The sequence below is a fragment of the Diceros bicornis genome, chromosome 17 (assembly GCF_020826845.1).
Source record: "Diceros bicornis minor isolate mBicDic1 chromosome 17, mDicBic1.mat.cur, whole genome shotgun sequence".
Taxonomy (NCBI): domain Eukaryota; kingdom Metazoa; phylum Chordata; class Mammalia; order Perissodactyla; family Rhinocerotidae; genus Diceros; species Diceros bicornis.
The window spans coordinates 15,326,911-15,398,999 of NC_080756.1; the positions used below are offsets into that span (position 1 = coordinate 15,326,911).

At 34.9% G+C, this 72,089-nt stretch overlaps 4 protein-coding genes and 1 pseudogene across 4 annotated transcripts; 2 read left to right on the forward strand and 3 right to left on the reverse strand.

Moving 5' to 3' along the window:
• Nucleotides 1–5,284: 5,284 nt before the first annotated feature.
• LOC131416560 (olfactory receptor 9K2-like) lies at nt 5,285–6,298 on the forward strand. Its single transcript, XM_058559228.1, has one exon. It carries the CDS (start codon nt 5,336–5,338, stop codon nt 6,296–6,298), a length of 963 nt encoding a protein of 320 aa, XP_058415211.1. The 5' UTR covers nt 5,285–5,335.
• A 9,619-nt stretch (nt 6,299–15,917) lies between these two features.
• Nucleotides 15,918–17,414, reverse strand: LOC131415700 (olfactory receptor 9K2-like; annotated as a pseudogene).
• Nucleotides 17,415–41,085: 23,671 nt separating this feature from the next.
• On the reverse strand, nt 41,086–42,033 carry LOC131415701 (olfactory receptor 9S13-like). Its single transcript, XM_058557515.1, has one exon. The coding sequence runs from the start codon at nt 42,031–42,033 to the stop codon at nt 41,086–41,088; it is 948 nt and encodes a 315-aa protein (XP_058413498.1).
• Nucleotides 42,034–48,070: 6,037 nt separating this feature from the next.
• Nucleotides 48,071–50,038, forward strand: LOC131416561 (olfactory receptor 9K2-like). The gene is made up of 2 exons (XM_058559230.1): nt 48,071–48,097; nt 49,064–50,038. Exons 1-2 carry the CDS (start codon nt 48,071–48,073, stop codon nt 50,036–50,038), a joined length of 1,002 nt encoding a protein of 333 aa, XP_058415213.1.
• A 9,374-nt stretch (nt 50,039–59,412) lies between these two features.
• On the reverse strand, nt 59,413–60,387 carry LOC131416562 (olfactory receptor 9K2-like). The gene has a single exon (XM_058559231.1). It carries the CDS (start codon nt 60,352–60,354, stop codon nt 59,413–59,415), a length of 942 nt encoding a protein of 313 aa, XP_058415214.1. The 5' UTR covers nt 60,355–60,387.
• Nucleotides 60,388–72,089: the final 11,702 nt, after the last annotated feature.

Here is a 72,089-nt window from a genome sequence, read left to right on the forward strand (position 1 = left end):
TGCTTGTATTAGTCAGAAGAAAATTAATGCAGAGATTAAGCTAAACAGTTAATGGAAGCTTTGAAGCAATATAGAGATTAGCAAGAGCAGGCAGTATACCTCTTTCTATGATTTCAAGGCACAAGAAGAGGTGGTGTTAAAAAAATCCTAGAGGGGCTGGCCCCCTGGCTTAGCGGTTAAGTGTGCGCTCCACTACTGGCGGCTGGTTGGGATCCCGGCGCACCCACGCATCGCTTCTCAGGCCATGCTGAAGCCTCCTGCCACGTACAGCAACTAGAAGGATGTGCAACTATGACATACAATTATCTACTGGGGCTTTGGGGGGAAAAAAAGGAGGAGGATTGTCACTAGATGTTAGCTAAGAGCCGGCCTTCCTCAGCAAAAAGAGGAGGATTAGCATGGATGTTAGCTCAGGGCTGATCTTCCTGACAAAAAAAAATCCTAGAAATCTAGGAGTTTCTTCAAGAGTGAGAGCCATGGTGAGAACCATAGTGCCCACTAGGTGCTGGAACCAAATACAGAAACATCTCAAGAAGCATATTGAAAGAGAAAAAAAATCCCTCTCTTCATACATCCTCGGTTCTGCCATTGTTGAATGAGAGCACCAGAGACAACAGGTCAATGAATGAGGATGACTGGATTTGGGCCACAGCTATAGTTGAATGACCACTACCCTAGAGTAAACAAGGATTCATCAACTAATATTTTGAGAAGGAAAAAATCTTAGATGAAATTTTTCAAGATTTTTCACAATCACGTTCTGTGCATTTCAAAACGTTCCTAGAGATCCTAATATTTCCCTTTAGCTAAAACAACTTTCTTTGTCATTTCTTATTGTGTTTATTTGGCATAATGTATTCTCTTAGTTTTCCTTGATCTGAAAAGTTCCTGATTTTGCCTTCAATTCTGAAGTGTATTTTCTTCCATATGCCATTTTTGTTTGGTCTCCCCCCATCTGTAAGCACGTTAAAGATGTTCCGTTGTCTTCTTGTTTGAATTGTTTCCGATAAAAAAAATCTAAGCTCTAACTTGTATTTGCTTGTATGCAAAGTCTCCTTTTCCCTCAGTGATTTCACCAATGTTCTCTTTTTGACTCATTTTCAGAAATTTTATTCTAATGTGCCTTCATTTGGTTTCTTTCTGCTTATCATCCTTGGGTTTTGTGAACTTTCTTGCATCTGTGAGTTTATACTTGTCATCAAATTTGAAAAAATTTTGCCCATTATAGGTTCTAACATTTTTCTGGTGCCTCTTCTTCCAATTACATTTCTAATATTTTCTCACTTCTCACTGAATGTCTGTTCATTTTTTCCTTTTTAACTCTATGCTTATGTTTGATTTGTTTCCATTGCTATGTGTTCGAGGTTAAAATCTTTTCTTCTTGATTTGTTTCCTTTTTCTCGGTAATTGCACTCACTCACTGCTTTTTGTCCTATATCTGAAAATAGTTGGTCATATATTTTCTGCAGTTTAGTTTTTTGTTATGGAAGGCAAATCCTGTGGTAGTCATTCTTTCACGAGAAGATGTGGAAACATCTTAAATTCATTATTTTTTAAATATTTAATGACCTTTACATTTGTATTACAAACACACACTTCACTGAGATTTTATTATTCCTTATATATTGAAGTATTTTGTTTGTTAATATTCTGCTTAGAACGTTTGAAGTTAAATTTATAAGATTTTCTGTACTTTTTTATTTTAATATCTATATGAGACTGATGACAGACTCATGAATATAGTCAGGAAGTATTTCCTCTGTGACTATTCCTGAAAAAGTTTATGTAACAATGGTCTTATTTCTTTCTTAAACATTTGGAAGTAAACACTGGTGAAGCCATCTAGGCAAGGAACATTCTTCACGGGAGATTATTAATAAAAATTTAATGTCTTTAATAGATATTTTAAAAATTATATTTCTCTTTATACATCATTTTGTTCTATTTAGAATAATTTTATTCTAAAAATTATCAATATTTGGTAAAAATACAGTTGACTACATTCTGTTTTTTAATATCAGTAGGATTTATTGTGATATCCCATTTTTCATTTCTGATGTTTGTGATTTAATGTTGCTGTTTTACCTTTGTTAAGTTGGCTAGTGCTTTACTAATCTTTCTTACTAGAGTCTTACTAATCTTTTGAAGAATCAATTTTAAGCTATGTGATTATTCAGTATTGTTTACATTTTTTCTATTTAACTATTTCTATTATTCACTTTGTTTCAACTTATTGTTTTGTATTTCACATAATTAAGATAGATTAATTTATTGATGTTCCTGCTTTTCTCCTTTATACTGTTTACCTATATGGCTTTGTACACCCATCTTTTTTCTTCTTCTGCATCCCAGAAGTGTAGATTTATCATAATTTATTATAATTTAATTTGATTTCTTTATTATCCATGGATTTTTAGGAAGTGTTTATTTTCAATGTTCATGCTCATAGAGTTTTCCAGTTATCTAATTGCTATTGATTTCCATATTAAGTTGACATGATCAAAGAACATTCACTGAATGATTTCAACCTTTGAATTTGTGGAGAGTTTTTTATGTCCCATCTATTGTGAATGTCAGTGCTATTTCTTATATATTTATAAGCAGTAATGTGTTGTTATTACTAATGTTATTGTGGGAAATTTAAGGATGAGAAAAAGCATTTTAGATTCTGCTACATTTTATAGGTTAGATATCCAAGCTCCACCCATGTGCTTTCTAGTCGCAAATGTTGGAAAGTTAAATGTCTCCTGCTACTGGGGTCCTTGACTCAGATTTTGTTCTACCAATTATACCCATACAAACTCAGAATTTGAAAGAGGATCAACGTTTTGTTCCTTTTGACCTTTTCTACCAGTTAGGAAGGTTGTGGAAACAGGTGGGCTTTTTTCTGCAGCATTGTTGAGTCTCCAGCTTCCTAGGGAAGTTATTTGGATGAATGAGGAAGTAGTGACATTTTTTGCTTTCTCTGTATGTGATCCCTGAGTCTGAGTTATGGTGTGTTTTGAAATCATCCCTCCGATGGTAGCCCTTTTTGTGAATTAATCCTATGTTGCTCTAAGCGTGATTACAAGAGTGTCAGCCAGAAGTCCCTCCAGCCTTTCCAAATTTGATAGGCCTCAGTGCATCTTAACGAATAATTCCCTGTTAAAAGTCCTTAACTATTTTCTCTACGTACACTGACCAAACTTTTACTAATACTGTATTATAATAAGGAGAAGCTCTGGCCCCATATCCTCTTGCTATCTATATACCAAAAAAATTCTAGAGAAATTTGAGTAATAATTTTTAATTAAAAGAGAGACTTTCTAAAAATAGGATTAAAATTAACTAATGGAAACATTGAGGCAAAAACGACATCCCTGTAATATTATGCTCATTAAATATGCTATTATGTCTCTGATTGAAATGTAGTCTTTTAGTCACACAGTAGTTTTTAAGGAATTTTTTAATATAAGTTTTGATCTCTTATAAATATCTTTGCTAAGAATTTTTTAAAAGTTTTATTGAATGCTATTATTTCTTCCATTATATTTTCTATTTGTTTAGCATTAAAATAAAGGAAACTATAGAATTAGCAAGGCATTACCTGGCTTTGAGTTTGTGATTTCAAGGGTATGTGTCATATGGTGAAATATGTCTGCATCAAGAAACACAGGTCAACCATAATTTGGAGAGAATTTTTGTCTTTTTTAATTCATCACAAGTGTCATTTACTACACAATTTAAAGTATTCACTTATCTAAAATTTTCCTCATTGTGTACAAACTTTTCAATCTATTTTTCTATGCCTATCAATATGTGTGCTGTGGTAATTATCAGAAAGCTCTTTTCTTTGTCAATGAAGAAAATAAAGGCCAGAGAAATTCCCAAAAGAGACACATAAGCAGAGAAGAAGAGGATTTTTTCTATTTGGACTATTATTAGACTATCTGTTTGTATCTGAGTTACTGCTGTCCTCATGGACAGCAGCCCTGGAGTCTGCACTCATGTCTCCATAATTGACTCTATGATTACTCCTCTCCCAGTTGAATCCATCCCAGAGGATGAGCAAAACCTCAATGCTGAAATAGCCTGAAAAAGATTTCACAGGAATAACAATGACTGAGGCCATCACAAACAACCACTGTTGATACTGTCCCAGATGACACAAGGTTCTATGCTCCTTAAATATCCATGGTTATCCTGTTATCCTTATTTTAAGATGTATACAGTATACAAAAATTTGGGAAAGGAATTTCCCTTTATATATATTCCTTGTCCTGACTAAAGAGTGAGTTCCCTTGAATTGATGCAACTTTGGTAGAAAGTTATTTATTGCAGTGTAAGGACTGGAATGTTCACCAGCTTTTCTCTCTGCTTCAAAAAAAGGAGATAAATGGTTATGGCATTTTTAAATTAAACAGCTACTAATGTAATGAAGTATTTGTAGTGAGGCAATAGAAATGCCTTTATTTGGGGGCCCGCCTGGTGGCCTAGCGGTTATGTTTGGTGTGCTCCGCTTCAGCAGCCTGGTGTTGGGCATGGACCAACACCACTCGTCGGCAGCCATGCTGTGGCAGCGACCTACAAACAAAATAGAGGAAGGTTGGCACAGATGTTAGCTCAGGGAGAATCTTCCTCAGCAAAAAAAAAAAAAAAAAAAAAACGAAGTGCATTTATTTGGGAGAATGATTTTGATCTGAGAACATGAACATGTATTTGGAAATACCTTTAGAGAATTTTATTTTATCCATGCTTAGTGATTTGGAAGTTATTAATTTTAACATACCAATAACTTGTCTATTTTTATTCTATTTTCAAGTATGGCTACAGTAGTAATGGAACCTAAATAGATTGAAGTAAAATAAGGTAAAAGTATTTTTAAATATTTATATTACTGTCACATAATGATTCAAACACTGACTTGGATAACATAATTCCTACAAACACTTTCACAGAAATTATATGTAATACTTTTATTCTAGATTACTCATAATACATATTTTACATAAACATGATTCTTTAACTAAAAATATATTGAAACTAAAAATTTAGAATGGGAGTAAAATTAGATAATAAAATATGTACATTTTTGCTGAACTCCCTACAAATGTATGATTTAAATACAATAACCAAATAACTTCTTTTACTACTTAATAGAACAGTCTCAGAATTCTAGGGTTATCTAAATGAAATTCTTGAGTCTTCCTGACATTAAAATTGTTTTATATGCAATATTTAACTAAACTGTAAATAATTTAATTCTACATGGAACAGAGCATTTATGTCACAAGAATTAAAGCCAAGAGTGCATTTATTTGCCTTGTGCTTCTCAGCAGGTTTCTGGGTTTCTGCCATGGGTGACAGGAGAACAAACAATCACTCAGAAGTGACTGACTTCATTCTCGTCGGCTTCAGGGTCCGCCCAGAGCTGCATATTCTCCTCTTCCTGCTATTTCTGCTCGTGTATGCCATGGTACTTCTAGGGAATGTCGGGATGATGGCCATTATAATGACTGATCCCCGGCTGAACACACCAATGTATTTCTTCCTAGGCAACCTCTCCTTCGTTGATCTCTTCTATTCGTCTGTTATTGCACCCAAGGCTCTGATCAACTTCTGGTCTGAGAGCAAGTCCATCTCCTTTGCAGGCTGTGTGACCCAGCTCTTCCTCTTTGTCCTCTTCATCGTGACTGAGGGATTTCTCCTGGCAGCCATGGCTTATGACCGCTTCATTGCCATCTGCAACCCCCTCTTCTACTCTGTCCAGATGTCAACACGTCTCTGCTCTCAGTTGGTGGCTGGTTCCTATTTTTGTGGCTTCATCAGCTCCGTTCTTCAGACCAGTGTAACATTTACCTTATCCTTTTGTGCTTCTCGGACTATCGACCACTTTTACTGTGATGACCGTCCACTTCAGAGGATTTCTTGCTCTGATCTCTACATTCATAAGGTGGTTTATTATTTCTTATGCAGCATTATTATTTTGCCTACCATAATTGTCATTATTGTGTCCTATATGTATATTGTGTCCACAGTTCTAAAGATACGCTCCACTGAGGGTCGTAAGAAAGCCTTCTCCACATGCAGCTCTCACCTAGGAGTCGTGAGTGTCCTGTATGGTGCCATCATTTTTATGTATTTCATCCCTGACAAATTTCCTGAGCTGAGTAAAGTTGCCTCCTTATGTTACACCTTAGTCACTCCCATGTTGAATCCTTTGATTTACTCTCTGAGAAACAAAGATGTCAAAGAAGCCTTGAGAAAGATCTTGGGGAAAAAATTGTTTTTATTTAATTCTATTTTAACGTTGCTATAACTGAAAGCCCTGGGAGTTATGACAATTTGGGGAAAGACTGATGCAAAAAACGCACCCATGGATCTTAGAAATAATTAATCTCAGTAAGTTTATTTATTTGAATTCCATGTATTTGCAGTTGAAGAATATATTTGGATTATATATTTCCTGGCTGTTGATTTTGAAGTGGAATGGCTTTCTCCATACTTCGTCTTCATTTTGGATAAAGATAATGATTGACATATCATTTGTCTTTATGGAAAATATATTCCTAGTTTTCTACTGCCTCTCTGAAGATGTTATTTGGGATGTATTGTTTATCTTGAATCAGTAACATATGTAATGTGGATATGTATATAATTGGTAGAGGTAACAAAATCTGACATAATAAGCAGACAGCCAAAAATATAAGATTTACTGAAGAAAACCTTTTGAGTGCTTAGTGAGAGAATCAGATACTCTGCACTGCACAGAGGCCTAAGGATGATGTGTGAGTCACTCTTAATTGTCCAGAGCCAGAATGAGTGACACACTTATTTCATGACTTCTCAGCTTGAATAGGTTATTCTTGAAAATTCTCCCTTTTCACAAGAAATCTGTAGTGAAAATAAATCAAAAGTATACACAATTCATTTTTGTCATATATGTTTTTGTGAGAATTAATTCATCAAATTGATATTGAATTTTGGTGTACTCTTTGCCATATGAACATCTCCAGGAATAAATAATTTCTCTACCTAACCTCACAATCAAATGAGGAGAAAATTGTTCAATAGAGAACTAAACTGCCACGTGGTAAACCCAGTGAAAAGACATCTATAGAAAATGCAAGGGGACTGGGGTCTCTAGAGGTGAGTGGTCTTAACAGTCAGAGAAAACTTCCTAAGCACATTTTTAAAAATAAATAGAATTGAGCAAGATGAAAGAGACAAGTTTCTGTGCAAAGGGAAATTAACTATATAGTGAACTGTATGCAGTTTAATGAGTGATTTTTAACGCACAAGACAGGAAGTGAGAGATGAGACTTCACAGGGAAATCGTACAGACCTATATGGCAAACCAAGCTTCAAAGATGACCTTTGTTCTGTAGACTGGGGGTAAGCATTGGGGATTTTTAAGAAAGGTGGCATTGTGTTCAAATTGGCATCTTACAAAAATCACATTGGTAGTTTTTTGAAAGATAAATAATCATAGGGCGAATATGGTAGTCAGAGAGTGTGTGGTCGTCCAAGTAAGAGCTTATGGTGGCTTTAACAAAGGCAGTCTTATTAGAGATAGCGAAGAGAGGGACTCTCTTTAAAATGGCAGGTAAACTAAGCTGAATATTGATCGATGGTTAAGAAAATGAGAATGAGGGAGCAGTGAATAATGACTTCTAATGTTTCAGCATCTGTGACAGGGGAAACACTACCTCATAAAATGAGGAGAAAATATGAGTAATACGAGTTAATCGTTAACTTCAGAGTTAAGGAAATAAGCTCAGGAGTCAGACTGATCTTTCAGATTCTGTTTGTGCGTCTGTAGCTTTGGGCGAGTTACAGAATATCTCTGCACTTTAGTTTCCTCATGTAAAATGAGGTGCATAGTAGTATCTACATCTTAGAGTTACCTGAAGGATTAAATAATATAAATTTCATATAAATTGGTTGAATCTATATATTTAACAGCTGCCAGATTTATTCTTCCCTCATGCCCTCAATACCATGTCGTTTTAAGTCTGGGAGAAGAAGACAATAATTTTCTCTGCCCCTTTCCCTGATTCTTTGCCACGGAGCATCCCCAATTCTCCAAGATGACCTGTTTTAATTTCCATAGACAGATCTTGAGAAACTGCTTATTTATTTCAGTCTTTACTTTTCTTTCTGCTGATAACTAACAGAAAAGATTTAAAAATGACAAATAAAAATGAACAGAGCCCCCAATTTGATGCAAAATAGTATCTTATCATCAAATACTATATCTATTTATCTTTCCTCCCATGTCTTTCTTTAAGAGTCCTCTCTTACACCTTAACAAATGTTTCCTTTTTCACTCACATTTTTTAAAATATGTATTATTGGGGAAAATAGAGGACTCACTAGGTAGAAAAACCTTATGAAGATTTTCAGGTAAGTGGTCATTGTGTCTTGTCTCCCTCCTGAGATGAAGTAGAAATATGTTTAGGTTGAAAGAGGCACGTTTTCCTAACACTCCTCTGGGAGTACAATGCAGGATCCTTCAGGTAGCACTCTGAGTCCTGTAATGGAACACGCCTGCAATGAAACGGATCCTGATTCTTTATGATTCCAGCCCACCCAAGACCCAAGCACAGGGTCCTTGTCCAGTGGATGTTAGTAATCTTATATTTAACTGGAAAGAAATCCTAACAATAGAGTTGACTGTCAAAGGAGAAGAATGTTTTTCTTAACTCACCATGTGCTGCACCCCCCCAACCACCATCAGATCCCTCACATACAGATAAATACAAACATAATCATAGTCTCTCTCTCTCTCTCTCTCTCCTCTCTCTCTTCACACACACAAACACACACACGCATAAACACACATACACACACCATGATACCTTTGAGAAAAATACCAAGAATGGTCACTGACTGAATCACCTCCTAGAGCAACATACATCCAGTGTCATCCAGCTGACTCAGAAAAGAGTCCTTGGGCTGAGGTAGAGGCTGACAGACCTCACCATAAGAGGATATGCATAGTCATTTTTCAATGCTTATATTTTACCTTCCTTTACTGATGTTGCGTAATTGCTGTCATTGCTACAGGAATTATATTCAGGCATATTCTGTTCTCACTCCTGTTTGGAGTGAGACTCAGGGAAGTTGGATGAGCTGTACAGAGTAAGTTCTGAAAGCAAGGATGAGATTGAAAAAAAATGTTAACTAGCATGTTAATATAAATTAAAATATATACATAAATGCATAAATACATATATGTATATATATGATTCTCTAAATATGATATATGCATTATAAGACTGCTTATAAAATCATCAAAGTTATGGTGCAAGTCATGAACAAAATCATTTTAATAATATCTAGCGAATTTGTTGATTTGGGAATTACAGGCTATTTTTCAAGACATCATTGTTAGTACCTAAATCACATTCTTATTTAAAACATTATGCACATAAGGAACTTCTTCAAACTCATCTAGTGACTTCCTACTACATTTATAATTGTAGCTGATGGTAGCGTCAATAACTAGTAAAGTTTTCTTAATTTAAATGATCATGTTTATGGTGGTGAATCCTTACTCTCCTGCTGCTACACTAACGAGCTTTTAAGGTTTTAGCCTATTTAACATTGAGATTTTTATATAATAAATATATTCTATTGCCTTGAGTAATTTCCTGTTTTTTAAGCCAAACTAAATCTTCAGTCCACAAAAAGACATTTCTAAGTCATTGTTCTAAAATGCTAGTCCTTGGATCTAAAAAAGCACCTCCACTCAATATTTTTTCCTAAAACTTATTGAGGAATAACTGGTATGAAGTAAACTGTATTTATTCAGAGTGTATAACTCTGTGAGTTTTTACAGTTTTATACATCAATGAAATCATTACCACATCAAGATACAGAAGATTTCCATCACCTCCAAAAGATTTATCATGCCCTTTTTTAGTTCATACCTCCTTCCAAATCCATTCCCAGATAACCAGTAATCCAATTTTTTTTTTTTTGCATGCAGACACACCCACACACACACACACAGTATGTAATCTTTGCTGTCAGGCTTCTTACACTAGTGAAATGATTTTGAGATTTATTCATTTTGTCATGTGTATAAGTAATTCATACTTTTTATCATTGAGTAGTATTCCATTTTCCATTGTACACATACACCAAATTTTGTTTTTCACTCTTAAATTGATGGGCAGTTGAGGTGTTTTCAGTTCTTAGATATTGTGAGTAAAGCTGATATGAACATTCACATACATGTTTTTAAGCCAGGGCCAACTCCATCCCTCCCCTCTCTCAGTCCACCATGATAGAAAGTCCACTTGCTCAGACCAAAGCTGACAAGAATATAGGGATTCTTCTTCCACTAGATCTCAGTCAAAGTCTACCATATCACCTTGAGATTAGCAGGCTGCACATATTTCTTACCCCTTCTAGCTCCATGTTGCAGAAACTCTATTCAAGTCTAAAAATGTCTGGAGATCTCCTCTACCCAGCCCCCATTCATAGGTAGAGGTTTTACCCCAGGCATGATAGGCCAAGAATAATGGGGCCTCAATTTTAGTTGCCCCAGTTCAAGGATAGAGGTTCTATGCCAAGAGAGACAAGCTTAGAAGACCATTGGCTCCTGACCTCACCCAGAAACCTACTCGTAAAGCGGGGATGTCACTCTGAGAGAAGTGTGCTACTGTTCCAGCTCCAGTTCCAGAGAAGTTGAACACAGGTTTTACCTAGAATAAAAGGCAGGCCATAAAACAGAAGGCTCCAAAGCTCTCCCCAAGTGAATTGGCTTTATTTGGAACAAGTGTGGGAAAGTTCAAGCATAAGTGATATCACAAACATAACACTATTTCATGATAAGCAATTAAGAGGAGACCAGTAGCTACACAAGAGCAAAAACTAACTGCAGACCAACTACAAGTTTACCAGAGAGAACCAGGGAAGGAAACAGCTAGTAACGGTCTCCTGCAGCTGGAACAAACCTAAAAGACTGGCCTTAAAATCTATCCCTACAAAGGGGACCAAATTTAGTTGGATCAGACTGTAGAGCAATATATGTCCCTGATGTTTTCAAAACAACAGAACAAGAGGAATTAGTGGAGGCTATCTGCTCGGTAGGAAACCTATAGAGGCAAAACACTCCACAAAATAATAGAGAAAAACACAGCCAAAGGTAGCCTTGATAAAACCACTGTCATGCAAGAGTAACTGTGCAAAAGCCTAAGGTTGTGCCTCTGAGAAGGGACACCACAGGCTTCTCAGAGCAAACAGAATTCAATAATAAAATAGTCCAGCAGAGTCACTAAAAACTGAACAAGCAAACAACAACAAAAATATAGAAATTATTTATAAAAATTATTCTGTTGTTTAAAGGTACATTAACTGAAAGAATGTCATATAGTTGGAATCATACAGTATGTAGCCTTTTCAGATTGATTTCTCTCACTTAGAACCTGCATTTACAGTCCTTCCATGTATTTTCATGACTTGATAACTCATTCTTTTTAGTTTAGTTTAGTTTAGTTTAGTTTAGTCCATTGTCTGGATGTACTACAGTTTATTTATCAATACCTACTAAAGGATATCTTGGTTACTTCCAAGTTTTGGCTATTATGAATAAAGCTGCTATAAATATCCATGTACAGGTTTTTGTGCGCACATAAGTTTTCAACTCCTTTGGGTAAATACCAAGGAGCACAATAGCTGGATCACATAGTAAGAGTATGTTTAGTTTTGTAAGAAACTAGCAAACTGTCCTCCAAAGTGGCTGTACCATTTTGTATTTACACTAGAAATGAATGAGGATATCTGTTTCTCCACATCCTTGCCAGCATTTGGTGTAGACAGTGTTTTAGATTTTGGCCATTCTAATAGGTGTGTAGTAGTATCTCATTCTTCTTTTTGTTTTTTTTAATTAATACTTTAAATTTTTAGAGAAGTTTAAGGTTCACAACAAAATTGAGAGGAAGGTACAAAGATGTCCTATATATTCCCTGCCCCCACTCATGCATAGCTTGCCAATTATGAACATCCCCCACAAGACTGGTGCATTGATTACAATCAATAAACCTATATTGATACATCATTATCATCCAAAAATCCATAGTTTACTTTAGGGTTCACTCTGGGTGTTGTATATTCTGTGGGTTTGGAAATATATAATGACATGTATCCATAATCATAGGATCATGTAGAGTATTTTCACTGCCCTAAAAATCTGTGCACTCCCTATCCATCCCTTCCTCCTCCCCACAACCCCTGGCAACCGCCAGTCTTTTTCCTGTTTCCGTAGTTTTGCCTTTTCTAGAATGTCATATAGTTGGAATTATACAATAGGTAGCATTTTCAGATCGGCTTGTTTCACTTAGTAATATGCATTTAAGCTTCTTTTATGTCTTTTCACAGCCCAGTAGCTCATTTTTTTTAGTGTTGAATAATATTCCATTAACTGGATGCGCCATGGTTTATTTATCCATTCACTTACTGAAGGAAATCTTGGTTGTTTCTAAATTTTAGCAAGTAAGATTAAAACTGTTATAAAGATCTGTGTGCAGGTTTTTCGTATGGACATAAGTTTTCAACTCTTTGGGTAAATACCAAGCAGCATAACTGCTGGATCATATAGTAAGAGTATGCTTAGTTTTGTAAGAAACTGCCAAATTGTCTTCCAAAGTGACTGCACTATTTTGCAATTCCCACCAACGATGTATAAGAGTTCCTGTTGCTCTACACACACACCAATGTTTGATGTTGTCAGTATTCTGGATTTTGGCCATTCTTATAGGTGTGTAATGGTGTCTCATTGTTGTTTTAATTTGCACTCCCCGATGATATACGATGTGGAACATCTTTTCATTTGCTTTTTTGCCTTCTGTATATCTTCTTTGGTGAGGTGTCTGTTAAGGTCTTTGGTCCAATTCTTAATCAAGTTGTGTGTTTTCTTATACTTGAGTATTCAGAGTTCTTTGGATATCATTTATCTGATATGTCCTCTGCAAAAATTTTTTCCCAGGCTGTGTCTATTAATTTCATTCTTTGACAGTGTCTTTCACAGAGCAGAAGTTTGTAATTTTAGTGAAGCCCAATTTACCAATTATGTCTTTCATGGATCATGCCTTTGGTGTTGTACCTAAAAAGGCATTGCCATACCCATGGTCATCTAGGTTTCTTCTATGGTATCTTCTAGGAGTTTCATAGTTTTGTGTTTTGCACTTAGGTCTATGATCCATTTGAGTTAATTTTTGTGAATGGTATTAGGTTTATATCTAGGCTCACATTTTTGCATGTGGATGTCCAGTTGTTTCAACACCGTTTGTTGAAAAGACTATCTTTTCTCCATTGAATTACCTCTGCTCCTTTGTCAAAGATCAGTCGACTATATTTATGTGGCTCTATTTCTAGTCTCTCCATTCTGGAACATTGATCTGTTTTCTATTCTTTCATCAATACCACACTTTCTTGATTACTGTAGCTGTAGTCAGTCTTGAAGTTGTGCAGTGTCAGGGCTCTGATTCTGTTCTTCTCCTTCACTATTGTGTTGGTTATGCTGGGTATTTTGCCTCTCTGCATAAACTTTAGATTCAATATCAAAGTTTGCCAATATCTACAAAATAACTTGAGGAATTTTGGCTGGGATTGCATTAGATGTATAGAACAAAGTGGGAAGAACTGACATCTTGACAATATTGAGTCTTTTTCTCCATGAATATAGAATATCTCTCCATTTAATTAGGTTCTTTAATTTCTTCTGTTAGAGTTTTATAGTTTTCCTCTCATAGACTTTGCACTTATTTTGTGAGAATTATACATAAGTATTTCATTTTGGGGGCAGGTGTGCTGATATAAATGGTATTGTGTTCGAAATTTTAAATTCCACTTGCTCATTGCTGGTATATAGAAAGCAATTGACTTTTGTATATCAACCATGTATCCTGAAAACTTCCTATAACCTCTTATTAGTTTCAGGAGTTTTTTTGTCATTTCTTTCAGATTTTTTATGTCATGTGTGAATAAAGACAATTTATTTTCTTCCTTCCCGTTCTGTATACCTTGTTGTATTAGTTTGCTAGAGCTGCCATAACAACATACCACAGACTGGGAGGCTTAAACAACAAATTTATTTTCTCACAGTTCTGGAGACTGGAAGTCCGAGATCAAGCTGTCAGTGGATACGGTTGCCTCAGAGGTTTCTTTCCTTGTCTTGCTCCCTCTTCACGTGGTCGTCCCTCAGTGCACATGCACCCCTGGTGTCTCTCTGTGTGTCATAATCTCCTCTCCTTATAAAGGCACCAGTCAAGTTTTACAAGAGCCCATCATACCAGCTTTATTTTAATTACCTCTTTGAAGGTCCTGTCTCCAAATATAACAGCAGTTACATACTGCAGTACTAGGGGGTTAGGGCTTCAACATATAAGTTTGGGAAGACATAATTCAGCCTATAACTATTTTATTTCCTTTTCTTGTCTATTGCATTAGCTAAGACTTCCAGTAGGAGGTTGAATAGGTGTGGTGAGGGGGGACATCCTTGCCTTGTTCCTAACCTTAGCAGGAGAGCTTCCAGTTTCTCACCATTAAATATGATCTTAGCTTTAGAATTTTTGTGGATGTTCTTTTTCAAGTGGAGGATGTTCCCCTCTATCCCAGTTTGCTGAGAACTCCTTTACTTTTTATCCATTTGTACCATCACGACGCACTTCATTCAAGTTCAAAATGGTGAGAGACACCTTCCTTGGTATATACCAATCAGTTAATATTTTCTGTGTATTTTCCCTGCAATTTTTGAGAACAGCCTTTTTTCATTTACACTGGCATACTTCAAGCCCACATCAATAACATGAACTGATACAGCAGTTTCCCTAACTCCAATCTTATCCCCTTTCAATATATCTTCCACATAGCCCTGAAGATTTCCCCTGATTACCGACCACCTGTTCTCAGGCACTTCACTTTGCAATATCTGTGTTTATCTTTGGCATACACAACTTTTGATTTTAATTGTCTGTCCAAAGATGTAATTCGTACACTAAATTGTAAGATCCTTAAAGAATGAGGTTATTTACACCTGAGCATACCACAGACCAGGACATGTGACAAAGGTAGTTAATAAAACTAAACTAATAAATAAATATTCAGAGGCATACATGAGTAAATTTTGGATCACAATCTATTTTGATGAGAGCTTTGTTCATATCCCTTTATTAAATATTCTTCACAATAATTAACAAAGGAAAATATCAGGAAGATCCAAATTGAGGGAATGATGCTTAAAAATGTTTGCACATCTCTATCTCCCACTTTGGTTCTCTATGCTATGTTCCAGCAACAGCAGTGCCTCAGAGCTCTCCACAATGTCTGACACACACGATATATAATTTTCCATGTTCATGCATATAGTGAAAATTAATTATTGTTTTTTCCTTCATATTATGACTTATCAATATAACATATATAAAATCCTTGATTCAAAGTAAAAATTTAATAACCAATTTACGTACTAAAGAAATTAGTTATAAAATTGGGATATGTTTCATTTAAAAAAATAATTTGGGCATTATCATAACTTATCAATGATTGTGTGTAACAGGAGGAGCAATTCCAAAGACAAATATCAGTCAAAATATTGTTTAAACACTATAATAAAACAAAAATACCATTCAGTGGAATGCCATAAATAGAAATCAATTCTGTGAAATAAAATGTTATTTGAAATCAATGGGAGGGTTTGTCTTGAAAAACACTTCTCTAATGTCCAGTACGTCTGCCATATCCAGGACGTTCAGGATTAACAATTTCTCAATGGAAAAAAAAAAAAAGTAATATATGAGAAGGGCACATCACCTCAAAAAAGCTTCAGATAATGTTTTGATGATATTTAGGAGAAAAACGTTCCTTAATGGCCACCAAGGAGTATGAAATAAACATCTACAACTCCTTTGGTGGAAAAGAAATAATAATCAAAGAATAGTATTTTTCTTCTCTAGAAGGTTCTTTAGCGCCTCTTTGACATCTTTGTTTCTCAGAGAGTAAATCAAAGGATTCAACGTGGGAGTGACTAAGGTGTAACATAAGGAGGCCACGTTACTCAGCTCAGGAAATCTGTCAAGAGTGAGATACATAAAAAAGCCAGCACCATACAGCACACTCAGGACTCCTAGGTGAGAGCTGCACGTGGAGAAGGTTTTCTTACGTCCCTCACTGGAGCGTGTCTTTAGAACTGTGGACACAATATACATATAGGACACAATAATGACAATTACGGTAGGCAAAATAGTAATGCCACATAAGAAAAAAGAAATCACCTTACGAATGTAGAGATCAGAACAAGAAATCCTCTGAAGCAGACGGTCATCACAATAAAAGTGATTGATGGCACAAGAAGCATAAAAGGACGCAATAAATGTTGTTCTGTTGGGAAAAATTGCCGTGATGCAGCCACAGAAATAGAAACCAGCCACCAACTGAAAATAGAGACGTGTTGACATCTGAACAGAGTAGAGGAGTGGGTTGCAGATGGCAAGGAAGTGGTCCTAAGCCATGTCTGCCAGGAGAAATGGTTCAGTCACAATGAAGAGGACAAAAAGGAAGAGCTGGATCACACAGTCTGTGAAGGAGATGGACTTGCTCTCATACCAGAAGTTGTTCATTGCAGCGTTATTCACAATAGCCAAGACTTGGAAGCAACCTAAGTGCCCATCAAGGGACGAATGGATAAAGAAGATGTGGTATATATACACAATGGAATACTACTCAGCCATAAGAAACAATGAAATCCAGCCATTTGTGACAACATGGATGGACATTGAGGGTGTTATGCAAAGTGAAATAAGTCAGAAGGAGAAGGTCAAATACCGTATGATCTCACTCATTAAGTAGTAGATAATAACAACAATAAACAAACACATAGAGACAGAGATTGGATTGGTGGTTACCAGAGGGGAAGGGGGAAGGGGGGAGGGCAAAAGGGATAATTCGGCACATGTGAGTGGTGATGGATTGTAATTAGTATTTGGGTGGTGAACATGAGAACACGATGTAATCCATGCAGAAATAGAAGTATAATGATGTACACCTGAAATTTATACAATGTTATAAACCAATGTTACCACAATAAGCAAAAAATTAAAAGTTAAAAAAAAGAAATTGTTCATAGCGTTGGGTGAAATAACAGACAAATAGAAGAGATCAATGAAGGAGAGTTTGCCTAGGAAGAAAAACATTGGTGTGTTCAGCCGGGGATCAGTCATTATAACACCCATCATCCCAACATTCCCTCAAAGGACCATGGCATATACGAGAAGAAATAGCAGGAAGAGGAGGATATGGAGCTCTGGGCGGACCCTGAAGCTGACAAGAATGAAGTCAGTCACTTCTGAGTAATTACTTGTTCTCCTGTCACCCATGGCAGAAACCTGCTGAGAGGCACAATGCAAAAGAAACAAATGAACTTTTGGCTTGGATTCTAGCTACAAATAATCTCTTACAGTATTAGGATTTACAAGACTATTCTATAATCATTATTCCTTTTAACCTTACAAAATTAGTGTGACTTAAATTTAAGCCAATTCCAACTGATGATGAATCAAAAGGTTAGTTTTATGCCCCAATTCCTACAAGTGGTGGAATTAGATCATTTTCCTTTGAGTGTAACACAATGCCTTTCTACCCAAATGCCTTTTACCTTTGTATGTATTCCTTCTGTATGCATTTCCAAATCACAATTTATGCACTAAATTCAATGTCAAGAAAAATTGATTGGAACAGTGCACAAATAATGTAATAAAAGGCATTTGGGAAGCAATTTTGGTGTCTGGGGTTGGAGATAGAGGGAGCTTCAGCAGTCTAGTTTAGGAAAGCTTAACTTAGAGGCTGAATTTAGAGTACCAGCAGATATAAAGAAAGTGACTACATTTGAAAACTACTTAAAAGGTGCAATTACTTTTTGTGGGTAATGGAAACTTTGGATTCTGATATAATATACTCACTACGATAAAAGGTGTGCACAACAAACACAAAAATTATTAGCACTCACATGCTACGATTTCTCTCCCAGATGGGCCTCCTAAGTCTCTTCATAAAGACAATCTCCCTGCATTTCCTCAGTTCATAGCTCATAGTTTCTTAAGAAGCAGCCTACAGATCATCTACATAGAAGAATGACTTTAGAAATGGATACTTAACACAAGATACATATGAAGGAATTGTTGTTTGCATTCTTATTTACCCTGGATATGACTTTCACAGTCATCATTAATTCATTCACTAGACAGCTCAACTAAGATTTTGAACTCCTTGTATGAACAATATGGTCACTCTTTCTCTCCCCTCAGGGCTTTATGTGCACCATTTTGCCTGGAGAATATTAATAATAATAGCAAACATTTATGTGGCACTTTTTTATGCCAGACACTTTTCCCAATGCTTTAGTAGCTCATTTAATCCCTACAACAATCATATGAGGCGAGTACTATAATATTCCCCAGTTTACAGATGAAGAAACTGAGATACAGAGAAATGAAATCTGTTAAAAGCCACCTATTAGGTTCAGAATCAGAATTTGAAGCCACAAAATGTGGTTCCAGAATCCCTGCTCCTGATCACTGCCTGACACCACCTGTGATAAGGACTCCTTCCTGTTCTTTTGCCCGAGTTACTTCTACTTGAACTTCAGAGTTCAGTAAAGTTTCTTATCTTCAAAATAAATTCCCCAACTCTTCAACCTGGGTTAAAACATCTCTGCATACATCACTCTTCCTAGGATAGTAGTTATTATCACCATCTTTTCTATCAAATATTAATAATTCCTCACTTGACAATAACTTCCTTAAAATCAAAACTTTATCCTCCATACATTTTTAGCAAATGTTCTGTGTCTGGCAAATGGCAATTATTCAGTACATATTTATTAGATAGACAAAAGCTGAATGATAATTGAGCTGTAGAATCAGAGAAAAACTTGAAGACTCTGTAATACTGCAGTGGCGAGCAAGGGTTTAGGTTTCAGCAGAGGTGAGTTCCAGTGCTGCTTCTCTCATTTTCTAACTGGCACCTTGGACCAGTTACTTATGTAACTTACTTACATCACTTGTATCACTTACTTATGTTACTTACTTAAGTTACTGATGTGACTTTTGCCAAGTTACTATACTACTGCATCCTCATATAAAGGAGGGAAAAAATTATATAACGCTCAAAGTTTTCTTGGGGGTAGACAATGAGATAATGCATGTCAATCACTTAGCAGCATTTATGGCAAAGTACTTGATAAATATTGGTCAGTATTATTTTTATTTTATCTTTCTGTGCTCAGCGCTACAATGCACACCAAAATCATGAGTACTAATTAGGCTTAAAGTTGATAATATTTATATGGACTTTTTTGGATAAACCACTCTAAGTTGAGGGAAGGAATCACAGAAACTGCAAAAGTTTAGAAAGAATATAGAAACGAGGGAAATTTAACAATTCCCTGAGAAAAAGGTGATTAATAGGAAAATGGCATGGTACATTATTTTCAGATTTTTATTAGTCACCAGCTCCATCAAAAATTAAATTTGCAAATAATTGTATTATAAAGGAGGAAGATTTCAGATACATTATACTTAGGTTCTGGGAAGATGTAAGGTATTTAAGCAGTGAAAAGAGAGCCTGAAGTAGTCATGAAATATTTTTTGAAAAATAATATATCTTACTTATATTCCTTTAGTCTCACCTAGGAGCAATGACACAGGTTATTTTAATTTTCAAGATTTATTCCTATTAAAATCATTCTTATATTAATGTTTATGAGTAACGACATTTATACCTAGAAAAGGAAAGTTTTTCCCAGAGTAGCCAGCAAACAAGTAGTCAGTTTGTGACTTATTATTAGTCAAAAACTCACGTTTTAAAATTTACTTTTACCTTGTATTATTTGGTAATTTGTCAGGTTCTGTAAATGAAGCAGCGGAATTTGATATTTTCCTCTTGCTGTGGTTTTAATTCTAGAAAGGGTAAACATAAAGGTAATTAGTGGCTATGTTACAAATACTAGTACTGAAAAATCATCACATTGGGATAAAATGAAACCATCCCCACCCCTGAAATTTCCAAATGCATCTTCATTACCCCAGTTGTGGATTCTTCCCATAGAGAAATTGGACATATTCTCCTTACTGCTCTGTTTGAATAACTGTCCTTTTTTTTAGTAGTTAATTTCTTTAAAAATGCTGTAGGCCTTTACAGAAGAGAGACAAGGTGAATTTTCTAAATGATGCTCTGCTACAACTGAAATAATTCCAGGAATTATATCCTATGGTTATGCAAAGTGAACCGGAGGAATCAGTTTGCAGAATATTCTCTCTGTGACCTTTTATGAATGCTTGAATCTTTTTAAAGGAGGAAAGTAGATTGTCTTGACTATATAACTACAGGCCTTGAGACATATGGAATCCCTTATAATCAGCTGAAACGTCAGTGGCAGTTCTCCATAATGGCTTTGGTTTTGGCATAACAGTGTAACTTTTTCAAATAATTGCAGCATTAAGATTCCCCCCACCTTCTGGGAGATAGTCCTCAGGGGAGAGAAGGAAGCGTGTCACTTAAGATATCTAGGCTCCAGGGCCAAAGTCCATGAAGACCACAGAGATTCTAGATTAAAGAAGAAGAAGAAAATAAATGAAAAAAAAGAGCTAAGAGGAGTCAAAATGTATATTCGTGTTTTTCCTTTCCTGGCTGTGTGAATCCTTTGGAAAGGAACAAAAGGATTTTTCAATCTTGATTTCTTCACTGAACAAAAGCATTTCAATTCATCATGACAAAGTTTTTGGTAAGCAAATAAAAATAGTTATGAAAGGAAATTCTATCCTTCACAATATAAGTTAAAGGGAAATTTTTGTTTCCTGTCATAAACTTCATTTCATTTTCACCCAAAACTCTCCATATTTATTATTTAGCTATATTTTGTCAATGAAAATGGATAATAAGAAGTAGAATAGCATGAACACAGTATGGGTCAAAACCCATCAAATGCCCTCTAATGCATTAAATAAAGGTTAAATGGTGATTGACTGGATCTAAAGTTAGGTTCACTTTGCAACTTGAATTGCTTTAAGGTTTTTTATCCACATGCCATATATTAAGTTAATAATTTCTCACCACTCACTGTATACCTTCAAAATAATTTTTAAACTGTTCTATATCAGCCAAAAAATCTTAATTTGTATTTGATAAAAATTAAATCATTGGGGCCGGCCCGGTGGCGCAAGTGGTTAAGTGCGCGCGCTCCGCTGCGGTGGCCCGGGGTTCGTTGGTTCGGATCCCGGGCGCGCACCGACGCACTGCTTGGTAAGCCATGCTGTGGCGGCGTCCCATATAAAGTGGAGGAAGATAGGCACAGATGTTAGCCCAGGGCCGTCTTCCTCAGCAAAAAAAAAAGAGGAGGATTGGCGGATGTTAGCTCAGGGCTGATCTCCTCACAAAAAAAAAAAAAAAAAAAATTAAATCATTGAGTTAACTGCCTTAAATACACCTTGTGTAACATAGTAAGGGAAGGAGAATGAGTCAAAGGAAGAAAATAATGGTAGCTCATAAAGTCCTCATGTATGCAACTGCTTAAAGGTAATAGTTGGTATTTTTCTTTCCATATTCCCCTTGGTGTCAACAACATCCTCAGTACGAGGAAGTTGTTTACCTAGTAGGTGATGCAAATATTCACTGATGAAGGATCTGAGCCCTTATGGTCTGGCCATGTGGAATTGCTGTAGTTGTTCATTAATATTTAACCTCGCACATGGCAGTATTAGGAATTCTGGAAAATTCCCTGGGTTATGCTATACTCCTCCTTGTCTCCTCTCTATTAATATATCTTGCTAATCAGTATCAGTTACCCAAAGAAATACAAAGCGTTTAGTTTACCTGTTGGTTCAGTGAAATGCATGGCCAAGAGGGAGGAGCAACTGTTGTGTTGCCTAGTAAAATTATCCCTCTGTTGGGAAGTGAGTATAATAATTCAGCAAAGCTCAATGTCATAGAGGTAGCAAGGAAAAAAAGTTGAGAGTGGGTAGGTAGGTTTTATAGTGGTAGCTCCCACCTGTACCCATTGTACTTGGGCCAATAGTCTGAATAGGAGAGAAATAGCCTTATATATTGGTTGATAACGCAGAGCACAGACCATATCCTGGATGGCAGTTACTCAACTTTGTAAAGTTCTGACAGCCAGTTCGTCCAACAAGTGAGTCTTCAATAAGTGATTCCACCATTCCATAAGTAACTTGATTCTGTTTGACCAGGTGCATGATAATTCTATTGACTCCCATGGGTATGAGCGCATCGCCTTACTTCTCTTCTTGTAAAATGAGTGCCTTGCACCAAAGCACTAGCGCAATATAGTATAACGAATAAGGCACATGCTGAGTCCTGATAGAGTGGTATTAACAGAAGCATGACCATGTACATGACCATGTGTCTACTGATCATGAGTATTATACAACCAATGAAACATATTTATATTCATAACATTTTACCAGTATATAATTATTGTAGGAAGATTGAAATTTTCTTTTTGATTAGACAATTAACCATATTGTGGACTTGCAAAACAAGGCCACTTGAGTAACTATGTTAAGCTAATTAAACACAGGGAACACAAGAATTGTAACTATTTATATCATCACTTCTCACTCATTACTGCCATGTCATCATGGATGACAAGACAAGGGAGCAGCCATATTAAAAACTCAAGAAATATTTGGAACCCTAAATCATCATTTTAAAGTTTGTTTTCCTTCTAAATTTTGAATCTTAATTAGGGTAAAGAAATACCAAAAATATCATCAAAGGTGGTTGGTCATTACATGAACATTTTAGCATAGGTCATAGATGTTTTGAGATAAATATTTAGTGATATGTCTGACAAATGTGTAAGACTGGTACACTAAAAACTAGAAACATTGTTCAAAGAAATTACAGAAGACCTAAATAAAGGGAGGGTATACCATAATCATTAATTGGAAAACTCAATATTGTTAAGAGAGTAATTATAATCAAATTGATTTATAGAGTCAATTTAGTTTGAATCAAAATCTCAATAGGTGTTTTTGGTAAAATCAACAAGTTTATCCTAAATTTTACTAGAAATGCAAAGGAGCAGGGATAGCCAAAATAACTTTGAAAAAGAACAACAAAGTTGGAAGTCTCACTAATTTTAATATTCTAAGTCCTACTTCTAAGACTTTTTAAAAAGCTATAGTAATCAAAACAATGTGGAATTGACATCAAGACATCAAAATAGACCAAAGGAAGAGAAAGTCCAGAAATAGATCAACACTTAGATGGCAAATTACTTTCAGCAAAGACACAAAACCAATTCAGTGAAAAAAAAGAAATATTCAACAAAAATGCTGGATAAATTGGATATTTATATGTAAAGATGAGATTTATTCTTACCCCTCACCACATACAAAAATTAACTCAAAATGCATCATAGGAATAAATGTAAAACCTAAAATTATAAAATTCCTGGAAATCTAGGAGAAAATGTTTGTGACTTTGAGTTAGGCAAGAATTTCTTAGACAAAACATCATGGAAAAATCAATAAACAAAAATGATTAATTTTTGAAAGACACTATTAAGATAATCAATGGCAGACAACATATTTGATAAAATATTTGCAAATTACATATCTTTCTTAAGAACATCATCCGGAATGTTAAAATCTCAACAAATAGAAACTGATTAATACAATGAAATTTGACCAAAAAAAATGAATGTACACTTCATCAAAGTAAATATACAAATTTCCAATAAACACATATGTTCAACATCAATAGTCATCAGGAAATGCAAATTAAATCAGTATTTTATGTCTTCATTTGTAAATGTGAATGTACTAAACTAACTAAAGAAAATCTACTAAGAGAAAATTTATAAGGTGAAAAAAGAATCTGGAAAGAAACTGACCAATATAGGCAAATATAAAAAGCAAACTAGATGGGAGGATGATAATTAGAGAATTGAATAAACACTGAAAGTAAGAAGGTTGCAAAGGAGAAATAGAAAACAAAATGCAAACAAAAAGGCAGATGCAAAGATATTAATAATATATTAGGTAGGATTCTGGGGAAAGTCATTAAACACACACAGAATGATACTATTGTAATTTTAATACATTTGGATTTCAAGTGTACTGAAAGAAATCAACAATAATCCTTGTTTCATGCTACACTATCAACTTCGGGTCACATATGCATGTGATTACCTGCTCTCATAGCTGTGTACTTCCATTCAAGGTAACATTCTGATGCCCTTGTTTATCTGTCAGTTGCTAACATTTAATATAGTTCGAGTACATACATATGCCTTCCTAATTATTTTAATTTTTTTTTACTTATTTTAGTTGTTTTCCAAATGAAGAAGAAGATAAAACCCCAGAAAAAATCCTTGACAAAATAGAGATAACTAATTTACCTGATAAAAAGTTCAAAGTAATGGTCATAAAGATGGTCACTTAACTCAAGAGAAGAATGGATGAACACAGTGAGAACTTCAACAAAGAGACTGAAAATATAAGAGAGTACCAAACAGAAGTTGCGGTGCTGAAGAATACAATAAGTGAACTGAAAAATACACTAGAGGGATTCAACAGCAGATTAGATGAAGCAAAAGAATGGACCAGTGATCTTGAAGACAGGGAAGTGGAATTCACTCAAACAGAGTAGCAAAAAGTGAATTTTAAAAAGAGAAGATAGCTTAAGGTACCTATGAGACAACATTAAGAAGAACAGCATTTGCATTATACGGGTCCTAGAGAGAAAGGGGCAGAAAACTTATCTGAAGAAATAATGGCTGAAAACTTCCCTAACCTGGAGAAGGAAACAGACATCCAGATCCAGGAATCCCAGACAGCTCCAAATAAGAGGAACCCAAAGACATCCACCCAAGACTCATTATAATTAAAATGTCAAAATTTAAAGATAAAGAGAGAATCTTAAAAGCAACAAGAGAAAAACAACTTGTTACATACAAGAGAACCCCCATAAGACCACAAGCAGATTTTTAAGCAGAAACTTTGCAGGATAGAAGGAACTGGCACAATATATTCAAAGTGTTGAAAGGAAAAGACTTCCAACCAAGAATAATCTACCCAGCAGGATTATCATTCAGAAATGTAGGAGAGGTAAACAGTCTTCCAAACAAGCAAAAGCTAACAGAGTTCATTGCCACTACTGACCCTACGAGAAATGTTAAAGGATCTTCTTTAACCTGAAAAGAAACGGCACTAATTAGAAACAAGAACCTATGAAAGCAAAAATCTCACTGGTAAAGGTAAATATATAGTGAAATTAGTTAAAGGTTAAAAGACAGAAGTAATAAAAACAACTATAATAATTAGTTACAGGATACACAAAATAGAAGATGTAAATGTTATATCATAAGCTTGTTATCAACTTAAAATAGACTGTTATATATATATATGTTATATGTGTGTGTGTGTGTGTATATATATATATATATATATATATACATGTATATATGTACTCATATGTGAGCCACATGGTAACCACTAAGCAAAAACCTACAGTAGATACACAAAAGATAATGAGAAAGGAATCTAACAATAACACTAGAGAAAGACATCAAACCATAAGGGAAGCAAGCAAGAGAAGAAGAAAGAAATAGAGAGGAACTACAAAATAGCCAGGAAACAATTAACAAAATGGCAATAAATACATACTGTAATAGTTACTTTAAAACAGAGTGGCTAAATGGATTAAAAAAGCAATTACATCAGTGCATAGACTGTGAAGACAGGTAGTCAACAAGAAAACATCTGCCCTAAATGATACATTAGACCAGATGGACTTAATAGATACATAGAGAACACTCCATCCAAAAGCAGCAGAATATACACTCTTCTCAAGTGCACATGGAACATTCTCCAGGATAGATCATATGTTAGGCCACAAAATAAGTCTCAACAAATTTAAGATTGAAATCATTCCAAGCATCTTTTCCAACCACAATGGTATAAAACTAGAAATCAATTACAAGAAGGAAACTGGAAAATCACAATTACGTGGAAATTAAACAACACACTACTTAACAACGAGTGAGTCAATGAAGAAATCCAAAAATACCTCGAGACAAATGAAAACACAACATACCAAAATGTATGGGATGAAGCAAAAGCAGTTCTAAGAGGCAAGTTCATATTGGTAACTGCCTACCTCAGGAAATGTCCCAAAAAAAAATGCACCCCATGTTCTTTGCAGCATTATTTACAATAGTCAAGACATGGAAACAACCTAAGCATTCATTGATGAATGAATAAAGAAAATGTGGAATATATATACAATGGAATACTACCCAACCATAAAAGAAGAATGAAATCTTGGCATTTGTGACAACATGGATGGACCATAGGGTATTATACTAAGTGAAATAAGTCAGACAGAGAAAGACAAATACCATAGATTTCACTTATATGTGGAATCTAAAAAACAAACAAAACAAAACTAATAGATACAGAGAACTGATTGGTGGGCTTGAGGTTGGGGGGTGGGAAAAATGAAAATGGGTGAAGGGGGTCAAGAGATACAAACTTCCAGTTATAAAATAAAGTATTCATGGGAATGTAATGTACTGCATGGCAAATATAGTCAATAATATTGTATTGCATATTTGCAAGTTGCTAAGAGAACAAATCTTAAAAGTACTCAGAACAGGAAAAAACATTTTTGTAACTTTTTGTGGTGACAGATGTTAACTAGACCTATTGCTCTGACCATTTCACAGTATACACAAACATCAAAATACTGTGCTGTACACATGAAACTAATATAATGTTATATGTCAAATATCCCACAGTAAAATAGAAAGAAATACATAGGTTTGTGAAGTCTAGAGGCTATTTTAATGACAACTAACATGCTGATATTTCCCACCACCATGATCCCGCAGATAAGCAAGAAGAGTAAGAATAAGAGACTCTGTACTTCTGGAGACATTCTGAACCCCAGCAGAAAAAACTCAGTCACCTCTGAGTAATACTTACCAGTTCATTCTTCATAACTGAGACCCATTTGAGAAAGCGAATGATGATCATGAAGCCTATGGAAAGTCTTGCCAACTTTTGGTTCTTGAAGTTCCCAGTAAGAGAAAAAATGCTAAAAGAAAGTGAAGTTTTCTTGGCAACATATCTGACAGAATAGCTTTACATTTAGAAGTCCCAGTTACCAAATATATTGCATATAATATTTTCTAGTATATTTGTGTGACTATGATATAAGAAATGTAAATGGGCAAAGGATGTCTGGGACAGTGAGAACACCAGTCATTTTATGCTTTTGTTTAGAGCTTTCAAATCAGATGGACTGTGTCCAAATTTTACCACTTTCAGTCTGTGAGAATCTAAGATTACCAACACTTTCAATGCCTTGAAGTCCCCTTATGTCAAATGGAAGAAACTAATAATACCTACTTTATACAATTGTTATGAGAATAAGTTGAAACTGAGTATGAAAAGCAATATTTACAGTTAATAGAACATCTTAAAAGCACAATAAATGTTAACCAAATTCAACAAGCAAACAAGCGCCTAAAAAAATTATTTTTGCTTTAGGAATGAGAAATTGGGTGAAAATATAGTACAATTGCTTTTCCCACCACAACATGCAGTTAATTTGGCTGTCTTAAAACATTCTGTTATTTAAAATATATTAGGAAATTTGGGATTACTGTTTCATGAGGTAGAATGAAGCCTCAGTCTTAAAGAAAGTCATCTGAAATGATAAATCAAACTCTTACCACCTACACTAGCCATACACTGTTCAACCTCCACCTCCTACTTCAGAATAGCAAATCTCTGATTGCTAGTAGCTCTCTGCTCCCTTGTTGGCAGCCAAACACCAGCACATCTTCTTCCTTTTACTGTCAAGCATTAACATCCTAGATACTTGAATTATTCTGTTTATATGGAAGCATTATGGTTGAAGTACAACACTAACTTCCCCTACAAGAAGTGGTTTTTCCTTGTACATGTTGTTAATTAAACTGAAAACATTAATGCAAATAAAAAGGGCAAAAAAAATTTCTATTACATAGGTTTTTCTCTTTGCTTTTTTTACATAACTATCAGTCTTAATGTCAAACACTAGACAGGTATACAGACAAAACATTACTAATTTTTAATATATCTGAACAATTAAATCCAAGTGGAAAAAAAGAAATATTTTAATTCTGTGTTTCCATTACTATATTTAATTTCTGAACAACAACAAAAATTCCTTCTCTTCAAGGAACTTAATGTCATATTTGAAGTCACATTTTTATTTAGAAATTTTCATACAATTAAAAGTACAATAGCGTCAGAAGAAGCGAAACTTATTTAGCTTCTATTACTATTTTATTGTGAAGTCAAAATATCTTATTAGTTAAAATTTTGGCATTTTAATTCCCATAAACCGGAGTCTTAATCCATATCTTGCCACTCACTGGCTAGCTAATCTTGGGCAAACTGTTCAAATTCCATGAGCCTCAGTTTTCTCAACATCAAAATATGTTTTAAAACATCTACCAAACAGAGTTACTGTTGTAAGGACTAAAGTGAGTGATGTATATAAATTAAATGAAATATGTAGCACCTGGGAAAGAGAAAGTGCTCAATAAATAATGGATATATGAGACGTCGAACAGAAAAAAAAGAAATTTTTGCTAAATTAAGAAAATTACCTTCAGAAAAATGTATACTTTTTAAAAACCAGGTACAGTAGTCCCCCCTTATCTGCAGGGATATGTTACAAGACCCCCAGTGGATGCTTGAAACTGTGATAGCATGGAACCCTATATATACTGTTTTTTCCTATGCATACATATTTGAGGTGCAACAGCTAAACTAGCACTAATTTTTTTCCTTCTTCACAATTTCACAGACAGAAGATTCATTCTTACCATAGATCTTAGCAACCTCGGCATATAATTTTTTTCTTTCACCTTTTCACTTAATAGAAGAACATTCACCTTTTCACTTAAAGGAAGCACTTTACGGCTTCTCTCTGGCATATCTGAATTGCCAACATCACTACTCTTGTGCTTTGGGGCCATTATTAAATAAAATAAGGGTCACTTGACCACAAGCACAGTGATACCATAACAGTCTTTTTGATAATTGAGATGGCTAATAAGTGACTAATAGGCAGGTAGCATATACAGAGTAGATATGCTGGCCAAAGTGATGACTCACAGCCTCGGCTAGACGGAGTAGGATAACAGGAGATTTCATCACACTACTCTCAACAGTGTGCAATTTAAAACTTACGGATTGGGGGTCGGCCCAGTGGCTTAGCAGTTAAGTGCCCGCACTCCGGGGCTGGCAGCCTGGGGTTCGGATCCCAGGCGCACACTGACGTACCGCTTCTCTGGCCATGCTGAGGCCACGTCCCACATACAGCAACTAGAAGGATGTGCAACTATGACATACAACTATCTACTGGGGCTTTGGGGGAAAATAAGGAGGAGGATTGGCAATAAATGTTAGCTCAGAGCCGCTCTTCCTCAGCAAAACAAAAGAGGAGGATTAGCATGGATGTTAGCTCAGGGCTGATCTTCCTCACAAAAAAATAAATAAATAAAACTCATCGATTGTTTATTTCTAGAATATTTCATTTAATATTTTCAGATTGTAGCGAAAACAGGTAACTGAAACCATGGAAACTAAGGGGGGACTACTGTACCTTACTCAAGATCCAGAAGATTCCAAAGATTCTTCATTGAAGAATTTTAACAGCTGATTGTTCTTTAAAGAAAGCATTCAGGAAAGTGTAGATAATTACAAACATGCTTCACAGTATATATTAGATGCATTCAACTATCTGAGAACATTTAGTAGGTGAATCTATTTATTTCTAAGTCTCATGTACCTCATTTTTACTCCTTAGAAGCAAAAGAGAATCTTAGACTGGGTCTTCAGTTTGAACCTCAAGAAATATCTTACTCTTTACCTTATGCAAAGACAGAATTGAAAATTCCTCCTATGTATTATCTGCCTTAAGTTCTACGTCCTTTGATCTAGCCATATATATATACAGTATATAGCATATATATAGTTATTCTTAAAACCAAGAAAGTAAATTAGAAAAATATATATAAATGTGGTCTGTTTGAGCAGTAATAAGGGCCCTTGAGGTCAATTAGGTTATTTTTTACCAAACTCCCTCATTCCTCAGAATCATCTGGGAGGTTTTGTTTTGCTTTTCTCTTAAATTGATTCCTGGATCACATCACATTCTTAGTTAATCTAAATACTGAAATTTTTCTATTAATGACATGAGTATGGGGAAGCATTCACTTATTTTTTCAGATTCCCAACTGACTTTAATGAAGTCAGTTCCTATGTAGAAGTTTGAGGACCAGTGAACTTGATCATATTACTTCCTGGTAGAATAGCAGTTTTCTCACTCAAAGTCATCAAAGTCATTGTTAATTATAACAGATGCTTCTTTTTTGTGTGTGTGAGGAAGATCAGCCCTGAGCTAACATGCATGCCAATCGTCCTCTTTTTGCTGAGGAAGACTGGCCCTGAGCTAACATCCGTGCCCATCTTCCTCCACTTTATATGGGACACCGCCACAGCGTGGCCTGACAAGCGGTGCGTCCGTGCACACCCGGATCCGAACCCAGGCCGCCAGCGGCGCAGCGCTCACTTAACCGCTATACCACGGGGCTGCCCCTAACAGATTCTTCTTAAAAATATTCTTAACCCTTCATTTCCCTGTTTTAACAAATATCACTTCCAGGAATTTCTGTCTTTATTCAACAGAAATATGTAATAAATATAACCCATTTCTTGATTTTCTGATGCCAGTGGATACAAAACTAGTTAGACTTATTTAATGGTGGTCGTGAAATGTTGCTTATATGAACCAGGCTCACCCCACTGCTGAGGCATTCCTTTAGTTTCTTTATGTTTCCACTTTATACATCTGATTCTATCTTGGGTTCTAAAATACTTTTAAAGAATGACATAAAAGTAGAGAGTATGTTTTATATATAGTATGCGGTCTTGGTCATAAAATTTGAAGAATCTTCTGAGATTTTATGAAACTCCAATAATTATAAATGAAATTTTGTGCATTTATATGACAAATACATTTCATGATTTATATCAAACTCTAAAAACAATTCCTAACCTAAAATAATTAGAAATAAAAATGACGAATGATACACCAAGTCAAAAGTAATTGGACAATAAAAACAAAGAGCACATGTGATTTCTTTACCCTTCAAATTTGCAAAGTATCTTCTGATATGCATCACTCAGTCAACTAATACCACACCTGGTACATAATTAATATTATTTTTATTATTTCTTCTATAAATTTGTTATGCATAGTAAAAAAAGTATATTTTATAAAATACCTTAAAATAACGTCAACTACCTTAAAATTCTGTAACTCTCCTACTATACTGATTTACAGTTACAAGAGTATTCTTGTATAACATATCTTCATTGTCTCGAACTGTTCTCATTTTGAGTTTTTACTTAAATCTATTAATCTTTGAATGTTTATATATTCAACTCTACCGGCACTTATAATCTCTCCCCAACACATCAGACATACTTAAATTTCTTATTTTCTCATACATTTTTCACAATCCCTACTATTTTATTTCTTTTTCCAATCACATATGTTCCTCATCTGTAAACTGGAGATAACAATAGTACCTTCTCACAAGGTCGCTGTGTGGATTAAATAAGTTAACACAGGTTTCTTCCCCTATCTGAAAGTTCACTTTATGCCGCTTCGCTTTTGTGCAAGACCTACATTAGTACCAGTTTTTGCTAACCAAAAGGAATCCAAAGAGGATTTTCGCTATTACGAAAAAAGGCAAATAGCAAAAATAGAATTCAGTGTTTGCAGTGAGCCATTATAGAGGCTAAGCAGTCAAGCATACTGTCGTATTTCAAGCCTTCCACGTCAGCCACAGCAGACAACGAATCTCAACCTTCGACATCGAGGCAGGCAGACATAGAATAAAGTGTAGACGTTAGTAACCTGCCTGTCTTGATGGATTCAGATGACAATGACATGTTAATAGAAGATCTTTGTCTTCTCTCTCCTACACCCCAGTCTCCCGTACCTCCCAGCACCCCAACCTCTAATGACTTTCAGTCTAATACACCATCATCACTCCCACTACATCTCAGCCTTCCAGTGTGCTCACTGTCTTCTTGATTCTGGTAAGTGAAACTACTCTGTACGTACACTATTTCTACTTTATACAGGCTGTGTATTTATCATATCATTCCTGCTTTTACTGTATGTTATTATTATTTTAGGTTTTATCTGTTATTTTGTATAGTTTGGCAGATTATTTTGGGGGTCTTGGAATGTCCCCCAATTTTTTCTATATTAATTAATGATAATTGCTTCTTCATTTTAGATCATTTTGCCTTAAGAAAGGATTCATAGGAACACTCTACTTTCCGATAGTGAGAAAAACCTGTATATATAAAACACAGCGCTATATATGTAAGCTAACATTATTACTATGTCTCACACATACTATGAAAAATTAAGCTATGATTCAAATAGCAACAGTAGCACAGATATAAGCACTAAGAACACTCAATAATAGGAAAAAAAAGATAAAAGAGGCTACCCAAGAAAGAAGAAATTTGTAATCCTTCACAACAAAAATAATTTTAAAAGAAACTCAGTTGGTATGAAGAAAGTAAATTGTTACTGAGGCATGCAGGTGGCTGTCTTCCCAAAAGTGTAAAAGTAGCAGAGCAGAGCCTACTAGAGATTATTAGTGTGGCTTCACTGTGCAGAAAGGAGGGACAACAACACCTATTGGGCAAAAAGACCTGAGACTCCTGGGACTCAGACACAGAGATGATCAGACATCAGATTTTCAAGTATAAGAAAAGACACATGACTGACTCCTGCAATACTATTATTAATGGCTGGGGATTCCTGGAAAGGAAACAAGGACTTGTTCCTGGTCTGTTAATGATAAATACCCAATAACTTATGACATAGAATCAAAGAGGATTCTTGAAGGTGGAACAGAAAATGCTGAGAACTAAGAGAAGTGACCCTAAGAATCAAAGTGTCACTCTAAAAGAATTTGGCTTTCAGAAAGTGAAAATATTCTTCAAAATCAGAAATGGAAATATATGACTTTCTTCCTTGAACATACAGACTTTACAGGCAAATTCATCAACAGTAGAACAATTTTATCCGTAGGAAATTTAGGTTTAATTGCCATCAGTAACTGCAATGTTCAATGAGAAGCAATGGGCATATGATATTGGCCATAACCTATGGAAGTCTCTAGTTAAATTGATAATTAAAGAAAAAAAATAACTAAACTAACTGCCTTGCTGCTACTCAGAAGACTAGAAAAGAAGTTTGACTTAGAAAACGAAAGGGATATGACTAGGCTTCTAATTCCAGCCAAGATGAAGTAATAGGAACCAGATTCCCTCTCCTGCCAAAATCAACAATAACAACAGAAGAGCACCTCTCTTTCTCTCTCTCTCACATGCTCTTTCTCTCCACTCCCTCTCTCCTTCTCCCCTCTGATATAAATATCACACATAAACACACATATACATACAAATATATATATTTTTTTCAAGACAGTGACTGGTAGGCAAAGAAGGACAGTGATTCCTAAAAGATGGAAAAGAAATATGTAAGTTCAATGACTGTCCCACTTCATTTCATTGAGAGCAATTCAAATATTTGAAATTATAGTTAAAGACTATCCCACAAAGAAAAACTCTAGATTGGTTCACCAGGGAATTATACCAAACATTTAAGTAAAAACTTAATAACAATTCTACATAAACTTTTCCAATAGATTTAAAACAAGGGAATACTTCCTAATTTATTTCATGAAGCCAGTGTAAAGTTGGTATTAAACCAGACAGAAACAGAAGAAAAGACAACTACAGGCCAATATCTCTTGTGAGCGCAGATGCAACATTTCTAAACAAAATTTTAGTAAATAAATCCAATGAAGGATCAAACGGATAATTCACTATGACCAAGCAGAGAATATACCGGGAATGTGAGGCTGGTTTGACATTCAAACATAAGTCAATGTGATTTACTATAATAATAGACTAAGAAGGATGTATATATAATCTCAGTAGGTGTAGAAAAAGCATTTGACAAAACCCAACATTTATTCCTGGTAATACCTCTCAGTAATTTTCCTCAGCCTGATAAGAAGCATCTAGGAAAAAGCTACAGGTAATATCACCCTTAATGAAGAAAGACTGAAGATCAAGAACAAGACAAGAAGTTAGATTTTAAATGTAATTGATATTGTTTAGCAGAAGCTTGGAGAGAATTCAGCATTATAAACAATTTTGTTGAAAGAAAATGTACTTTTTCAAACGCCACATCATCTAATGACTTTCAGTTTAATGGGACACCTGAGGTAATGGCTTGGTCTAGTCTAGTCCCCTGACATCAAACTGTGGCTCAGACAGCATTTAGTGATACCATGACACACCAAAGATTACCCCCAACAATTTGTAAAAATCAACAAATGATTTGGAAACCTTTAGAATGATTTGTGTTAAAATCTTTATTACTAGTTAAGCAGTTTAGTAAGAAGATAAAAGAGGATATTTTGTATTATTGACTTATTGATAATAAACCTTTTTATATAGTGATTACTGAACAACCTGTTAAATATTTTGATTATCATCTCTTTTGGTAAGCACTAAAGCAATTGAATCATATGTCAAACTCTTCCCATAAAAAAAACTTCTCATCCAGATGGCATCTCCTGTCAGTTCTTGTAAACCTTCAAACGAGGGAGTAATTTCAATGTTATACAATCTCCTCTTCAGAATGAAAAAGGAGGAAAATTCTCCATCTTTTAATGATATTAAGACAAGCTTAAGTCTAAAATGTGCCATGATTAGAATGAGGAAACCAAATCATGCTCTGTCTCGTTGACGAACATACAATTCTAAATAAAATTCAGTAAAACCCCATGAAAAAGTATCTCAAGATAAGACAAATTCAGATATGAAATAATGGGCAAATATTTTCCATTTTCTCTTCACCCCTTTCTGAAACAGGGGATGAGATCTTCAGGACTTATTTTTGGTCAGGGGAAAGAACAAAACTCCAGACACCTTCATCTCAGGAGACAGGCAGCCGCAGGGCTGATTTGCACCTTTCTGGTGATTTCCAACCCATCTCCCCTGCTCAGAACAATACGATGGGGATGGAAACCTAGGAAATATTTTGAATTCTTAACGATTGTTCTGGAAGTTCCATTCTATCACAGGACCCAGAATCTTTACCTTGGATTTAGTTAGAGTGGACAACAGCCGCCAGATGGCAGGAAACAGCAGGTGCCTCCAGGGTTTTCTTCCGGAGCCACAACCCTCCGGGACTCCTGAGCGGTTCTGTAGGTCCGGGCCTGGATCACACCATTCTAGTTATTTTTTAATGTTTGCCCATATTTTATAAACTTTTTTTCTTATTAATTTTAACGTGTTTAAAGGAAAGGAAAATTTTGAAATGTCTCAAAAAAAGACTGTAAGCACTTGAAAAGACTCACTGAAGAATAAGATACAGTCTTTGCTAAGGAGACATTCACTTGCTATTGCAGGATACAAAAATAAATAAATATAATTTGTTTTAGAGTGCAATAGAAAAGATGAGAGAGCATAGAGAGATATAAGCTTCTCTTAAGTGTGACTTGACTATTAAGAATTAAACTATTTTTCGAGCCAGCCCTGATGGTCTAGTGGTTAAAAAGTTCAGCGCTCTCACTACTTCGGTGGCCCGAGTTCGTTTCCCGTCACAGAACCACACCACCCTTCAATATATAAATAAATAAATAAATAAATAAACAAATAAATAAATAAATAAATAAAAGAGGAAGATAGGCAAGAGATGTAGCTTAGGGTGAATCCTTCCCTGTAAAAAAAAAAAAAGAATTAAACTATTTTTCTACATGTGGGTATATAGAGTACGTATTTTAAATACCTATAAATTATAATGACCTCATTTTGTCTTCAGTTAAATGATACAATATTTTCTGAAAAGAATATTATTACATTCCATATCATTTGTTTATAGTATGAGAACAACTGATATATATGTACAATTTTATAAGGTTCAAAAAACCTACAATTCTTTAGGAAGAGTTATAATAATTTGTTGAATCTTAAAAATTGAAAGGTAAAAATGTGACATATTTGTCAAACATAAACACAGTGATATAATATAGGCTTACACTTCTCAAGATGAAAACAGTAGAAATATTATTTTCTCAAAACAACACATAAAAAGGAACAGATATAGAACAAGAAAATATTAAAAATGACAAAAGTGAAGAAAAATAATGGATTATAACGAGTGTGAATGAGATATACTATCCTCATTTTTAAAAATTACTTTTTTGTTGGAGGAGGGGAAACTTGATTTCTAAAAATGTACCACTATGAGCTGGATCATATGGTAGTTCTATCCTTGATTTTTTGAGGAATCTCCATACTGTTTTCCAATTTGCTGCACCAGTTTGCACTCCCACCAGCAGTATATGAGAGTTCCCTGCTCTCCACACCCTCTCCAACACATGTTGTTTCCTGTCTTGTTAATTATAGCCATTCTGATGGGCATGAGGTGATATGATCCAGCTATTCCACTGTTGGGTATTTATCCAAAGAACTTGAAAACACCAATTTGTAAAGGTACATGCACCCCTGTGTTCATTGCAGTGTTATTCACAATAGCCAAGACTTGGACGCAACCTAAGTGCCCATCAAGGGACGAAAGGATAGAGAAGATGTGGTATACATACACAATGGAATACTACTCAGCCATAAGAAACGATGAAATCCAACCATTTGTGACAACATGGATGGACATTGAGGGTATAATGCAAAGTGAAATAAGTCAGAGGGAGAAGGTCAAATACCGTATGATTTCCTTCATTAAGTAGTAGATAATAACAACAATAAACAAACACATAGGGGCAGAGATTGGATTGGTGGTTACCAGAGGTGAAGGGGGGAGGGGGGAGGGTGAAAGGGATAATTCGGTACGTGTGTGTGGTGATGGGTTGTAATTAGTATTTTGGTGGTGAAGATGATGTAATCTATGCAGAAATAGAAGTATAATGATGTACACCTGAAATTTGTACAATGTTATAAGCCAATGTTACTGCAACAAACAAAAAATTTAAAAAAATGCACAGCTATGAGAGATTATACAGAAAAGTTGAAAATCAAAGTATAATAAGATGTATTACACGTGATATACTACACATGGGTAATTACAATAGACTTTCCTTCTCATGCGTTTTCTAAATTATGTTTGATGGTTGAAGCAAAAATTATAATACTGTCTTCTGTGGTTCTAAATGTATGTACATGAAATATTTAAGAAAATCACGTTATTAATGGGAAAAGTAAACAGACACAAAGGGAGAGTAAACTTTTATACTTAAATATATTTATTATATTATATATACTTAATACTTAAATATAATATAACAGATTTATATTTCTCAAAGATGAAATCAGCAGGAGAATTATTTTCTCAATAGTAAAATATGAAACAAAGAAATATAGAAAGAACAAAGATATTAAAAATGGCAAAAGTAAAGAAATAACATCATTACAATTAATATAAATGAGATAGATCCCTCCCATTTAGGAACAAATTGTCTCTGTTGTGTCTATGTGTGGGGAGGGAAGAGCTCGAGTTTTAATTAAAAGTCACACATATAAAATGCTATATAAAAATTTAAAAATCAAACTTTTAATAAGATACACCAGAAAAATTTAAAGATAAGCCAAGAGCCATATTGAAATTAAATAAAGTAGAATTCAGGATAATGCACTTATAAATATAGCAAAGTAAAAATCTATATTAATAAAATATGTAACTAAATAGTGTATAATATGTAGTACCGTAAATCAAAAATTACTGTAAGAGAGAAAATGACCAAAATAAAACATACAATACTTTATTACATTCTGTTTGTGACATACCAAAGAAGCAAAAGTTAATGAAGTTAGAGAGATTTGAATAAAATTATTAATATATTTGAGTTAATAAATATCTTTACAATATTAAAACCTTTAGAGGGTAAAACTTGCTCTGAGCCAATGCCACATAATCTTTCCCTCTATGGGCTTTGGATTCAGAAAGTTCTGTGTTCCAGCCATGACCTTGCTTGTTACTGGTTATGTGAAATTAGCACATTACATAATTCTTCTAAGATACAATTTCTATACTTGTAAAATCTAAATTTAAATTATACATTTAGTATATATAATGTTGCCTTTACCATGAGTACCATTTGAGGAGTAAAGAAATACATGTGCACTTGATACAGTACCTGATATACATAGAAAGTATTTTAAATTAATATTAATACTTCAAGAAAGAGCTGATGGAAATTTTTCAAAAATTGACTCGTTGATAAGCAGGCTTCAAATCTAATATTTAATTTAAAAATTCTAAGAATTGAACAAAAGTTTAGTAAGTTGAACTCTTATAAAATAAATACATAGTAATTTTAAGTTCTCTGAGTCCTAGAATTATCCATTAGAAAACACAAACTAATAAAGATTTTTGTCAAAATAGCAAATAATATATAAAATATATAGAAATAAGTTAACTAAAAAAAGTGTGGCCCTCAAATATAGAAACTCCACAGCATTGCTAAAATATAAAAAGAAAAAGATGGTGATGATCGTAATAATAATAATAGTAGAAGCTACACTTAATTGAATACTTTCTGGTGCTAAAATCTTGGGTTATAGAATTTTATGTAATTCTCTCACCTGTTGAATGAAGTAGGTAAACTGACAGTATCCCTTCAACCTTAGAACCATTCAAGGACTTCTCAAATCAGTGATCAGTGGTAGCACAGGGACTTAAACCTAGGCTGTTGGACATCAGATGCAATACTCTCAGCCTTGTTCTCACAAATGTGTATTGTAAAGAAATCAATTATTAGCGAAATGAAATTTTGCTAAACACAAATAGGAATCATTTTGTAAATGCAAAATAATTCTGAAGTCACCTGAATTAATAAATAGGTGAGAAATCTTTGAAAAAGCTGTAGCCCTATCAGGCATTCAATCCTACTGTGCAACAAGTATGTGTTACCAGCATAAAACTAGGCAAACAAATTGACGGAATAAAACAAAAAACTTGAAATAGAATCTAGTATGTATAAAATGTACTATATGGTCACCACAAGAAATTTCATACACTAAAAGAAATCATTATTATTTTTTAGAAATTTGGGGTAATTTGGGTCCTTTTTTAATACTTTACCAGAAGACCAGTAATTTCCTGATCCTCTGATAGCCTGGCTGTACATCCTATCAAGAATTATCTGTAGGACTTATTTGCCTCAATTAAACAGATCAAATTGGAAAAAAGTGTCACTTAATTTGCTGGAATTGGTGTCAAATTGAACTAGAGCATTTGGGGAAGCCACGAGGTCTTGGAAGTACTTCCCCTTCTGCCTAAATTCAGTTATTAATAACAGATAAGAAAAAATATCTCTGCCACAGTGAGGTTATAAACAAGCCATGTGAGAGAGGAAGAGAAATGAAAGAACTAACTTTCCGGTCTGACCCTTGTGGATGAGTGTCAGAACAGCGACAAACCACATCTCTACATTATTAAAACAATGACTCACTCCCCCTACACATTCAGCTCAATTAGGTTCCTGGATTCTTATTTGGTAGTCATAGATCTAAAGAAAGGAAAGAAAAGCAGAGAAAGTAGGGCAAAACCTTTCATTTCCTCTCCTTATTTTTTTGATCCTTCTTTCCTTCTCCTTTTTCCTTTTTTCTCTGAAAGAAATTGTACTGAGGAAAAGAGGAGAAAATTCAGAGCAGAGAAGAAACAGTTGTGCAAAGGCTTCCTGTGAAAAAGTGATGTTTTGAATGTTAAAAAAATTGACTGATAGAAAAGAACTTGAGGAAGGACCTTAGTCCACACCCTATAGAAAAAACACGTTCATATTAACTAAAATTTTACAATAATACATTAAAATTTAACATTAAAAATATTTATCTGATTTTCAGTAGGTAAGTATATCTAGTAAATTAAAAGAGAAAAGGCTGGTAAATAAAATTATATAGCAATGTTATACTGCTCTACACCAAAAATACATTCAAATGTTAAAAGCAAATAGAAACAGAATACTATTTGCACAAATAATGACAGGACAATGGGTCAGATTTGTTATAGTTCCAGGACTGGCCCCATATCCATACCTCCATTCAGAAATGGTTGTTTCTAAGTTGTCAGATTATATTTTCAGTATATTCCACATGCTTTGAAATACATATTTAGGTAATAAAAATTCTAAAGCCATACTGGTATTGAAGTTTGGCTACATCAAGTTACTTAGTCTCCCAGTACCTCAATTTCCTCGTTTGAAAATGGAGATAAAAATGATATATGACATATAGTCCATGTTCTTTATGTATCAGCTTTAATTATTATAAACTATAACATATTATATTAAGAAGAAAGTGAGAAAATAAAAACTAGTAGAATGTTATTGACACACATTTTCCACGTGAAGAATTGCTTCTCAAATAATATACTGCGGGCCCCCTTTTTACAGGAGTAGTAACTCTTAGGATGATACTCCTCGGAAGATAAACCTGGATCTTCTGACCTTTACTCAGAAGTGTTCTATGTAACCATTACCATTCCATTTTGCCACCTACACCATGGGGCTATCTTTTCCAAACAAATATCAGTTTGCTTGCTTTGTAGAATAAAAAAGTTAAAGAATAGTAACACAATTCTTTGTAACACAAAGTATTACACAAATGTAATAATATTTTAATTATTATATAACAGCTCTTAATATTTACTTCTCAAGGTATTATGAAATGAAAATATTACATCATAAGTTGAAAATACATATGCTTTCACATATTCCAAGCAAATAAAATAGTGATGCATATACCTATATTATTAGAAATATTATTATTCCAAAACTTAGAAAAATATTTGTTGCCATATACATAAATCACTTTGATATAATAATTTTACAAGAACAATGATAACTAGGACCCTTAGAAAACAAAATTAGTCCTTTATATGATGGTTTTACACATATCAGTGAGAGAACCATTGCCTGTGTAATAATCTTTTCACGACATCTTTCACATCTCTGTTTCTTAGACTATATATTAGAGAGTTTAGCATTGGTATTATAAGTGTGTAGAGCACACCTACAATCTTGCTTTGCTCTGGTGAGGAGGCGACCCCAGGTTGGGAATACATGAAGAACACAGTTCCGTAGAATAAACTCACCACTGCTATATGGGAGCCACAGGTGGAGAAGGTCTTACTCCTGCCATGGGTTGAGGGGATCTTTAGGACAGTGGAGAGGATAGAAGCATAGGAAACCAGAATGCCAGTTGTGGTGGTGATGATGATGAGAGCAGAGAGAATATACAGTACAATCTTATTTACAAAGGTATCAACACATGAGATCTTGATCAGGGCTGGGAGATCACAGAAAAAGTGGTCCAATCTGTTTTCTCCACGGAAACGCAAACTGAAGGTGAAACCCGTTTGGATCATGGAGTTGATGCATCCAAAGATATAGGATCCAGTTACCAATCGAACACAGACATTTTGGGACATGCGCACAGGGTAAAGGAGAGGGGAGCAAATGGCCCAGAATCCATCAAATGCCATGACAGCCAGAAGAAAGCCTTCAGTTGTGACAAACAGGGCAAAGAAGAAAAATTGGGCTGCACAGCCATTGTAAGAAATGTTCTTTTCATTAGACAAGAAGTTGGCTAAAGTGTTGGGAGCAATGACTGTGGAGTAGCAGAGATCTAAATACGACAAGTTCCTAAGGAAGAAATACATAGGCATTTGAAGTCTGGAGTCCATCTTAATGACAATTATCATGCTGATATTTCCCACCACAGTGACCATGTAGAGCAGCAAGAACACTAGGAATAAGAGGATCTGTAGCTTTGGAGGGGTTCTGAACCCCAGCAGAATAAACTCAGTTACCTCTGAGTAAGTGCTATTCAGCTCACTCTTCATACCTGAGACATAGATGGAACTGGAGAGATGATAAAAGGGAAAGAAAAGAGTGATCAGAATACTTGTTTTAGTAAAAATAACTAGGAACCAACATGGAAAACATTTCATTTCATATTATATTGTACCCAAAATTTTACAAAACACCAATGAACATAAAGAACAAAACACTGAAGGACATAAAGAACATAAAAAATATTTACCATTTTTAAAAGTCTTCCTAGTGAAGAATTCAATACGATTGGTTAGCCTTTTTACACATATTTATTTGCAAATGATGCAGATTTGCTCTCTACTTGTATTTTAGGGAAGTGAAGATTCTAGGAAAATGTCTTGGAACAAATGAGCTTTTTTTTTCTCTTGATTTATTGTCAGTTTACTGCCATTGAAAGTTGTCTCCTTTAGTGGAAGATATTTCTCACAGACATTATAATCCATTTAAGATTTTATTTCAAGTGAAAATCTGTTCAATTGATGGTCTCATTTTATGTTTTAATGATTATTTATTATTTTTTCTATCTACAATAGAAAAATAATATACAAAGATTGTATCTATCTTTCTTATATCAGGAGAAAGACTTCAGATCCTGACAAAAGCATCATCCTTTTAGACATTAACCACATATCTTTATTTCTCTCATTATTTTAGTCCCTATGATGACATACATTCTTAGTGGCACAGTTCATCTGCTAAAAACAAAAGTGACTCTTGCTTACGTTTCTTGAACATACAGAAATCAGACTTATTGTCTTCCTTCCTTCCTTCCTTCCTTCCTTCCTTCCTTCCTTCCTTCCTTCCTTCCTTCCTTCCCTCTTTCCTTCTTTTCTTCCTTCCTTCCTTCCCTCTTTTCTTCCCTTTGGATTTTGCACAATGGAATGCAAGTGGAGAATTCTAAGGTCTTGGGCAGAGATTTTTCTGTCTTTTCAGAAACAGACAAATCTAATTAGAAATACAAAGTTCTGTGCATATGAAAGATGGAAGGCACACAGGACAATTTAAAGACAGCTACAAATGAAAAAAAAGAGAAATATCTATTTAAAGAAGCTTACATCATATTTATTTAGGCTTATGCTATTATGACTACAAAATTTTTGTAAACGAACTATAGCAGAGAGGTAGAGAAAAGAATTAATTTTTATTCTAATTTTATAAATGGAGAAACAGAGCAAAACAGATTTAAGAGGTAAATTTAGAGCCAAGAGATTGAGAAGCGAAGTGGTTTACTGTTCAATAATCTAGCATAAAACGTAAAAGAAAATTGACAAATGATAAATTCAACAATTCACATTCTATGTAAATGTATTTTGTAATGTTATAATCATATAAATTTATAATTCTGTGGATATATAAATTTATATATAAATTCTATAACTATAATAAATAAAATTATATATGATATAAATTATACAGTGTCTCCTATAATGTCTTTTAATTTTTACTGTTGTCATTGCTATAATTTCACTAATTTTGACATTCTTTTAAGGCTAGGTGGGACTATGGAAGTATATTAGAATTAATTTGGTCCAGTTATAATATCTACTTTCTTGAAAAAATTAAAGGTTCACAGAAACGTTGACTGGTTGATTTTAGAAGTCATAGGAACGGTCAAAATAACCTCTGATAGGGGCCGGCCTGGTGGCGCAAGCAGTTGAGTGTGCGCGCTCCTCTGCGGCTGCCCGTGGTTCACGGGTTTGGATCCTGGGCGCGGACCGACACACTGCTTGGCAAGCCATGCTGTGGTGGTGTCCCATATAAAGTGGAGGAAGATGGGCATGGATGTTAGCCCAGGGCCAGTCTTCCTCAGCAAAAGAAGAGGAGGATTGGCAGATGTTAGCACAGGGCTGAGCTTCCTCACAAAAATAAATAATTTAAAAAAATAACCTCTGATAGGGCCAATCAACTACAAAAATGCGTGTTTTCCTTAAATTCATATTTTACATAAAAAACTTTCTGGTTTCAACAGAAAAATTGAAAAAAAAAGAAAGAAATGTAACTAAAGCTATCTAAAAGAAGATGTTGAGAACAAACAGATTAAATATGAGATAGTCTCCAGAATGAATACTATTTCTTATTAAATCCTCACTGTATTTGAAATCGAGTACATTCATGAAGAAACAAAAGTATGAAAAGAAGCAAACCTTCATTCAATGGGAAGTTTTTCTGCAACATGGACTGAATTTCCTCACTGTTCACATCACGACTCAAACTGCAAAGATGAACAAGTACTAGCAAAAGTTGTAGCTTCTCTGTCTCTCCTCTTTCTTTCTCTCTCCCTCTGTCACCAAATTTACTGTACTTTTTCATTGATTAAACCAGCAAATACCTGGGATGGATCCCGAGAGAAATTCTCCCATGAGGAGGGAAACCAGAGTGTGGGTATTTCCTCTGCAAAATATTCCCCGGGCACTAAAGGTCCCTCTCACCAGTAATGTATTTCGTATCAAAATGAAAAAAGAGGGAGAATAAAATTATTTGTTAGTAAACTTAAGAGACCATTAGAAAGTTAGAAAGGCTATCTAGAGGACATGGGAACTAACATTCTACTTATAGAACAAAATCATTAAAAAACACATTTGGATGAGAGGTACTTGACTCTTATTTTCATGATTTACACAGAGGGACATTCACAATATTTCTGATGAATGGATTATGACCCTAACTTTTAGAAACTCATTTCTTATTTCTACTGTAAATCCATCATGCTTGTATTAGAGGAAAATTAATACAGAGAATAAGCTAAACAATTTATGGAAAGTTGAATAAAGGGGATTTTGAGGTAACATAGAGATTAGCAAGAGCGGCAGTCATACCTCCATCTGTGATTTCAAGGCACAGGAAGAGGTGGTGTTAAAAGATCCCAGACATCTCAGAGTTTCTTCAAGAGTGAGAGCCATGGTGAGAACCATAATGCCCACTAGGTGCTGAAACCAAATAGAGAAACATCCCAAGAAGCATGTTGAAAGTGAAAGAAATTCCCTCTCTTCATACATCTTCAGTTCTACCGTTGTCCTATGAAAGCCATAGACAATAGGTCATTGAATGAGTGTAACTGGAATTGGCCCACAGGCTGTAGTTGGATGACCATTACTCTAGAAGGTACAAAGATTCTTCAGCTAACATTTTGGGAAAGAAAGAATCTTAGAAAAAAAATTTTCAAGACTTTCCACAATCATGTTCTGTGGCTTCAAAGAAGTTTGGCATTTTTATTGCATTGGCTTCCTGCCAATAAGAGCATAAATTTAATTGTCCTGTGTAGATGGCATGTTAAAACATTGCAAAATATTTTAGTAATAACAGAACACTGTTCTATAATGATATGCACTGAGATGATAGCAGCTTATCCGACATTTTATGCACAAACAGATATGATGTTTTAATGGAACAACTACAGAGCAAGAGGGCAGGAAGTTTCAGAATCGTTCAATAAAACATTCAGAATCATTGAGTGAAACCCAAGTAATTCACATTTTTATGATTTGAGGATTCTTCTCCAAATATTTACAGATGCTTCTCCTGGATCTTTCTCTCTCTATGCTGATATCAACTCTGGGGTTTTGGCAGCCTTGAGTCTAGGTAGAGGTGTACTGGAGGAAATAAATGGTCAACTTTCAATTCAATAGTACTTTCAGTTCTCACATTCTTCCCCCAATGCACCTGCTACTATTTTTAGAATCTTCAAATAGTTGCTCCATGAGTTCAGTCCAAGTTTGAGAACTGCTTTAAAGAGAGACAGACAGGATGGAGCGTGCTAACTACATCTACCCTCTTTTTTCGTTTTTTAAAGTTGTTTTCACCAGAAATATGGTTCTGAGTCTTGGCTATTGTAGAAGTAGATAACAACAACAATAAACAAAGACATAGGGACAGAGATTGGATTGGTGGTAACCAGAGGGGAAGGGGGGGAGGGAGGAGGGTGAAAGGGATAATTCAGTACACGTGTGTGGTGATGGGTTGTAATTAGTATTTTGGCGGTGAATATGATGTAATCTATGCAGAAATAGAAGTACAATGATGTACACCTGAAATTTTTACAATGTTATAAACCAATGTTCCTGCAATAAACAAAAAATTAAAAAAAAATAAATATGGTTCTGTATTAAGAGTTATTTAAAATCACTACAAAGATGTCCTTCCATTTCTTCTGGTCTGCATTGTTTCTGACAAAAAGTCTATGTTTTAACTTGTGTTTGCTTGTGTAGAATGTCTCTTTTTCCCTCTGGCTGCCTTCTCAATGTTTTCTTTTGCAGTCATTTTGAGCAGGTTTATTCTGTTGTGCCTTCATGTGTTTTGTTTTTGTTTTTCTCTATTTATCCTGCTAGGTATTGTGAATTTTCTTGCATCTATATGCTTATAGTTGTCATCAATTTTCAAGGAAATTTTCCCACTATAGCTTAATTTATTTGTATTTATCTAATTTATCTAGATTTCAATCTTTGAATTTGTTGAGGGTTTCTTTATGTCCCACCTATTGTGAATGTCAGTAAGTGTTTCTTATGTATTTACAAGCAGTAGCGTGTTGTTATTGCTAAGGCAATTGTGAGAAGTTTCAAGATGGGCAAAAAATATATTGGATTCTGGTACGTTATACAGATTAGATACCCAAGCCTCACTCCATGTGCTTTCTCTTTGAAGATGTTGGAAAGTTAAAATGTCTCCTTCTACTAGGGTTCTTGACAAAGATTTTGCTCTACCAATTAGATCCAGACAAACTCAGAATTTGGAATGGCACAGTGATTTGGGGATCAACTTTTTGTTCCTGTTGACCTTTTCTACCAGTTAGGAAGGTTGTGGAAACAAGTGGCCTCTCTCTGCAGCAGTGTTGAGTCCCCAATTTCCTAGAGAAGCTGTTTTGATGGATGAGGAAGTGGTGAAATATTTTTGATTCTCTGTATCTGATTCCTGGATCAGAGTTATGGTGCTGTGTTTTGAAATCATACCTCCAATGGTAGCCCTCTTTGTGAATGAATCCTATATTGCTCTAAGGGTCATTACAAGAGTGTCAGCCAGAAGTTCCTCCAGTATTTTCAAATTTGATAGGCCTCAATTCACCCTAAAGAATAATTTCCTGTTTAAAATACCTAAACTACTTTCTCTTCCTACACAGACCTAAGTTTTACCAATACTGTATTATAGTAAGGGGAAGCTCTGGCCTCGTATCATTTTGTTATGTATATCCAAAAAAAAAATACCATGAAAATTCTAGAAACAATTTTTAATTAAAGGAGGGATTTTCAAAAATAGAATTACAATCAAATTATGTAAATATTTATGAAAAAATTACATCCTTATAATATTAGGCTCCTTAAATAGTGTATTATGTCTATAATCTAGGCTTTCAGTCACACAGTAGTTTTCAAGGAATTTTTAAATATAGGTTCTGATCTCCTATAAATATTTTTACTAAAGATTTTTTAAATAATTTTATTGAATGCTATCATTTCTTTCATTATATTTTCTAACTCTTTAGTATTTTTATATAGGAAAGCATAGAATTAGCAAAACATTGCCTAACTTTGTGTTTGTAATCTAGAGTATTTATTGCATCATGAAATATGTCTGCATCAGAAAAACATAAGTAAACAATAGTGTGGTGTAAATTTTTGCCTTTGAAATGTAATTTATTACATAATTTAAAATATTCATTTATCTCAAACTTTTCTAATATACTATAAACTTTTAAGTCTATTTCTCTGTGCCTATCAATACGCATGTTGTAATAATTACAAGAAAGTTTTTCTTTGTCAATGAAAGTCCAGAGAAACTTCCCAAAGGATACACACAACCAGAGAAGAAAATGTTTCTTGTACTTGGACTATGATTAAACTGTTTGTTTGTCTCTGAGTTCCTGCAGTCCTCATGGACAGCAGCCCTGGAGCCTGCACTCATGTCTGCATAACTGACTCTATGATTACTCCTCTCCCAGTGGAATCCATCACAGAGGATGAGCAAAACCTCAGTGCTGAAATATCCCGAAAAAGATTTCACAGGAGTAAGAATAACTAAGGCCGTCACAAACAACCACCGTTGATTCTCTGGCAGATGATCATGGACTCTGGAAGACATAAGGTTGCTACGCTCCTTAAATATCCATGGTTATCTGATTACCCTTATTTTCAGATGGATAATGCATACAAGAATTCGGGAAAGGAACTTTCCTTTATATATATTCCTTGTTCTGACTGAAGAGCGAGATCCCTTGAATTGATGTGGCTTTGGTAGCAAGTCATGTATAGCAGTGTAAAGATTGGAATGTTCACCAGCTTTTCTCTCCGCTTCAAAAAAGAACAAAATTTTATGACATTTTTAAACTAGCCAACTACTAATGGATATGAAATATTTATAATGAGGCAGTAAACATGCATTTAAATAGGGGAATGACCTTGATCTGAGAAAATGAACATATATTTGGAAATAGCTTTAGATAATTTTATTTAATCTAGGTTTAGTGATTTTTGATGTTATTAATGTTAACAAACCTATAACATCTATTTTTCTTCTGTTTTCAAAGATGGCTTCAGTAATAATGGAAACTAAATAGATTGAGGTAAAATATTTTTAAATATATTTATTACTGTTGTGTAATGATTCAAACAATGACTTGGCTATCATAATAGATAAAAGCACTATCATAGATATTATATGTAAAACTTTTATTTTAGATTATATCCAATGCTACTATTTTAGATTATATGTAATACTCATACTTTAAATAGATATCATTATTTAACTATAAGTATATTAAGAATAGAAATTCAGAATGTGAATAAAATTAAAAAAATGCTACATTCTTGCTCAGTTCCCTGCAAAAGCTTGATTTAAACACAATAAACAAAGAACTTTCACTGCTTATTTGAATAAGAATCTCAGATGTCTAGTGTTATCTAATCCAAATTCTTGATTCTTCATGACATAAAAACTATTTTATATGCAATATTTAACTAAACTGTAAATAATTTATTTCTACATGTAAGAGAGTATTTATGACACAAGAATCAAAGCCAAGAGTTCATTTATTTCCCTTATGCCTCTCAGCAGGTTTCTGCCATGGGTGACATGAGAGCAAGCAATCACTCGGAAGTGACTGACTTCATTCTTGTCGGCTTCAGGGTCCGCCCAGAGCTCTACCTTCTCCTCTTCCTGCTATTTCTGCTCGTGTATGCCATGGTCCTTCTAGGGAATGTCGGGATGGTGGCCATTGTAATGACTGATCCCCGGCTGAACACACCAATGTATTTCTTCCTAGGCAACCTCTCCTTCGTTGATCTCTTCTATTCGTCTGTTATTGCACCCAAGGCTCTGATCAACTTCTGGTCTGAGAGCAAGTCCATCTCCTTTGCAGGCTGTGTGACCCAGCTCTTCCTCTTTGCCCTTTTCATTGTGACTGAGGGATTTCTCCTGGCAGCCATGGCTTATGACCGCTTCATTGCCATCTGCAACCCACTCCTCTACTCTGTTCAGATGTCAACACATCTCTGCTCTCACTTGGTGGCTGGTTCCTATTTTTGTGGCTTCATCAGCTCAGTTCTTCAGACCAGCATGACATTTACTTCATCCTTTTGTGCTTCTCGGGCCATTGACCACTTTTACTGTGACGACCGTCCACTTCAGAGGATTTCTTGTTCTGATCTCCACATTCGTAAGATGGTTTCTTTTTTCCTATGCAGCATTATTATTTTGCCTACTATAATTGTCATTATTGTGTCCTATATGTATATTGTGTCCACTGTGCTAAAGATACACTCCACTGAGGGACGTAAGAAAGCCTTCTCCACTTGCAGCTCTCACCTAGGAGTCGTGAGTGTGCTGTATGGTGCTGTCATTTTCATGTATTTCATCCCTGACAAATTTCCTGAGCTGAGTAAAGTGGCCTCCTTATGTTACACCTTAGTCACTCCTATGTTGAATCCTTTGATTTACTCTCTGAGAAACCAAGACGTCAAGGAAGCTCTGAGAAAGATCCTGGGGAAAAAAATATTTTTACTTAATTCTATATTAACACTGATATAACTGAAGGACCTGGACATCATGACAATTTGGGGAAGCACTGATGCAAAGAATGCACCCATTGGGAATAGAAGTATTTAATCCTAGTAGCCTATTTATTTGAATCCCATGTACTTACAGCTGAAGAATACATTTGGACTGTATTTTGCCTGACTGTTGATTTTAAGAAGAATGGCCTTCTCCATATTTCAACTTCATTTTGGGTAAAGATAATAATTGATATGCCATTTGTTTTCAAAGTAAAATTTATTCCACCTTTGCTACTGGCTCTCTGAAGATGATACTTGGGATGTTTTGTTTATCTTGAATCAGTAATATATGTTATTTAGATACGTATATGATTGGCAGAGGTAACAAAATATGATATAATAAGCAGACGTAACAAAATATCACACTTACTTAAGAAATCTTTTTGAGTGCTTAGTGAAAGAATCTGATACTCTGCAGTGCACAGAGTCCTAAGAATGACATGTGAGTCACTCAATTCTCTAGAGGCTGAATGGGTGACATATTTATTACATGATTTCTCTCATTTGGATCATTATTATTTTGTCCCCCATATAAATCTCTACTAAGCTAATAAATTATCCTCCAAAATTCCCCCCTTCACAAGAAACTGTAATAACAATAATCCAAAAGTAAAGATAATTCATTTTTTTTGTATATGCCCTTCTAAGAATATATTCATCAAATTGATATTTATTTGATTCTGATGCACTCTTTGCTCTATGAAAATCCCTAGGAACAAATAATTTCTATCCTTAACCTCACAATCAAATGAGGGAAAAACAGCTGAATAGAGAACTAAACTGCCACATAGTAAACCCAGTGAAATAACATATATAGAAAATAACTGGGGCAGTAGAATCTCTAGAGGTGAGTGGTCTTAATGGTCAGGGAAAACTCCTAAGCACATATTTAAAAGTAAATATAATTGAGCAAGATGAAATAGACAGGTTTCTGTGCAAAGGGAAATAAACAACTCTATAGTGACCTTCATGAAGTTTAATAAGTGATTTTTAATGCACAAGACGGAGTGAGAGATGAGACTTCAAAGGAAATTCAGGGAAATCATGCAGATCAATATGACAAGTCATGGAAGATGACCTTTATTCTATAGACAGCGGGTAAGCATTGGGGATTTTTAGGAAAGGAGGCATTATGTTCAAATTGGCATTTAACAAAAGATAAATATTCATAGGGAGAACACAGGAGTCACAGAGAGGGTGTGGCTGTCCGTGTAAGAGCTTATGGTGGCTTTAACAAAGGCAGTCTTGCTACAGATAGTGAAGAGAAGGACTATCTAAAATAGCAGGTAAACTGAGATGACTATTGGTTGATGTTGACAAAATATTGATGAAATGAATATTTGAATATTGACAAATTGAGAATGAGGTAGAAGTGAATGATGACTTCTCATGTTTGAGCATTTATACCGGGAAAATGCTACCTCAGAAAATGAGGAGGAGAATATAGGAGGACTAAGAGTTAACCATTAACTTAAAAGTTAAGAAAATAAACTTAGGAGTCAGACTTCGTTTTCAGATTCTGTTTTTGCCTCTGTAGCTTTGGGCGAGTTACAGAATATCCTGCACTTTCATTTCCTCGTGTAAATGAGTTGCATAATAGCATCTACAGCTTAGAGTTATTTGAAGGATTGAATTATATACATTTCATGTAAATTTGTTAAATCTATGTCTTGAACAGCTGCCAGATTTGTTCTTTCCTCATGCCGTCAGTACTATGTCAAGTCTGAGAGAGGAGGATGATAATTTTCTCCACCCCTCTCACTGACTCTACCATGGAGCATCCTCAATTCTCCAAGCTGACCCACGTTTTAATTTCCATAGCCAGATCTTGAGAAACTGCTAACTTTGTTTCTTCCGTCTTTACCTTTCTTTCTGCTGAGAACTAATAGAAAAGATTTTAAAAATGACCAAAAAAAAAATGAACAGAGCCCCTAGTTAGTTGCAAAATAATATCTTATCAAAGGTTATATCTATTCATCTCTCTACCTGTATCTTTCTTTAAGAATCTTCTCTTATACTTGAACTAAAGTAGCCTCTTTCACAAACAGTTTTAAAATACAATTACTGTGGACTCACTAGCTGGAAAAATTTTATGAAGATTTTCAGGTAAGTGGTCACTGTACTAATGTGGTGTTTTGTCTCCCTCCTGAGATGAAGCAGAAAGATGTTTAGGTTGAAAGAGGCACATTTTACTAACCCTCCTCAGGGAGCACAATGCAGAATCCTTCAGGCAGCACTCTGAGTCCTGTAAGGGAACACACCTGCAATGAAAGAGGCTCCCGACTGTTTGTAATTCTAGCCCGCCCAAGACCCAGACACTGAGTCCCTGTCTAGTGGATATTAGTAATCTTATATTAAACTGAGAAAGAAGTCCTAACAATAGAGTTGCCTGTCAAGGGAGAAGAATATTCCTCTATATTCACCATGTCTGCACAACCCCCACCCACCATCAGACCCACATGTACACATAAATGAACATAATCATAGTCTCTATCGCTGTATCTCTCACTCTCTTCTCTCTCTCTCTCTCTCTCTCTCTCTCTCTCTCTCTCTCACACACACACACACGCACACACACACATACACACCAGAATACCTTTGAGAAAAGTACTAAGAATGGCCACTGATTGAATCACCTCCCAGAGCAATGTATGTCCAGTGTCATCCAGCTGACTCGGAAAAGAATCTTCAGGCTGAGGTAGAGGCTAACAGACCTCACCATAAGAGGATATGCATAGCAGTTTTTCAATGCTGATTTTTTTACCTTCCTTTTCTCTGTTCAAGTAATTGCTGTCATTGCTACAGCAATTAAATCAGGTATATTCTGTTCTCCCATCTGCTTGGAACTTACTCTTCTCATTGTATTTTTCACTCACTCTGTGCTGTACAGAGTAAGCTCTGAAAGCAGAGATGAGACTGAAAAATAACAATAATAACTAGCATGTCAATATAAATTAATCAAAATATATACATAAATGCATATATACATACATATATATATGATTCTCTATATATGATATATGCATTATAAGACTGCTTATAAAATCATCAAAGTTGTAGTACAGGTCATGTACAAAATCACTTTGATAATATCTAGCTAATTTTTGGATTTAGGAGTTCCTGCTTATTTTTCAAAACATCATTGTAAGTACCTAACATGCTTATCTAAAACATTATCCACATAAGGAACTTCTTCAAACTTATCTAGTGACTTCTCATTAAATTTATAACTACAGCTGATGGTAGTGTCAATAACTAGTAGAGTTTTCTTAATTTAAATGATAGTGTCTACGGTGGTGAATCCTCACTCTGCTGCTGCTACACTAACAACAATTGTATTAAGAGGTTTTAGCCTACTTTTAACATTGAGATTTTTATGTTATATCTTCTATTGCTTTGAGTAGTTTCCTGTTTTTTAGGCCAAATTAAATCTTCTTTCCAAAAAAAGACATTTCTGATTCACTGCTCTAAAATGAAGTCCTTGGATCTAAAAGACTGGCTCTGCACACTATTTTTTCTTAAACAATTTATTGAGGAATAACTAATGTAAAATAAACGGTGTTCATTCAGAGTGTACTATTCTGTGAGTTTTGACAGTTTTATACATCACAGAAGCCATCACCACATCAAGATACAGAACATTTCCGTCACCTCCAAAAGATTTATCCTGCCGCCTTTTAATCCATGCCTTCTGCCAACTCCATTCCCAAATAACCAGTGATCTGATTATTTTTTGCATATGTACGTATACACACACACACAGTATGTAATCTTTTTTGTCAGGTTTCTTACACTGAGTAAAATGATTTTGAGACATTCATTTTGTCACGTGTGTAAGTAATTCATTTTTTTTATTGCTGAGTATTATTGCATATTCCATTCTACACATATACCAAATTTTGTTTATGCACTCTTATATTGATGGGCAATTGAGGTGTTTTCAGTTTTTTAGATAATGTGAATAAATGAACATTTATGAACATTCACATTTACGTATTTGAGCCAAGGCCCACTCTATCCCTCCCCTCTTTCAGCCCACCAGGATAGAAATTCCACTTGTTCAGACAAGTGCAGACAAGAACATAGGGATTCCTCTTCCCTGACATCCTAGTCAAGGCAATATCACCTTGAGAGTAGCAGGATGCAAACATTTCTTGTCTGCTCCAGCCCCATGTTGCAGAATCTCTATCCAAGACAAAAGGCGCTAAAATGTCTGGAGACCTCTTCCTCTACCCAGCCCCATTCATAGGGTAGAAGTTTCACCCCAGACATGATAGGCCAAGAATAATGAGGCCACGATTTCAGTTGCCCAGTTCAAAGGATAGAGGTTCTAGCCAAGAGAGACAAGCATAGAAGACAATAAGCTTCCAACCTCACCCAGAAACCTGCTCATAAAGCACGGGTGTCACCTTGAGAGAACTGGGCCACTGCTCCTGCTCCAGTTCCAGAGCAGTTGAAAACAGGTTTTACCTAGAGTGAAAGGGAGGCCATAATAACAGAAGGCTCCAAAGCTCTCCCCAAGTGAACTGACTTTATTTGTAACAAAGTATGGGAAAGTTCAAGCATAAGTGAGCTCACAAACATAACAAATATTTGGTTGATATGCAATTAAGAGGAGGCTGGTAGCTTCATGAGAGCAAAAGCTAACTGTAGATTATCTAGAAGTTTACCAGAGACAATTGAGGAAGGAGGCAGCTAACAAAGGTCCTCCTGTAGCTGGAACAAACCTCAAAGACACCTTAAGGACTATCCTTGCAATAGGAACCAAATTTAATTGGATCAAGCTGTAGAGCAACACATGTCCCACATGTTTTCAAAACAACAGAACAAGAAGAATTAGTGGAGTCTATCTGCTGGGTAGGAAACCTACAGAGACACAACAGTCCACACAATGACCAGGGGAAGACACAGCCAAAAGTGGCCCTGATAAAACCACTGTCATCCAAGAGTAACTGTGCATAAGCTTAAGGTTGTGCCTCTGAGAAGTGACACCACAGGCTTCTCAGAGCAAACAGAATTCAATAAAATAGTCCAGCAAAGTCACTAAAAAGTCAACAAGCAAACAACATCAAAATATAGAAATTATTTTTTAAAATTATTCTGCAGTTTAAAGGTACAATAACTGAAAGAATGTCATATAGTTGGAATTATATAGTATGTAGCCTTTTCAGACTAACTTCTTTCACTTAGGAACATGCATTTACAGTTCTTCCATGTCTTTTCACAGCTTGATAGCTCATTTATTTTTAACGCTGAATAATATTCCATTGTCTGGATGTACCATGGTTTATTTGTCCATTCACCTACCGAAGGACGTCTTGGTCACTTCCATGTTTTGGCAATTGTGAATAAAGCTTCTATAAACATCCAAGTGCGGGTTTTGCGTGAACATAATTTTTCAACTCCTTTGGGTTAATACCGAGGAGCTTAATTGCTGGATCATATAGTAAGAGTATGTTTAGTTTTGCTAGAAACTGCTAAATTGTCTTCCAATGTGGCTATACTATTTTGCAGTCCCACCAGCAATGTAGAAGAGTTCCTGTTCCTCGCATGCTCACCATTTGATGTTGTTAGTGTTCTGGATTTTGGCCATTCTGATAGATGCGTAGTGGCGTCTCGTTGTTTTAATTTGCATTCCATTATGACATATGATGTACAACAACTTTTCACTTGTTTATTTGCCATCTCTATATCTTCTTTGGTGAAATGCCTGTTAAGGTGTTTGGTCCATTTTTTAATCAGGTTGTTTGTATTCTTGTAGTCAAGCATTCAGAGTCCTTTGCATATTTTGGATATCCTTTATCAGATACGTCTTCTGCACATATTTTTCCCCAGGCTGTGTCTTTTCTTGTCATTCTTTGACAATGTTCTTCACAGAGCAGAAGAGTTTAATTATAACGAAGTCCAATTTATCAATTATGTCTTTCATAGATCACGCCTTTGGTGTTGTATCTGAAAAGGCATCACCATACCCTTGGTCATCTAACTTTCTTCTACGGTATCTTCCAGGAGTTTTATAGTTTTGTGTTTTACACTTAGGTCTGTGATCCATTTGAGTTAATTTTTGTGAATGATGTAAGATTTTTATCTAGGTTCACATTTTTGCAAGTAGATGTCCATTTGTTCCAACATATTTTGTTGAAAAAACCATCTTTTCTCCCTTGTGTTACCTTTGCTCTTTTATCAAAGATCAGTTGACTATATTTGTGTGGCTCTACTTCTAGTCTCTCCTTTCTGTTCCATTGATCTGTTTTCATTCTTTCACAAATACCACACTGCCTTAATTACGGTAGCTGCAGTCAGTTTGAAGATTTGGGGTGTCAGTTCTCTGATTCTGTTCTTCTACTTCAGTATTGTCTTGGCTATTCTGGGTCTCTTGCCTCTCCATGTAGACTTTACATTCAATATCTAAAGTTTGTCAATATGCACAAAACAACTTGCTGGGATTTTGATTGGGATTGCATTAAATTTATAAATCAAGTTGGGCTGAACTGACATCCTGACAATATTGATGTCCCCACGAACAAAGAATACCTCTCCATTTATTTAGGTTCTTTGATCTTTTCCATTAAAGTTTTACAGTTTTCCTCCAATAGATTTTGTACATATTTTTGTGAGAATTATTTGTAAGTATTTTATTTGAGGAGGTGCTAATATAAATGGTATTGTGTTTTTAATTTTAAATTCCACTGGTATGGTGGAATATTGCTGGTATACGGAAAGTGATTGACTTTTGTTTATTAATCATGTATCCTACAAACTTCCTATAATCTCTTATTAGTTTCAGGAGTGTTTTTGTCAATTCTTTTAGATTTTCTACATATACATTCATGTCATTGTGAACAAAGATTTTTTTTTTTCTTACCTCCCATTCTGTATACACTTTTGTATTTGTTTGCTAGGGCTGCCATAACAACATACCACAGACTGGGAGGCTTAAACAACAAATTTATTTTCTCACAGTTCTGGAGACTAGACGTCCCAGATCAAGCTGCCAGTGGATTTGGTTTCCTCTGAGGCCTCTTTCCTTGTCTTGCAGATAGCCACCCTCCTGCTCCCTATTCACATGACTGTCCCTCAGTGCACATGCACCCCTGGTGTCTCTCTGTGTGTCATAACCTCCTCTCCTTATAAAGACACTGGTCAAATTGTATTAGAACCCACCACAACAGCTTTATTTTAATTACCTCTTTGAAGGCCTTGTCTCCAAATATGACTGCAGTCACATACTGCAGTACCAGGGGGTTAGGCCTTCAACATATGAGTTTGGAAAGATATAATTCAGCCCACAACTCTTTTTTCCCTTTTTTTGCCTATTGCATTAGCTAACACTTTCAATAAGATGTTGAATAAGTGTGGTGAGATGGGATATCCTTGCCTTGTTCCTGATATTAACTGGAAAGCTTCTAGTTTCTCACCATTAAATATGACCTTAATTGTGGATTTTTTGTGGATTTTTTTTTCAAATTGAGGAAATTCTATTCCATTCCTAGTTTTCTGAGTGCTCCTTTACTTTTTGTCTGTATGTACCATCACCATGCACATCTTTCAAGTTCAAAAATAATGAGACACACCTCCTTTGGTATATACTCATAAGTTAATACATTCTGTGTATTTTCCCTGTAATTTTTGAAAGTAGCTTTTTTTCATTTACGTTGGCATATTTCAAGCCCAGGTCAATACCATGAACTGATACAGCAGTTTTCCTGCTTCCAATCTTATCCCCTTTAAATATATCTTCCACATATCCCTGAAGATTTCTGCTGATTTAAAACCACCTGCTCTCAGGTACCCACTTTGCAATCTCTGTGTTTGTCTTTAGCATGCACATCTCCAGATTTTAATATCTTAATTATTAAGTATCAGAATTAATACAGTCACATCTGTCCAAGGATGTGACTCTCCCACTAAATTGGTAAGCTCCCTAAGGAATGAGGTTATTTATACCTGAACCTACCACATATAACATATTACACATATAACATAGAACATATTACACAGGTAGTCAATAAAATTAATCAAATAAATTAATAAATATTCAGAGGCACAGATGAGTAAATTTTGGTCACACTCTATTTTGATGACTGTCTTATTTCTATACATTTATTAAATATTCCTCACAATAATTAATACAGAAAAATTATGAAGATATAAATAGAGGGAATGATTGCTTAAAAATGTCTGCTTATCTCTATCTCCAACTGTGGTTCTTGTTGTTGTTGTTGTTGGGGCAGATTTGCCATGAGCTAACATCTCTGCCAATCTTCCTCCACTTTGTACGTGGGTCGTCACCACAGCATGGGTGATGAGGGGTGTAGTTTCATGCCCGAGATCTGAACCCATGAACCCAGGTTACTGAAGTGAAGCATGCTGAACTTAACCACTAAGCCATGGAGCCAGCCCTGCCACTTTGGTTCTTTATATTATGTTTCAGCAACTAGTTGTGTCTCAGAGCACTCCACAATGTCTGACACACACAATATACAATTTTCCCAGTTAATGTATATACTGAAGGTTAATTATTGTTTGTTTCTTCATATTATCAATTCCTATCAATATACCACATACAAATATTTGATTCAATGTAGTTATTCAATAACAATATAACATGCTAAAGAAACTAGTTATGAAAATGGGAAATATTTTAATTAAAAAAAACAAGTTGGATATTATTGTCAATTATCAACAATTGAATATAAGAGGAGGAACAATTCCAAAGAGAAACACTGGAAAAAATATTGCCTAAACACTATACTAAAATATAAAAATAGCATTCAGGGGGCCGGCCCGGTGGTGCAAGCGGTTAAGTGCTCACGCTCCGCTGCGGTGGCCCGGGGTTCGCCGGTTCGGATCCCGGGCACGCACCAACGCACCGCTTGTCAAGCCACGCTGCTTGTCAAGCCACGCTGTGGTGGCGTCCCATATAAAGTAGAGGAAGATGGGCACAGATGTTAGCCCAGGGCCAGTCTTCCTCAGCAAAAAAGAGGAGGATTGGCATTGGATGTTAGCTCAGGGCTGGTCCTCCTCACAAAAAAAAAAAAAAAAAAAAAAAATAGCATTCAGCAGTCTGTCATAAAAATAAATAGATCAATTCTGTGAAATAAAATGTTATTTGAGATCAGTAGGAGAGTTCATCTTGAAAAATATTTCTGTAATGTCCAGGACATCTCCAATATCCAGGACATTCAGGATTAACAATGTCTCAGAAGGAAAAAAATTATACATGGGAAGGGTGTACATCATCTTGAAAAAGCTTCTGATAATCTTTTTATGATGCTCAGGAGAAACTTTCATTAATGGAGTATGAAATAAACAGCCACAACTCCTCTGGAGGAAGAAAAATAGTAATCAACGAATTTTATTTTTCTTTCCTAGAAGTTTCTTTAAAGCTTCTTTGACGTCTTTGTTTCTCAGAGAGTAAATCAAAGGATTCAACATGGGAGTGACTAAGGTGTAACATAAGGAGGCCACTTTACTCAGCTCAGGAAATCTGTCAGGAGTGAGATACATAAAAAAGACAGCACCATACAGCACACTCACGACTCCTAGGTGAGAGCTGCACGTGGAGAAGGCTTTCTTACGTCCTCCAGTGGAGTGAATCTTTAGCACGGTAGACACAATATACAAGTAAGAAACAATAATAACTATGATGGTAGGCAAGATAATGATGCTGGATAAGGAAAAAGAAACAATTTTATTAATAAAATGGTCAGAACAAGATAGTCTCTGAAGTGGGCGAGTATCACAGTAAAAGTGGTCAATGGTCCGAGAAGCACAAAAGGATAAAGTAAATGTCATGCTGGTCTGAAGAACTGAGCTGATGCAGCCACAGAAATAGGAACCAGCCACCAACTGAGAGCAGAGACGTGTTGACATCTGGACAGAGTAGAGGAGTGGGTTGCAGATGGCAATGAAGCGGTCATAAGCCATGGCTACCAGGAGAAATCCCTCAGTCACAATGAAGAGGGCAAAGAGGAAGAGCTGGGTCACACAGCCTGCAAAGGAGATGGACTTGTTCTCAGACCAGAAGTTGATCAGAGCCTTGGGTGCAATAACAGATGAGTAGAAGAGATCAACGAAGGAGAGGTTGCCTAGGAAGAAATACATTGGTGTGTTCAGCCGGGGATCAGTCATTATAATGGCGATCATCCCTACATTGCCTAGAAGGACCAAGGCATACACAAGCAGAAATAACAGGCAGAGGAGAATGTGCAGCTCCGGGCGGACCCTGAAGCCGACAAGAATGAAGTCAGTCACTTCTGATTGATTGCTTGTTCCCCTGTCACCCATGGCAGAAACCTGCTGAGAGGAACAAGACAAAGTAAACAAAGAATTCTTGGCTTTGATTGTCACTACAAAGAATCTCTTACACTATTAGGATTTACAAAGCTAATCTATAACCATTTTTCATTTTAAACTTATAAAATTACTATGACTTAAATTTAAACCAATTCTAACTGAGGATGAGTCAAAAGGTTAGTTTTATGCCCTAATTCCTACAAGTGGTGGAATTAGATATTTTTCCTCTGAGTCTAATGCAATGTCTTTCCACTCAAATGCCTTTCACATTTGCAAGTAACACTCTGTATGCATTTCCAACTCATGATTTATGCGCTAAATTCAATGTCATGAAGCAGTGATTGGAACAGAGAACAAATAATTCAATAAATGACATTTGGGAAGCAATTTCATGTCTGGGTTTAGAGATGTAAGGGGCTTCAATAGTCTAGTTTAAGAAAACATAACTTCAAGGGCTTAATTTAGAGTACCAGCAGATATAAAGAAAGTAACTAAATTTGAAAACTACTTAAGAGGCGCAATTAATTTTTGTGGGTAATGGAAACTTTGGATTCTGATATAAGTTATATACTCACTACGATAAAAGTTGTGCACAAACACAAAAATCATTAGCACTCACATTTCTGGATTTCGCTCCCAGATGGGCTTCCAAAGCCCTTTCATAAAGACAATCTCCCTGCATTTCCTCAGTCCACATCTCATACTTTTAAGAAGGGGCCTACAGGTAGCCTAGAGAAAAGAATTACTTTAGAAATGGATATTGAGCACAAGATACATATGAAGGAATTGTTGATTGCATTCTTATTTATCCTGGACATGACTTTCATAGTCATCATTAATTCATTCACTAGACAGCTCAACTACGATTTTGAAATCCTTGTATTAACAATATGGTCATTCTTTCTCTCCCCTCAGAGCTTTATATGCACAATTCAGCTTGGACAATGTTAATAATAAGAGCTAACATTTATGTGGCACTTTTTATATGACAGACACTTTTCTTAATGCTTTCATAGTATCTCACTTAATCCATACAACAATAATATGAGGTGACTACTATTATATTACCCCAGGAAACTGAGATACAGAGGAATGAAGTCTGTAGATAGCCACCTACTAGGGTTGGAATCGGAATTTGGAACCATGAAATGTGGATCCAGAATCCATGCTCCTGATCGCTGCCTGATAACATCTGTGATAAAGAGCCCTTCCTGTTCGTTTACCTGACTTACTTCTACTTGAACTTTGGAGTTCGACAAAATTACTTATCTTCAAAATAAATTCCCCAGTTCTTCAACCTGAGTTAAAACATCTCTGCATATATCATGCTCCTAAGTATAGTAGCCAAATCACCATGGGTTAAATTAAATATTAATTTCTCACTTGACAATAACCTCCTAATGTCAAAATTTCAATTCATCCTCCATACATTGTGAGCAGAATTGTGTCTGGCAAATGGAAATTATTCAATACGTATTTATTATATAGATAAAAGCTGAATGATAATTGAGCTGCAGAATCAGAGAAAAACTTGAAGACTCTGTAATACTGCAGTGGTTAGCATGGGTTTAGGTTTCGATAGAGGAAAGTTCCAGTGCTGCTTCTCTCATTTTCTAACTGGGACCTTGGACCAGTTACTTATGTAACTTACTTACATCACTTGCATCACTTACTTATGTTACTTCCTTAAGTTACCGATGTAACTTTTGCCAAATTACTATACCACCGCATCCTCATATAAAGGAGAGATAACAATAACGTAACCCTCAAAGTTTTCTTGGGGGTAGACAATGAGATAATGCATGTAAATCACTTAGCACCACTTATGACAGAGTAAGTACTAAATAAATATTAGCCATTATTATATTTATTATATATACTGTGCTTAATGCCACAATGCACACCAAAATCATCAGTAGTAATTAGGTTGAAAATTGATAACAAGTGTGTGGGGTTTTTTGGATAAATCACTCCAAGTTGAGGGAAGGAATCAGAGAAACTGTAAAAGTTTAGAAAGAATAAAGAAACCTGAGAGACGTTTAACATTTTCCCTGACAAAAAGATGAGTAATAGGAAAATGGCATGGTGAATTATTTTTGTATTATGCTAGTCACCACCTCCGTCGAATATTAAATTTTCAAATAATTGTATAATAAAGAAGGAAGATTTCAAGTACATTATAATTAGGTTCTGGGGAGATGTAAGATATTTAAGCAGTGAAAAGAGAACCTGAAGTAGTCCTGAAATATTTTTTGAAAAATAATATATCTTATTTATATTCCTTTAGTCTGACCTAAGAGCAAGGACACAGATTATTTTAATTTTTGAGATTTATTCCTATTAAAATCATTCTAATATTAATGTTTATGACTGAAGACATGTATCCCTAGGAATGGGAGATTTTTTCCCAGAGTAGCCAACAAACAAGTAGTCATTTGTGACTTATTATTAGTCAAAAACTCACATGTTTTAAAATTTACTTTTACCTTGTATTGTTTGGTAATTTGTCAGATTCTGTAAAATGCAGCAGAATTCGATGTTTTCCTCTTGTTATTGTCTTAATTCTAGAAAGGAGAAATGTAAAGATAATTACTGGCTAACAACTACACGTACTGAAAAATCATCACATCAAGATAAAAAAAGAACCCTTCTCTCCCCAAAATTTCCAAATGCATTTTCATTATCCCAGTTTTAGTTTCTTCCCATAGAGAAATTTGACATATTTGCATTATTGCTCTGTTTGAATAACTGTCCTTTTTTTTTTTAGTAGTTGATTTCTTGAAAAATTCTATAGTCTCTTATAGAAGAGAGACAAAGTGTATGTTCTAAATGATGCTCTGCTAAAACAAATAATTCCAGGAATTTTATTCTAAGGTTATACAAAGTGAACTTGAGGAATCAGTCTGCAGAATATTCTCTCTCCTGCATTTTTGTATGCTTGAATCCTTTTAAAGGAGGAAAGTAGATTGTCTTGGATACATAACTAGAGGCCCTGAGACATCAGGAATCCCCAATAATCTGCCAAAATATCAGCGGCAGTTCTCCATAATGGCTTTGGCATAACAGTATAACTTTTTCAAATAATTGCAGCGTTGAGGTTTCCCTCACCTTCTGGGAGACAGTCCTCCTGGGAAAGAAGGAAGCATGTCACTTATTAAGATATCTAGGATTCAGAGACAAAGTCCATGAGGACCAGAGAGACAATAGATTTAAAAAGAAAAAGAAAGTAAAGGAAAAAAAAGAGCCTAATAGGAGTCAAAATATATGGAAGAGTTTTTTCTTTTCTTACTGTGTGAGTCCTTTGGGAGGGAAGAAATGGATCTGTCAATCTTGATTTCTTCAGTGAAAAAGAAGCATTTCAATTTATCATGACAACAAAGTTTTTGGTAGGCAAATAAAAGTAGTTATGAAAGCAAATATTATCCTTCATAATACAAGTTATAGGGAATTTTTTGTTTCTGGTCATAAGTTCATTTCATTTTCACCCAAAACTCTCCATATTTATTCTTTAGCTATATTTTGCCCATAATAATGGATAATAAGAAGTAGAATAGCATGACCACAATATAAGGCAAAACCTAACTAATGCCCTCTCGTTCGTTATGTAAAGATTGAATGATGATTGACTGGATCTAAAGGTAGGTTCACTTTGTGACTTTAATTGCTTTAAAGTTGTTTACCCAGGTGCCATGTATTAAGTTAATAATTTCTCAACAGTCACTTATACCCTTGAAAGTAATTTTTTAAAGTGTTCTATATAAGTCCCCAAATCCCAATTGTATTTGCTAAAAATTAAATCACTAAGCTAACTGCCATAAATACATCTTAAGTAACATAGTAAGGGAAGGAGAATGACTAAAAAGGAAGAAAATATAGTGACTCATAAAATCCTCATATATGAAACTGGTAAAAGGCAAGAGTTAATATTTTTCTTTCCATGTTCCGTTTGGTCTCAACAATAACCTCCGTATGCAGAAGTTGTTTACGTGAGAAGTGATGAAAATCTTGAAGCCCATGGAATAGTAACTCTCCGTTTTCCTCTCCCAGTCAGCCCCTGGAAACCACCATTCTACTCTCTGCTTCTATGAGTTTGACAGTCTTACATATCATATGAACGTTGAATCATACAATGTTTGCCCTTCTGTGACTGGCTTTTTCTCTTAACTTAATGTCTTCTAAGTTCATGCATTTTGTCATATACAACAGGATTTCCTTCCTTTTTAAGGCTGAATATTATTGCTTGTATTTACCACATTTTCTTTATCCATTAATCTGTCAATGGACCTTTAGTCTGTCTCTACATCTTTTTGATTACTAGCATCAGTCAGAAAATTGGGCACGTGTCATTGGCCATTTTCAGGTCCGCCTATCTTGAGCAATCATTTGGTTGAGTTCTCTCTCTTCTACCATGGCTATATTATTGATGAGAACCCATTGAATGAGCACTGAAGTGAATGAAAAAGAGGCTGAAAGATAGTGGATCACTGCATTCACCAGGTTACTGAGAACCTCCTCCACATTTGATGCAATTTACTGAGCATTTATGTAGGAAATTAATATTCTCAATTCTTTTTACCATTCAGGGAGGTCTATCTACAAACAGACCACCTTGTCAATAATCCTTCAATCTTATCGCTTCCAAGTTCCTGGGTATCCAGCTAAATGATTATCCCGCCACACCTAAATCACTGTAAGTAAGTATCCCAGACCATATTTCAGGCAATAAAACAACAAGGTATGAAATTTTGTCCATTGAGCTTGAAATTATGTCCATTAAGAACATTTTTGTTACCAGTGCCTTTTAGGGAAAAACTTTGAGTTGGACTAGTATGCTGCAGTAGTCCATTTCCAGCCAGTGGTCATATTACAACGCAGCACAATCTATAAACCTGGCTTAATTTATTTTTTCTCAGAAACTGTGGATACAAAATGTCCCACATGATCTCAAATGTAGGCTGAAAGAAATGTAGCAATGCAGCAGGAGCTGGTACACTGGAAATGTGAGCCACTTGTCCACAAAATTACTTCTGACCTTAAGATACATTGAGACATCATGTACACAACTGTCACTTCACGACACAGTACTTCTCTGTAAACCCAACTGCATGGTTGATGGATTAGATTCCACTATTCCAGATATTAGTCACTTGATCTCCATAATAAGAGTACAGTCTCTATCAGGATCCAAGATAGGAGCTGTTTCTCAAAAGGAGAACTTGGATAAAACTTGCTTTCCTCGAAATCCTTAGAAACCAGAGCTGTGAATTTCCAATCAGAGTTTGCCACAGTTTCCACAGAATATCTGATATTCCACAAGAATTCAGAGCATCATTTGGTGTTCTAGTTCATGAGTTCCGAGTGACAATGCTGCCTATTTTAAAGCCTGAACCAGCTGAAGAACACTGACATTTTATGGAACCAGGTAAACCTGGGTGGGTCATGCTGCACACACGTGCTAAGAAGCATCATATATTACTTCCAAAATTCAAAAAGCATTTAACTCCTCATACTAAGGGTATGAGTAACACAGCAAACATTCTTTCATTTTGAAGGGAATAAATAAACATGCCTCCGCGCACTGGATCCCAGAGTTGGCACATTCCTAAATTTTCATATGATAGATCTCCCATCGTCTGTCACTTAAGCGACTTACTAAGGAATATAGGGTACCAACTATGGTACAACGAAGAAAATTTATAGCCAATATCAGTCATTAATATAGATACACAAAACCTAACTCAATATTAGCGAAAAATTGAAGAGTAATGTATAAAAAATGTAGGTCAAAGAGTATCAACTTTCAGTTAGAAGATGAATGAATCTGGGGATCTAATGAGCAGCATTGTGATTACAGGTCATAATACTGTATTAAATACTTGAAAGTTGCTAAGAGAGTAGATCTTAAATGTTCTCACCACAAAAAAGAATTTAAAATTATGTGAGGTGATGGAGGTGCTGGCTAATGCTATAGTGTTAATAATATTGCAGTATGTAAGTGTATCAAATCAACATGTACACCTTAAACTTACACAAGTTTATATGTCAATTATATCTCAATAAAAGTGGAAAAAAATAAAATCTTTACCAAATTGAACTTCCTACAGGAATGTAAAAAATCTTCTAATAGTAGAATATTAGCAAATGTTATCATTACATTAACGGACTAAAGAAGAAAAAATAATATTCTCAATAGGCAAGGAAAAACATTTGATTAAATTCAACACTCATTTAGGTTACTAAAATGTCTTAATAAACTAAAACTAGACATAAAAGAGAATTAAAGAAAGACTTCTATGGACATATTTTTTAATGAGAAACCATAGGAAGCCTTCTATTTAAAACAAGGCATAAAACAAGGATATCCACTACCAATGCTTCTAGTCATCATTTTACCAAAGGATTATAGCTGATGAAAGAAAAAAAAAAAGATTAAAAATTAAAGAAAGAAAATGAAAATTGTAAATGTGAAATGAAAATAAAAATTTAAAGGGAAAAAACACTCATTATTTAAAATATAGCTGTTTGCTCCATGGGAAATCAACATTAAAATTACCAGGGTAGACTCTTCTTAAATTTACTACCAATATATGCAACAGATGCTAAGCCTTGATTTATATCTTGTGGTGTTCATGTAGTGAATATTATCACTGTGAGTTATCCCCTTCAACATGAAAGAATGTTATTGTGTTGAATACTTATGATTTGTGTACTTTTATGTGTTGTACTTTTATAAAAATTAAAAAAAGAACACATTTTATCAATCTTTGTACATGACCATGTGTCTACTGATCATGAGTGTTATACAATCAATTAAACATTTATATTATATTAATAACATTTCACCTGTATATAATTATTCTACGAAGACTGAACTTTTCTTTTTGATTTTACATTTAACCATATTGTGGATTTGCAAAACAGGGCCACATGTATAACTGTGTTAAATTAATTAAACACAGGGAACACAACAATTATAACTATTTATGTCATCACTTCTCACCTATTACTGCCATGTCATCATGGGTTACAAGACAAGAGAGCAGCTATATTAAAATGCTGCCATGTCATCATGAATGACAAGACAAAGGAGCAGCCATATTAAAAACTCAAGAAATAATTGGAACATAAAACATCCTTTTAAAGTTTGTTTTCCTTATGAATTTGGGATCTCAATTAGGGTAAAGCGATACCAAAAATATTATCAAATGGGTTGTAATTAGTATTTGGGTGGTGAACATGATGTAATCTATGCAGAAATAGAAGTATAATGATGTACACCTGAAATTTATACAATGTTATGAACCAATGTTATTGCAATAAATAAAAAATTTAAAAAAATATTATCAAAGGTGGCTGGTCATTACATGAACATTTAAGCATAGGTGATAGATGTTTTGAGATAAGATTTCACTCTTAACATTATTAATCAGAGTGGTAACATTCAAAATAAGCATAGCTGTAAATAATTACTACATTTTAGCTTTATTAAAAGTAAGAACTTCTATTAAAAACAGAATAAGAGCGTCTAAGAATCAGAGCATCTAAGAATCCAATCAGAGCATCTGACAGAAATCGCAAAAAAACTAACAGGATCTCAGGAGGCCATCTCCTGCTGAGAAAAGGAGTTAAACTTACCAAGTCCAGCAAACAGAATTTTTCTTTTATTAAGAGAATACTCTATATTGAAAGACTTTGTGTGGAACTATTGTTTTATCCTTTTAAAATAATTCATAAGTTTTCTTAATACTCAATTTATACTTTCTTTTCTAATTTTTTAAACATATACAAAAATAGACAACAAACTTAGAGCCATTAAATATAGCTTTAAAAATTATAAACTTTATTGTATACAAGATAGTATATGTGCCACAAAGAATTTTCTATCTTTATTGAAACTTTACAAACAGCCAACATGTTTTTTAAGTACAAGTATATAGAAGAGTAAAACTAGGCTTAGTGCTACTCTATGTTTGCATTGTTTGTCTTTATCAAATTAAATTTCTTCATAAGCTGCTTACATGGCAAAACATTTCATATGACCCAAGATTATTCATTTATTAATTTAACATTAGCCCTAGGTTTTAAAGTCAATAAAATATCATGGAAATTATATCTAATTTGACAAACTGCAGAAGAACTCAGTCACTGCTGGTGTTAAAATTTCATCAGAAAGATTTACTATCCAGGGATTGTACATGGAACAGTTACATCCAGATGATTTGTACAATTTCTTGGGGTTTACAAAGACCAACTTTAAAAATATGTATTACTATTATTCAATAGGCTAAGCATGTATATTTACGATTTCATAATCTTAGATTTTTGTGGAAAAAATGATAATTTATATAACCTATAAAACCAGCATAAGATATCCTGGAGCTTAATTTAATGGATTTTCAATGAGAAATTAACCCAAACTTTACAATAAATAAAGGATTTGGATTGTATTATATTTTTTATTGTGTTAAGATCTAAGAGAAGATATATAACCTAATTATCAAACCATTTGTCCATGGATTTCCGTCTGGTTAGGATAGCTTTCCCTTATTTATTTATAAAGTAATAAAAATGTTTAAATGTTTCTATTAGTACATGTTTGTATCTATTTGTTTTTAGACTCTGACTGTTTAATTTCTCTGTTTCTTATCTAGCAATCTTCCATTACCCCAGCTTCTGTTGTTCTTATTTGGTTAGTTGGTAGGTTAGTTGGCTTTTTTATAGGGGCAGCTTCTGGGAGAGGACAACTATTCTTACAGACATTGGAAGTTTACCTACGCCTCTCTTCCTAGGAATTGTTCATTTTTTTAACTTAGATTGAAATAAATAAGAGAGGTTTGAATAGATAGGACAGCTCTTTCTTCTCCCAAACATGAAGAACTAACTTCAATTCGCTGAATATTTACAAACATTTCCTTTCCTTTGATGAGTTCGGTCTATTTGAATTAGAAAAGCAACAAGGGAAAAACAACTTATTACGTACAAGGGAACCCCCAGAAGACTACAAACAAATATTTTAGCAGGAACTTTGCAGGACAGAAGGGAGTGGCACAATATATTGAAAGTGCTGAAAGGAAAAAACTCCCAACCAAGAATACTCTACCCAGCAAGATTATCATCCAGAATTGAAGGAGACATGAAGAGCTATCCAGACAAGCAAAAGCTACAGGAGTTCATCACACTACACCAGCCCTACAAGAAATTTTAAAGGACCTTCTTTAAGCTGAAAAGAAAGGGGACTAATTAGAACCAATAAAACATGTGAAAGTAGTAATCTACTGGTAATGGTAAATATATATTAAAGGTAGTGGTTTAATCATTTATAAAAGAAAGGTTAAAATAAAAAGTAGTAAAAATAACTATAACTATAATAATTAGTTAAAGGATATGCAAAATAAAAAGATGTAAATAAGGTATCAAAAACATAAAACATGAGGGGGGAGTAAAAATATAGAGTTTTATAATATGTTAAAACTTAAATTGCTATCAACTTAAAATAGACTGTTACATATCTAGGTTGTTATATGTGGGCCACATGGTAACTACAAAGCAAAAACCCACAGTAGATAAACAAAAGATAATGAGAAAGGAATCTAACCATAACACTAGAGAAAGTCATCAAATCATAAGGGAAGAGAGCAAGAGAAGAAGAAAGAAACAGAGAGGAACTACAAAACAGCCAGGAAACAATTAACAAAATGAAAATAAGTACAAACCTATAATAATTAATTTAAATGTAAGTGGACTAAGTTCCCCAATAAAAAAACAGAGTGGTTGAATGGATAAAAAGAACAAGTACATAAATGGATAGATCATTAAGACAGACAGTCAACAAGAAAACATCAGCTTTAAATGACACATTAGACCAGATAGACTTAATAGATATATACAGAACACTCCATCCAAAAGCAGCAGAATACACATTCTTCTCAAGTGCACATGGAACATTCTCCAAGAGAGGTCACATGTTAGGCCACAAAATAAGTCTCAATAAATTTAAGAAGATTTAAATCATATCAAGTGTCTTTTCCAACTACAATGGTATAAAACTAGTAATCAATTACAGGAAGAAAAGTGGAAAAATCACAAATACTTAGATATTAATTAATTAAATAACATGCTAATGAACAATGAATGGGTTAATGAAGAAATCAAAAAATACCTTGAGGGGCCGACCCGGTGGTGCAGCAGTTAAGTGCGCGTGCTCTGCTTCGGCGGCCCGGGGTTCGCAGATTCAGATCCCAGGTGTGCACTGACACACCGCTTGTCAAGTCATGCTATGGCAGCATCCCATATAAAGTAGAGGAGGATGGGCATGGATGTTAGCCCAGGACCAATCTTACTTAGCATAAAAAGAGGAGGATTGGCATGGGATGTTAGCTCAGGGCTGATCTTCCTCACACACACAAAAAAAAATACCTTGAGACAAAAGAAAATGGAAACACAACATACCAAAATCTATGGGATGAAGCAAAAACAGTTCTAAGAGGGAAGTTCATAGTGGTAAATGCCTACTTGAAGAAAAAGAAAAGTCTCAAATAAACTTGCATCCTCATGTTCATTGCAGCATTATTTGCAATAGCCAAGATATAGAAACAACCTAAGTGTCCATTGATGGATGAATGGATGAAGAAAATGTGGTTTATATATGCAGTGGAATACTATTCAGCCAGAAAAAAACAATGAAATATTACCATTGGCGCTAACATGGATGGACTATGAGGTTATTATGCTAAGTGAAATAAGTGAGACAGAGAAAGACAAACACCATATAATTTCACTTCTATATGGAATCTAAAAAGCAAACAAAACAAAACTAATAGATACAGAGAACAGATTGGTTGTGAGAGGGGAGGAGGGTTGGGGTAGTGGGTAAAATGGCTGAAGAAGGTCAAGAGGTACAAACTTCCAGTTATAAAATAAATAAGTCATGGGAATGTAATGTACAGTAAGGTGACTATAGTCAATAATATTGTATTGCATATTTAAAAGTTGCTAAGAGAGTAAATCTTATATTCTCATAACAAGAAAAAAAAAATCTGGTAACTTTGTATGGTGACAGGTGGTAGCTAGACTTATTGTTTCCATCATTTCACAGTATATACAAATATCACATTACTCTGTTGTACATCTGAAACTTATATAAGGTTGTATGTCAATTATACCTCAATAAAAAAAGAAAGAAATACACAGGTGTATGAAGTCTGGAATCTATTTTAATGACAACTAACATGCTGATAGTTCCCACAACAGTGATCACATAGATAAGCTAGAAGAGGGAGAATAAGAGAATCTGTACTTCTATGTTTTGAGTCCCAGCAGAATAAACTCAGTCAACTCTTAATTCTTATTCAACTCACTCTTCATAGCTGAGACTTCTCTGAGAAAATGAGTGGATGATCATGAAGCCTGTGAAAAACCTTGCCAACTTTTGGTTCCTGAAGTTCCCAGTGAAAGAAAAACTGCTAACATAAAATGAAGTTTTCTTGGCAACACATCTGACAGAATAGCTTTACATTTGGAAGTACCAGTATCCAAATATATGATACGTAAGTTTTACAATGTATTTAGTGTCACTATGATACAAGAAATGTGGATGGGCAAAGGATACCTGGGACAGTGAGATCATTAGTCATTTTATGCCACTTGTTTAGAGCTTTGTAATTAGATGGACTGAGTCCAAATTTTACCCCTTTCAATCTAAAAGAATCTAAGATAACTACCTATAC

Coding starts and splice junctions, on each gene's coding strand:
- LOC131416561 (XM_058559230.1), top strand. CDS start 48,071: ATGATCATGGACTCTGGAAGACATAAG. Junction 48,098..49,063: donor TGGACTCTGGAAGACATAAG/GTTGCTACGCTC, acceptor TATGCCTCTCAG/CAGGTTTCTGCCATGGGTGA.
- LOC131416562 (XM_058559231.1), bottom strand. CDS start 60,354: ATGGGTGACAGGGGAACAAGCAATCAATCAGAAGTGACTGACTTCATT.
- LOC131415701 (XM_058557515.1), bottom strand. CDS start 42,033: ATGAAGAGTGAGCTGAATAGCACTTACTCAGAGGTAACTGAGTTTATT.
- LOC131416560 (XM_058559228.1), top strand. CDS start 5,336: ATGGGTGACAGGAGAACAAACAATCACTCAGAAGTGACTGACTTCATT.